Source organism: Heptranchias perlo, chromosome 20, assembly GCF_035084215.1.
Source record: "Heptranchias perlo isolate sHepPer1 chromosome 20, sHepPer1.hap1, whole genome shotgun sequence".
In the NCBI taxonomy this organism is placed as follows: domain Eukaryota; kingdom Metazoa; phylum Chordata; class Chondrichthyes; order Hexanchiformes; family Hexanchidae; genus Heptranchias; species Heptranchias perlo.
Genome location: NC_090344.1, coordinates 42,394,290 through 42,466,378, shown reverse-complemented (window position 1 = coordinate 42,466,378; position 72,089 = coordinate 42,394,290). Strand labels below are relative to the sequence as shown.

Below are 72,089 nucleotides of genomic sequence, written 5' to 3'. Positions count from 1 at the left end.
TTATTTTGGAACTAGTCAACAATTGTTTGTTAGTCTCCAATTTTGACAACCCAATTGGAAAATCATCCACCTTCTGCTTTCACATCACATTTTCCAGTGAAACAAGAAGATGAGTCAACAGGAAACTTTCCAAAAATGTATAAAAAAACTCTGTTGAAAGAGTCTGGGCACAGTTTAGAAAGAAAGACTTGCATTGACATGGCACCTTCTCACATAAGAATTTTTCATTAGAACATGAGAAATAGGAGCAGGAGTAGGCCACACGGCCCCTCGAGCCTGCTCCGCCATTCAATAAGGTCATGGCTGACCTTCGACCTCAACTCCATATCCCTTGATTCCTCTTGAGTCCAAATATCCATCAGTCTCAGTCTTGCATATGCTCAACAACTGAGCATCCACAGCCTTCTGGGGTAGAGAATTCCAAAGATTCACAACCCTCTGAGTGAAGAAATCTTTTCCTCATCTCGGTCCTAAATGGCCGACCCCTTATCCTGAGACTATGATCTCTAGTTCTAGACTCTCCAGCCTGGGGAAGCAGCCTCTCAGCATCTACCCTGTTAAGCCCTTTAAGAATTTTATACATTTCTATGAGATCACCTCTCATTCTTATAAACTCCAGAGAATATCGGCCCATTTTACTCAATCTCTCCTCATATGACAACCCTCTCATCCCAGGAATCAATCTAGTGAACCTTCGTTGCACCATCTCTAAGGCAAGTATATCCTTCCTTCGGAAAGGAGACCAAAACTGTACACAGTACTCCAGGTGTGGTCTCACCAGAGCCCTGTATAATTGCAGCAAGACCTCCTTACTTCTATACTCTAACTCCCTTGCAATAAAGGCTAACCATTTGCCTTCCTAATTGCTTGCTGTACCTGCATGTTAACTTTCTGTGATTCGTGTACAAAGACACCCAAATCCCTCTGATTACCAACATTTGTTGGTCTCTCATCTTTTTTTAAAAAAAAAATCTGTTTTTCTATTCTTCCTACCAAAGCGAATAACCTCACATTTCCCCACATTATACTCCATCTTCCACCTTCTTGCCCACTCACTTAACCTGTCTATATCCCTTTGCAGACTCTTTGTGTCCTTCTCACAGCTTACTTTCCCACCTAGCTTTGTATCGTCAGCAAACTTGGATACATTACACTCTGTCCCCTCATCTGTCATTAATATAGATTGTAAACAGTTGAGGCCCAAGCACTAATTCTTGCAGCACCCCAACCTGAAAATGTCCTATTTATTCCTACTGTCTGTTTTCTCTCCATTAACCAATCCTCAATCCACGCTAATATATTATCGCCAATCCCATGAGCCCAAATCTTGTGTTACAACCTCTAGTGTGACAACTTATCGAATGCCTTTTAAAAATCCAAATATACTACATCCACCAGTTCCCCCTTACCTACTCTGCTAGTTACACCCTCAAAAAACTCTAATAGATTTGTCAAACACGATTTCTCTTTCATAAAACCATATTGACTCTGCCTAACCATATTGTGATTTTCTAAGTGCCTTGTTACTATGTCCTTAATAATAGATTGTTGCATTTTCCCTACTACTGATGTCAAGCTAACTAGCCCATAGTTCCCTGTTTTCTCTCTCCCTCCTTTCTGGCATAGCGGGGTAACATTTGCTATCTTCCAATCCACGGGGACCGTTCTAGAATCCAGGGAATTCTGGAAGTTCAAAACCAATGCATCCACTATCTCTGCAGCCACCTCTTTTAAAACCCTAAGATGGAAGCCATCAGGTTCCGGGGATTTGTTGGCTTTTAGTCCCATTAATTTCTCCAGTACTTTTTCTTTACTTAATTGCTTTGAGTTCCTCAATCTCATTAGACCCTTGGTTCCCCACTATTTCTGTTATGTTTTCACTGTGAAGACAGATACAAAATTCTTGTTTAATGTCTCTGCCATCTCAGAAATTTCACGCACGGATTCTTGTGCAGGAACATACAGCAGCCATTTTGCATGTAACAAGATCCCACAAACAGCAATGAAATAAACGATCAGTTAAATAAAAAGGAAAATAAAACTATAAGTTTAAAGGGTGATCTGATCGAAGTTTATAAGATATTAAGGGGAACAGACAGGGTGGATAGAGAGAAACTATTTCCGCTGGTTGGGGATTCTAGGAGTAGGGGGCACAGTCTAAAAATTAGAGCCAGACCTTTCAGGAGCGAGATTAGAAAACATTTCTACACACAAAGGGTGGTAGAAGTTTGGAACTCTCTTCCGCAAACGGCAATTGATGCTAGCTCAATTGCTAATTTTAAATCTGAGATAGGTAGCTTTTTGCCAACCAAAGGTATTATGGAATATGAGCCAAAGGCAACTTTATGGAGTTAGATCACAGATCAGCCATGATCTTATCTAATGGCGGAGCGGGCTCAAGGGGCTGAATGGCCGACTCCTGTTCCTGTGTTTCTAATTCTGAAATCAAAACAGGAAGTGTGGAAGTACACAGCAGTCCAACCAGTGCCTATAACAAGAAAAGAAATGATCCTTCCTCAGAACAAATCATACCGGTTTTGGTGATCGTTAAGGGAGCGATGTTGGCCCGGACATAGAAAGAGCTTTTCTTGAAAGCATTCCCCCCCAAAACAGACAGATAGAACTTCCATTTAGCATCACGTTTGAGGAGGACCCTCCAGACAGTGTAGGATCTGATAGTGTAGCACTCCCTTAGTGGATTATGAACCAAAATTTTAAGATTGGGACTTAGAAGCTACATCCTGACTTCCAGGCAAGAGTACTACCGACTGAGTCACTCTGACGTTGCTGGCAGACAGTATGGAAAATGTTGTTTTGGAATAATGTACAGTCTGGGTAGTGAACTATATGAAACTGCCCCTAATCTTCATGTAAACCAAAATAAGCTAACGCTGTTCTGGATGAATTTTAATCTGTTTAATTACAAAGCAAACACGGTCCTTCTGTACATGTGGACCATATTAGTGATAGATGTTATTTCATAGAGGTTTAAAGGAGCAAATACCAATTTTTAATGACTTGGATTTATCTGTTTTTATTTGGATGAGCATGTTTTTTTTCCTATGTGATTTTTAAAATTAAATTGCACAAGAGCTCACTCGTTCTCAGGCCATGAACATGCTGCTTTTACCTGGTACGAGTAGTGACCCCTGAGATTGTTTCTTACTTGGGCAGGGTGAGCAGTTCTTGGGTTTAAGTTGTAGCTCAGTGGGCAGCACTCTTAGCTCTGAATCAGGTGGTGGGTTCAAGTCCCACTCCAGAGACTTGAGCACATAATATAGACTGACACTCCCAGTGCTGTACTGAGGGGGTGCTGCACTGTCGAAGGTGGCGTCTTTTGGATGAGACATTTAACTGAGGCCCCATCTGCCCTCTCAGGTGGACGTAAAGGATTCTATGGCACTCTTCAGAGAAGAGCAGGGGAGTTCTCCCGGTGTTCTGGCCAAGATTTATTCTTCAACCAATGCCTAAAACTAATGATCTGGTCATTTCTTTCATTGCTGTTTGTGGGAGCTTGCTGTGTGCAAATTGTTTGCCGTGTTTCTTACATTACAACAGTGACTACACATTAGTCGTAAAGTGCTTTGGGACACCCTGAGGTTGTGAAAGATGCTAGATAAATGCAAGTCTTTCTTTCAAGCCTTGGATGAATTGGGACACCTAATTTCATGTTTGGTTTTAATTTTTTTCCCCCCTCGTTTTCTTGAGTCTCCCTGTGTCACCCCAGGGCTGACAGGCTCACTGATCTCAGGCTTCTACCATTGCTCCTCTGACTTTTGTGAGAGTGGCTGGGCTGATGACCTGCAGTGTTCCTTCCCTCAGGTGTGGGGAAGACTGGAACCTCCACCTGGTGCCTCCCTGTCACAGCAGAGCTGAAACTGTTAACTCGCCTCGAACACATCGAGACGAAGATGTCAGAAAAAAACGTCATTAGACTGACCTTCAAGTACACAACTAGCTGAGATTTGTACAAGCTCATTTTCTGCAATGATTTAATTCACAGGAACAGGATCGGTTCCTAAATTTAGATCTATCTTTTGGGGGGATAAAAAGTTGATGATCCTTCCATTGAACCAATTTCCTGTCTTTCTAATCCCTCAGTTTAGGACAGGCCCAAGTTATAAATCTCAGAAATTGAATGGCAAAATGGGTCAGCACACCATTTGTTCACATCTGGATTCAAGCCCAGGGGATGAAACTCCCCTCTCTGTCAGCTGGGAGTCCTCTGTAACAAGTTTCAGGGCCACACTCTGTTCAGTTCCAGGTGGATGTTGTTCCAGTTATTCCACAGCCATTAAAAAAAAGTCTGCAGTTCTATGCACACTGGCACTGAGTTTCGAAGAAGCCAGAGCACGGTGTGAGAGATGGAAAAATATCCCACTGGTGCAGTAGGGGGCACTCTTCTGAGCTTCAGGCAGAGGCACTTAGATTGGGCAGAGGAGAGGGAGCTTCACTCGGCACCTGGAACCATACAACCATAGAAAAGATACAGCACAGAAGGGGGACATTCGGCCCATCGTGTCCGCGCCGGCTTGAAGAACAACCAGGTGCCCATTCTAATCCCACCTTCCAGCACCCGATCCGTAGCCCTGCAGCTTACAGCACTTTAGGTGCAGGTCCAGGTACTTTTTAAAAGAGTTGAGGGTCCCTGCCTCTACCACCAATTTGGGCAGCGAATTCCAGACACCCACCACCCTCTGGGTCAAAAAAGTTTATCTTCATGTCCCCTCTAAGCCTTCCGCCAATCAGCTTAAATCTATGTCCTCTAGTTCTTGAACTCTCCGCTAGGGGAAACAGGTACTTCCTGTCTACTCTATCTGGGCCCCTCATAATTTTGTACAACTCAATCAAGTCTCCCCTCAGTCTCCTCTGCTCCAAGGAAAACAACCCCAGCCTATCCAATCTCTCCTGATGTTGGAATGCAGGATGGTGACCATGGGTGTCAGAAAAACCAATGCTGAGATCTTTAACCTTGATAAGTAGACTCACCAATAGTTAGGCATGAGATAAATGACCAATCACTATGTACTGATTGAGGGAGGAATGATGGCTGGGTCACTGGATGAATTCCCTGCACCTCTTCAAATAGTGCTGTGGCATCTTTAACATTTACCTGAAGATTAGAAAAAGGTTTGGCAAACAATTCTTTTTTGACAAAGACTCCGTCCATTTAAGCAAAGGTTTAAAAATAACGACACACTGCTGTCAAAGGTTCTGCTCATCAATTTCAGGCTCCGACTTTTCCTCAGTTGAAACTCAATGTCAATTAAATCCTGACATCTGCAACTCACGACTTTCTGCTTAAGAGTCTTTAGTGAATAATTTTTGTAACACATTTTAGATGATATTTAAATAAGAATTGACCAGTTGAAGCCACACTCTGTGGGAAGGATAATTGTATTTTACTGATTTTTCAGTGATGCTGATATGTGTAAAGCCTCAGAACAAGATTCTGTCATTGTATTGGATATTACTTTTGTATTGTAAAATGTGCACTGGTATGTTCAATAATGTCTGTGGTATTGCTGTCTCATTAGATAAATCTGCCTTCTTAATTGGGTGTATATATGTATGTCTCCCCAACCCTCTTTCTCTGTTTGTGTCTTTAATTCTTCCAGTTTCTGTCTCTTTGTTTCTCTCTCTGTATCAATATTTCTCTGTCTCTGTCTCTTTGTTGCGTTCTATCACTCAGTCTTGGTCACTCTCCCTCAATCTTCTCTTTCTGTTTTTGTCTGCCACAGTCCGTCTCTCTTTCTCCTTGTCACACTCTTTATCTCAGTCTTTCTCTAACACTATCCCTCACCCTATCCATTTCTTTATCATTTAACATTTTGTAACTAATTCCACACTGATGTAGATTTTCTCAACTGTTTCCTTGCGATTCTGGTCACTTTCCCCTGTGTAGAGGCTCCTTGTGTGGTGTACCATCCACATTTGAGAGGGCAGTGACCAGTGTCTTCAGTCTTCTGTTTTCTAGAGAAAAGAGCCCCAACCTGCTCAATCTTTCCTGATAGGTATAACCTCTCAGTTCTGGTAGCATCCTACTAAATCTTTTTTGCACCTTCTCCTTTTCCAGTGCCTCTATATCCTTTTCACAATATGGAGACCAGAACTCTTCGCAGTTCTCCAAGTCTGAAGAGAATTTACACAGTTGGAGCAACTTTGAATTGAGAGCTATCCATTGGGACTCCTGTACCACATTTACCTCTGCTTGAATAAAAATGCAGCACAAGCCTCAGTCAGGCTAGGGCATGAGATGGAGAATGAAGCTCCCTACTTCGCCCCATACAGTATTCCCAGGTCAGGTACAGCACTGGTGAAGAGACAGAGTAAAGCTCCCTCTACACTACACTACTTGAGTTCAGATGAAGTTATAAATTGTTAAGCATTGATCTCCCTTTCAACTTGACCCTCATCCGTCACAAACTAAACTTAAGTGAAACAAGGACAAGGAAATATGGTGCCATTGACAAACCAACTTCAGAAACAATGCCACTGCTGTTGTCACCATTGCCTTTGTCTTGGGTGGGACCAAACCTTCCACAGGAGACTTGAAGTCCTAATGCTGCAGATCCAACATTATCCTTTAAAAGAGAAGGGTTTACCGAGGAGTGTCACTTTGGGGAAGAGGATTACTTTTGACGGCAAGTATTCTTCCAGAAAGGCTACAAAAAAGAGATCCCGAATTATTCCAGTCCACCAGCAGCCTCTTGGAGTCGAGTCTTTAAGTTAGAAAAGATTTGCTAAGTAGATGTTTCTGATTGGTCTGTCACAGCCAGTTGCCATGCAGGGGGAGGGGAGCAGATCAGTGCCCTTCTTGCGACTTGGGGGACTTAAGGTCAACTCAACAGCAGCCAGATGGGACAGGAACGACACTCCCCTTCTGAGAAGCAGTGGCATCTCAATGGTTGAATGGAACTTTGTAGACCAGTTAGGCTTCACGTTCATGATTCTCACTGCTCCCCCGAGATACTCGATTTAAATTTGAGCCTTCCAGCTCAGTGCCTGCGATCTATTATCCTATATTTATTCATCAGCAATTGGGCTGGTTCATGAGTGGGATGATGATGATGATGATGATGATCGGAAAGAACCCAAGAGAGATTTCCCTGAGGTCAGATTTTCCCCAGTTGCTGGGGCAGCTTCCTACTTTCCATATTTAGAACAAAAACATCGCGTAGCTGCTCAAAAAATATTTTCTTGACAGCTTTCAGATTCTTAAAACTTTGAAAGAAACAATATTTTGGGCAAAATGAAGATTCTAATCCTCATATAATTCACTCAACTGCGAGGCCTAATTTGAAATAGGAGGGGTAAGTGTAAGAGGCGACAAAGAGTACATTTGGAGGGGCATTGACTTCATGAGAGAGTATTTGGCAAACCTTTCAATGCTTGTAATTTGGCTTAAAATGCTTCATTGCATCACTTTCACATGAAGTAATTGTGGCAAAAATGATCGCAAGATAGGCCCAGATGAAGAATGCCCTTTGGCCAATTTGATCACATCCTCCACATATACCAACCGATTAGAGTTCAGTTGTTTGTTTAATAAATGCGTCCTGGTTCTTCTCCATTTTGAAGCGAAAATAACAAGCTTCGCCAATATTTTTATATGAAGATGCTGCTCTTCAAAGCCCGGGGGTGAATTCAACCTAGTATTTGGTGTAAAGGCTCCTCTGTTTTCTCACTACCCGCTGTGAATAGATTAGGGCAGCCTCGTCCCCCCTGTTTAATGACAATGCAGCACAACAACACAACACGTGTTTACAAATGCACATCATCACAGAAGGTAGACTGAAACAGTGAAAAGATTCTTTAGTGAATCAGCCCTCGAAATGTCGGCTTGGCTCAGTTGGCAGCACTTTTCTGCTGAGTAAAGCAGGTCGTAGGTTCAAGTGCCGCAATGGATTTCATAGAATCATAGAATGATACAGCACAGAAGGAGGCCATTCGGCCCATTGCGCCTGTTCTGGCTCTTTGAAAGAGCTATCCAATTAGTCCCCACTCCCCTGCTCTTTCCCCATAGCCCAGCAAATTTTTCACCTTCAAGTATTTATCTATTTCCCTTTTGAAAGTTATTATTGAATCTGCTTCCACCGCCCTTTCAGGCAGTGTATTCCAGATCATCACCACTCGCTGTGTAAAAAAATTCTCTTCATCTCGCCTCTGGTTCTTTTTCTAATTACCTTAAATCTGTGTCCTCTGACCACCAACCTTTCTGCCACTGGGAGCAGTTTCTCCTTACCGACTCTGTCAAAACCCTTCATGATTTTGAACACCTCTATTAAATCTCCCCTTAACCATCTCTGCATTAAGGAGAACAGCCCAAACTTGTCCGTCCTCTCCACAGACAGGAGTATCGACTCTAAGCTGTGGAAATACTGCATTGTTGGAGGTGCTGTTGTTAAGATGAGATCTTAAACCTGGCCTGCCCGCTCTAGTTGTTTTAGTGGATGCTGAAATCCCATGGCATGAGTCAAAGATTATGATCAGGGAGCTGTCCCGATATCCTGGCCAACATTCCTACCTCAACCAACATCACTGATTCATCATCTGTTCATGAAAACTTACTGTATGCAAATTGACTGCCGCATTTAACCGCATACTGTGTGCAGTTTTGGTCTCCTTATTTAAGAAAGGACAGAATTGCTTCGGAGAAGGTTCACTCGACTGATTCCTGGGATGAGGGGGTTATCTTATGAGGAAAGGTTGGACAAGTTGGGTCTGTGTACACTGGAGTTTAGAAGAATGAGAGGTGATCTTATTGAAACATATAAGATCCTGAGGGGACTGGAAGGGGTAGATGCTGAGAGGATGTTTCCCCTTGTTGGACAGACGAGAATTAGAGGGCCACAGTTTAAAAATAAGGGGTCTCCCATTTAAGATGGAGATGAGGAGAATTTTTTTCTCTGAGGGTCATGAGTCTGTGGAACTCCCTTCCCCAGACAGCGGTGGAGGCAGGGTCACTGAATATTTTTAAGGCTGAGTTAGATAGATTCCTGATTAACAAGGGAGTCAAAGGTTATAGTAGGTAGACGGGAAAGTAGGGTTGAGGTCACAATCAGATCAGCCGTGATCTTATCAAATGACAGAGCAGGCTTGAGGGGCTGAATGGCCTACTCCTGCTCTTAATTCATATGCTCGTATGTACATAATTCTCGATTAAATGTGAATCTTTTGAGATGTTTCTGAGAGGTGTGATAAGGTGTTATATAAATGCAAATTATTGCTTTGTTTTTAGAAAGAAAATCCAAGCTAATGCAAAAACCAGAATCTCTGCTCATCATCATCATATCCCTTGTGATAGGTGTGACATGAGATTGGAAATTCGCCTGTGTGAGGAACAGGCCTGGGGGCACAAATCCTGTGTTACATCACAAACTAAACCACAGCTTCGATTCTAAAATAAAAACAGAAGATGCTGGAGAAACTCAGCAAGTCAGGCAGCATCTGTGGAGAAAGAAACAGAGTTAACCTTTCAGGTCAAAGACCTTTCGTCAGAACTGGAAGATGGTAAGAGTTAAAGTTTTTAAGCAAGTACAGAGGCAGGGAGGGGGGGAGGAGGGGGGGAGGGAGGGGAGGAAAGGAAAGAACAAAAGGGAAGGTCTGTGATAGGGTGGAGGGCACGAGTGATTAAATGACAAAAGGGACGATGGTGCAAGGCAAGGAGGGTGGTAATGGGACAGGTTAAGAAACAAAAGATTGACCAGGAGTAGCTGTCAATGGCAGCAGCAGAACCATTACCAGCACTGGCTGACCGAAAAAATGGGAGCAGTGGTTATGATCCGAAGTTATTGAAATCAATGTTGAGTCCAGAAGGTTGTAAAGTGCCTAAACGGAAGACGAGGTGCTGTTCCTCAAGTGTAAGAGGCCGAGGAAAGAGAGGTCAGAGTGGGAGTGGGATGGAGAATTAAAATGGCAAGTGACCGACAGGTCAGGGGTCACACTTGTGGACTGAGCGGAGGTGTTCAGCAAAGCGATCACCCAATCTGTGTTTGGTCTCCCCAGTGTAGAGGAGACCGCATTGTGAGCAGCGGATACAGTATAACTAAATTGAAAGAAGTACAAGTAAATCGCTGTTTCACCTGGAAGGAGTGTTTGGGGCCCTGGACGGTGGGAAGGGAGGAGGTGAAAGGGGCAGGTGTTGCATCTCCTGCGCTCGCATGGGAAGGTGCCGTGGGGAGGAGAGCGGGTGTTGGGGGTGATGGAAGAGCGGATCAGGGTGTTGTGGAGGGTGCAGTCCCTTCAGAATGCTGAAAGGGGAGGGGACAGGAAAATGTGTTTGGTGGTGGGATCGCGCTGGAGGCTCCGGAAATGGCAGAGGATGGTGGGGTGGAAGGTGAGGACGAGGGGGACTCTATTATGGTTCTGGGAGGGAAGTGAAGGGGTGAGGGCTGAATTGCGGGAAATAGGACGGACACGGTCGAGGGCCCTGTCAACTACAGTGGAGGGGAATCCTCGTTGAGGAAAAAGGAAGACATATTGAAAGCACTGGTGTAGAAGGTGGCATCATCAGAAAAGATGCATCAGAGATGCAGAAACTGGGAGAAGGAGTAGAGTCTTTACAGGAAGCGGGGTGGGAGGAAGTGTAAACAAGGTAGCTGTGGGAGTTGGTGGGCTTATAACAGATATTGGTTGATAGCCTATCCCCAGAAATGGAGATAGAGAAGTCGGGGAAGGGAAGAGTCGGAGATGGACCATGTGAAGGCGAGGGAAAGTGGAAATTGGAAGCAAAGTTGATGGAATTTTGCAGTTTGAGGCGAGATCAGGAAGCGGCATGGATACAGTCATTAATGTACTGGAAAAAGAGGTGAGGGAGGGGACCTGAATAAGACTGGAACAAGGAATGTTCCACATATTCCACAAAAAGGCAGGCATAGCTGGGACCCATACAGGTTCCCATAGCGACACCTTTTATTTGGAGCAAGTGAGTGGAGTCAAAGGAGAAGTTGTTCAACGTAAGACCATGTCCAGCCAGGCGGAGGAGGGCGGTGATGGAGGCGGAGTGGTTGGGCTTCCGTTTAAAGAAGAAGCAGAGGGCCTGCAGGCCTTCCTGGTGGGGGATGGACCATTCTTCGAGTTGGTGCTGAATTGTTTCCACCTTGGCGTGTGAAGGATATTAAGTCATTTGACAGAAAGACATCACAGGGTGAAAAAAGTCACACACAAAAGTGAAAGAATATTGATTAAGCAATTTGCAGATCTCTAATTGCTTTGCAGCTCTTAATCTGAGCAACATGATGGGCTGCTGACATCAGGCACTTTTTCCCCCATGTCCTCCTCACGTAGTTCAGTGAATAATTTATTGAGAGAATATTATTGGACTGAAGGACACATAATCTTGTCGGCATGGTGAAATGCTTTCTTCTCCTCCTCCTCCTCCTCCTCACAGGTATTTTACATTTTTTTTCTTTGAATTACAACCAAAATAAAAACAAATATGCCTTTTTAAAAAGTTTTAATCTACGTAACTCTGCCTATTCCAGAGATCATTTAATGTAAGTGGAGTTGAGGTAAATCAGCCATGATCTAATTGAATGATAGAATGGGTTTGAGGGGCTGAATGGCCTGCTCCTGTTCCTAAATTCCGATGTTTTTTTTTCTCTCATTTCTCCTCCTTCTCCTGAAGGTATTGGCCGCTGCTGGGGGTTTCGTTCCTCACGGTGACTTGCCCAAATATCTACTCTTCATGTCTGTGTCTTTACAGCGAGTGTTCGCAGCCAAACCACGACCAAGCCAGATCCTGTTCTCGCCTGACTTTCCAGCAGGATTCAGCAGATGGTGATCTGGAGTGGGAATACTGGCTGAACTTTACCCCTCTACAGACCAATAGTACTGAGCCATTTGCAACACCTCTACTGCTAAGTTGGTTGAGATCAGTTGGGGTTTGAAATGGAGATTTTGCTCGTCTGTATGGCTCAGGACCACACTGGGGGGGGGGAGTGACTTTACCCACTGAGCCATTGGGCAGCTTCTGTTTATTTTTAAGAATGTAGAATCATGAACTTTTACAGCACAAGAGGGGGACATTCAACCTAACGTACTTGTACCAGTTCTCTAAAAGAGGTCCCCAATATTCCCGTGCTCTTTCCCCATATCCTTTCAAAGTTTTCTATTCAAACATATTTTTCCCCAACAAAAGCTGGATTCCAGCCAATTATTTATCTTGCAGTCGGGGCAAGATTTTTAAAAATTCAAGCCGTCCCAAATGTTCTGCTTGCTTTTGTATGTGGGTTGCCTGCGTGTTCTCAGCTTCACAACTGGCAGCAGATGTGATTTCCGGGCTTAAACGCTGATTTCCACCGCTTGTAAATTTAGATGCTTAAATAAAGGGATCATTCCATTCATAATCCCACCGGAGTGCCAAGTCATTTTTCTGCCCATTCATCAAAATGTTGGTCTCGTGATCATGAACTGGCCACCCTTGGCCTCTCAGGAACATTTCCTGCACTAGCTTCCCAATGTCGCTGTGGAGTCATCTGGGAACACTTGCATTGCACCAGACTCAACATCTGTGATTCAGTGAGAATGTTTAAAAAAAAATAGGGTTCAGCTGGCCTGAGCTGGCAGTTCGGAAGGAGGACCAGACTGGAATTTTGGACTGGAGACTCTCCCCTAATAGCTGACTGACTTATGAAAAGCTTGCCCAGGGAGCCGAGTCTGAAGCACACTTAGCTGGGGAGCAGAAAATCCAGTGAGATTGGCTGCTTCAATGTGGAAGGCATCACCACCACGTACGACCCCGTCCTCACTCAACATCACAGACCTGCTTTCCAACGGGAGTCACTGGGCAGTGATCAGACGTGATTGCTCTGGTGTTGCTTTGTCACATACCAGTCACAAACCGGTGCCTGCGCAGTGTCAGAATGCCTGTATTGTATTGTAACAGCGTAACTGCACCTGTAGTGTCACAGCTCCTGCTGTATAACACTTCGTGGTGTCTCAGTGTCGATTGTATAACAGCTCCTGCAATGTAATACCTCCTACAGTGCAACTGGACTTGAAGTTTAACACCTCCTGTAGTGTAACAGCACCTGCACGTTAACTTCACCTGCAGTATGACATCTCGTGTAGTGTAACAATAGTGTAATGGCTCCAATAGTGTGATACCTCCTGTTGTGTGACGGCATCTGTAGCTCTGTGAAATCCAGATGTGCAAGCCTGAGAACTGCTCTGCAACTATTTAAATGTAGAATGCGTTTAGATGGAGTCTGGGGAGTTTTAGACACGTACTGTGTCATCATGGACACTTGATTTAAAAAAGATTATTGTGGTTGATTGAATTTACAGTCAATGACTACGAATTTACGCCAACCTGAACTTACAACAGTATTGTAATTACTTTTGAATTGTTTTGCAGACTTTGAAATAAATAAGCAATTGCTGGCAATGTATCATTTTGGGCTTGAGAGATGTGTTGGAAAAATATCATTTTGCAGTGAGTTTTCTCCTCAGAAGCCATTAATCATAAAGTTTGCTTGAATTTCATATTCCAGTATTTAATTAAAACCAGCTGGGTCAGCTTGTCCAATATGAAGGCTGGTGACGGGTGTCCTCGTGGGACATTGCTTTCTCAGAAACAATACCCTCTTTACCACTCTTGCTTCTCTTGATTTCCTGTGTCTTTTTTAAAATCTCTATGGCTTTCTCTCTCATTTGTCTTTTTTTCTTATGTTTTCTGTCGCCTCCTGGTCAGAGTTTGTGGGGTTTAATCAGCATGTAACCTAGGCTGATGCCCCAGTAAATCTTTAAGGGATCTTGCATTTCGATCCTTTAGGTAAGACCGGACGTGCCTCCTGGTTCAAATGGATAGTAAAGATCCCTTGGCGTTATCTGAAGAAGAGCCGGGAGTTAAACAAAGAAACATAGAAAATAGGAGCAAGAGTAGGCCATTCGGCCCTTCGGGCCTGCTCCACCATTCAAAATGATCATGGCTGATCGTCTAACTCAGTACCCTGTTCCCGCTTTTTCCCCATATCCCTTGATCCCTTTAGCATTAAGAAATGTTTTTCTGATGTCTTGGACCACATTCGTGCCGCAACTAACACCACTATTAAAAACAGATAAACTGGTCATTGGTCTCATTCTTCGTGGGCACAAAATGCACTGTCTGCATTATAGCAGTCAATGCACTTTTGAGTAGTTAATTGTAAGTGAAACCATTTGAGATGTTTCTGATAGATGTCGTTGAATGCAATTTCTGCTGTCATATCTGTGTATCTCTTAGTTTTTTTGCTTGTGTCTCTAACTTTTCTCTGTCTCCCACTCTCAGATGCCTATCTCATTCTGTCTCTTTTCCATTTTGCTTCTGTCCGAATATTTCTCTGTTTTGTTTGGAGAATGTTCAATTAAGTCAATGTGACGTGGTCCTGGAAGTGACAGAATTGCACTTACTAAATGGTACTGTTTTTTGTTTCGCTTTTCCCCTCCAATGATGTAACGACAATCCAACAAAATCAAATTGCAAGATTTTGCAGCGAGCACTAAATTCCGACCAAAAATCAATTCTGATTATCACTGAAACGTTGTGTTGCTCAAAACTGGTCTCTAAATTTAAATACGAAGAGACTTCTGTCCCGTGTGCAGAAACTATTTTGTGCAGGTGTGGAGGCTAATTTCGACAAGAACTGGGAAGAAGCAACGAGTTCAATATGTGGAAGATCAAGGATATCGAAGTGAAAAACCAATAGGCACCAATCAGAAGCAAAACAGGCACGGGCTCAGTCCTATTGTAATTACATATGATCTGTGGAGTTACTGATACAACCATGAAAAATGTTTGTTTTCTCCTCTCCTCATTCTCCTCGCCACAGATGTTTGAAAATTTGAATTCGTCATGCGGCACTTTGTCATACAAATTGGGATGGAGGAAAGAACTGAAACTTTGACATTCCACTGTGTGGAAAACAGCGTACAACAGATTCATGCCTTTGGCTGAAACTCCTCTCTCCGCTATTTTAACGGAGTTGGTGAACGGTTTAAAACAAATGGGTTTTGCGGCTGCTAAAATAGCAGAGATGGCAATGTTTTAAATGTTCAGCTTTTGTACCTTTTTTTCCCCCACCTATCTGCTTCAAAGCCCCTAAGCGTTTCTTAAAGCAGGGGAATGGGTGGCGAGTCGATGATGAAGTCTGGACTCTGGGCGGAGAAGGACTCCTGACAAACAGCCTTTTCTCACTCCTGCACCTAGTTATGCTGCAACAAAATGATAGTTTGGGGAGAGAATGTCACGATCTACCTTCACCTCTTCTGAAGTGGTCAATAGTTGTTTATCTTCAAAAAAAAACAAATCAAAAATACCAAAATGATCTTTTTTCATTAGAGGAATAAAAAGTGCAGTGAAAAAGAGGGCATTTGACCCATTAATCCTGACCATCCAGTGTCCTTTTAAACGCCCACAGCATTTGTCGAACAAATGAGGGCATGTTGTCCAAATTTGCAGATGACACTAAAATAGGAGGCATTGTAAATAATTTTGAGAACCAAACAAAGCTTCAAGGGGGATAGTGATAAGGTGGTGGAAAAGGCAAATAATGGCAAATGGAATTCATTACCAGTCAGTGTGGTAAAAATAATAAAAGTAACCATTATATTTTCAATTGGGGAAGAGCAGATGGATTTGGGGGTTCAGGTTCACAAGGCAGTAAAAGCAGCACCGAAAGTGCATGTGGGCCTTTATGGAAAGAGTCTCGAATATACAAGTTGAGGTTAAATGGTGAATGTGTATCAAACTTTAGCAAGACCACGGTTGGAGTGCAGTGTGCAGTTTTGAACTTCACACTTTGGAAGGATGTTGAGGCAATCGAGAGGGTGCAGCACAGATTCACTAGCCGCCTGATAGGAGAAAATACAAATACAAAGACTTGAACAATTTGGACTTTTCATTAAAACAGAGAGGATGACATGGTGATTTGATGGAGGTGTTTGAAGTAATGCGACAGGGTTGAAAGAAACAAACTATTCCCAGTGATTAAGGGGTCGAGAACAAGGGGATATGGACAAGATTAAATGTAAGATTTAGGTCAGAGAGCAGAAGAAACCTTTTTACACAGAGGGTTGTGGAATGGACTTCTCGATTTAGTGATTGATGCAGAGATCATGCCAACATTTAAAAATAGGTTGGGTAGGTGGTTGAAGGAAAGAGGATAAAGGGGTATGTAAACTGGGTGGACACAAGGGATTAAGATTCCTGCTTGTGTGGAGGATAAACAGCAACACAGATTGGGGTATAATCACTATCTGATTTGGAGCATTGACGAAAAGAGGGTTTTTAAAATTTTTAAAAATTTATTAATGGGATGTGGGCGTCGCTGGTGAGACCGGCATTTATTGCCCATCCCTAATTGCCCTTGAGAAGGTGGTGGTGAGCTGCCTTCTTGAACCGCTGCAGTCCGTGTGGTGAAGGTTCTCTCACAGTGCTGTTCGGAAGGGAGTTCCAGGATTTTGACCCAGCGACGATGAAGGAACGGCGATATATTTCCAAGTCGAGATGGTGTGTGACTTGGAGGGGAACGTGCAGGTGGTGTTGTTCCCACGTACCTGCTACTCTTGTCCTTCTAGGTGGTAGAGGTCGCGGGTTTGGGAGGTGCTGTCGAAGAAGCCTTGGTGAGTTGCTGCAGTGCATCTTGTGGATGGTACACACTGCAGCCACGGTGCGCCGGTGGTGAAGGGAGTGAATGTTTCGGGTGATGGATGGGGTGCCAATCAAGCGGGCTGCTTTGTCCTGGATGGTGTCGAGCTTCTTGAGTGTTGTTGGAGCCGTAAGCCAGACCGGGTAAGGACGGCAGGTTTCCTTCCCAGATGGGTGAGAGTGTGAAATCTAAGAGACGGACAGTCATATATACCCCAGTTATCTTAACTTCTCGGGGAATAAATAATGGATCTATAACAGCCAAGTGTGTTTCAAAGTCAACATGTCCAACCTGCATCATTTCCATTTTGTAGGATGGCACTTGGTTTCAAATCCATTATGATCTCCCTCCTCCCAACATACCCATTGTATTTCACTGATTTCTTCTGTTCCCTATTTGTAGCAGAATTGGAAAATGTCGACCATTTTGCTACAATTAGTGAACAGAGGAAAATTTCCCCCAATATTTGAACGCCTTGTACTCCAAAATCCCCATCCCCAGTAGTTTATGCCAATGCACTCAAGTAAATTGCTCCAACACAGTCTGAAAATTCAAAAGAAAGGGACTTACTTTTTCTTCTTGCTGCATTTTTATTGTTCTGTACATATTAGAAGTAATTCTATACCTATCACTTAACCAAAATAATCCCAAAAAAATCTTGAATCTTTTTGGAACTGTTTGTTTAGAATAAATACTGTCAGTGGTTTGGAAATATTTTATTTCTTATTTCCTATTCGAACACATAAAATAGGTGGTTCCATAGACAGCACTCTCACTCCTGCTAACTCTCGGGGTCTCAGTTCGTGACCGCGGCTGACACTCCAATACGGCACTGAGGCAGTGCTGCATTGGCAGAGATGCTGTCCTCAGGATGAGACGTTAATCAAGAACCCCTTTGACTTCTGGATATCAAAGATCCCGTGATACTATTGGAAGAAGAGGGTGACTCCCAATGTCCCAGACAATGTCCGAGCCTTTAACTATCAGCACCAAAATAGATCATTTATCTCATTGCTGTTGAGTATTGCTGTGCACAAAATGGCTGAGACATTTGCCTTTATAACTAAAGTGATGAAACTTCATGGTATTTAATTGAATGTGAAGTACTCTTTAGATGTTTAGAGAGATAAGGACAAAGTGCAAACTGAGTGCAAGTCTTTTTAAATCGTTTTATCTCGCTCTCTAATTTTATTAAAATTTCTCAAAGTTTTCACATGAGTTTTTCTATTACTTAGAGGAGCAGGAATTCATGTTGAAGATTATGGAAGCAGTCAAACAAACAACCCTGCATTCCAGGAGAAACCTTTCAGGACATGGAGAGCTGGGTCAAGCAAATGAGCTCTTTATATACTCTTGTGAAAATACCAACTGCAACCACAAATTAAAAAAAATATTCTCTCCTCTCGTTTCCGTCTCAGTTTTCCCTTTATCTGCTCCTGAAGTCTGGGGTTCAGCTGCCCTCTGGTACCTTCCCCCCCCCCGCCAATAGCTGGCATTCTTCATCAGTGATCCTAATCGGGGAGTGTCATTGGGTTATGTAGAGGGCATCACTCTTGAGCTCAATCTCATTCTTTCCTGATGTCCCCACACAGTCATTTTGCAGCAGGAACAATTGATAGTGAGTGACCAAGGGGAGGAAGCCTGGCTGGTTTTTCTCCTCCCAAACTCAGGATTGTTGAGGCAAGATGCAGTGCCCCTAAAGAAACACCAACCAAGATCTATCAACTCAACACAGACAACGGATCAAACTTGGGACGTTCTTGGCCTGTGCCATTGTGGTTGGACCTGTATTTCATCGGATTGTTAAAGTACCAATCCTGCCTTGATGGTCATCTAGCATTGCCCAATCTCCCTTATAGGCAACGCACCACTGACAAAACTTCCAGCTGCGCTGGGGGCCTAAAGCTGGCTGGAGAGCTTCGACCGCCTGCCTGCTTTATGCCCCCACCATAGATGAAAGTTTTGTCCCATAAGTGCCTTTGTTTCTGAGAACCCTACCCAGCATTGACCCACGGCAGGGAGCTCAGATTAGTCTATTTGGCCCTCCCTGCTCCAAGGCAAATGAGTGAAGTTTTCAGGAGCTCTGCCTATGACATAATGCGGAATATTGTCCATCCCTGACTGGCCCATTTCCTGATCTGTGTGCAAGATGCCTTTCAACGTCCATCCAAGAAAAGCTAAGCCTGATATGCTGAGGAAGAGCACAGGCAGTGTCAGCTCTGTGGGACCAAATGGCCATCACCAGCCTGAATCAAGCACGTTCCCCACCTCATTCAGAGTTGACTCCCCTCATAAATGCCCAGTAACCAATTGTCAAATCTGACCCACTGGATATTTAAATTGCTTACGGAACATGTCCCCCATTCCCTCTCCTCTGGCAGTGGAATTGACGGCTGCACAGTCAGCCCCAGGTGTGCGCGGTACCTGTCGCGAGGGGGTGATCGGCCCCAGGTGTGCGCGGTACCTGTCGCGAGGGGGTGATCAGCCCCAGGTGTGCGCGGTACCTGTCGCGAGGGGGTGATCGGCCCCAGGTGTGCGCGGTACCTGTCGCGAGGAGGTGATCGGCCCCAGGTGTGCGCGGTACCTGTCGCGAGGGGGTGATCGGCCCCAGGTGTGCGCGGTACCTGTCGCGAGGAGGTGATCGGCCCCAGGTGTGCGCGGTACCTGTCGCGAGGGGGTGATCGGCCCCAGGTGTGCGCGGTACCTGTCGCGAGGAGGTGATCGGCCCCAGGTGTGCGCGGTACCTGTCGCGAGGAGCTGATCGGCCCCAGGTGTGCGCGGTACCTGTCGCGAGGCCGCTGATCAGCCCCAGGTGTGCGCGGTACCTGTCGCGAGGGGGTGATCGGCCCCAGGTGTGCGCGGTACCTGTCGCGAGGGGGTGATCGGCCCCAGGTGTGCGCGGTACCTGTCGCGAGGAGGTGATCGGCCCCAGGTGTGCGCGGTACCTGTTGCGAGGAGCTGATCGGCCCCAGGTGTGCGCGGTACCTGTCGCGAGGCCGCTGATCAGCCCCAGGTGTGCGCGGTACCTGTCGCGAGGGGGTGATCGGCCCCAGGTGTGCGCGGTACCTGTCGCGAGGAGCTGATCGGCCCCAGGTGTGCGCGGTACCTGTCGCGAGGCCGCTGATCAGCCCCAGGTGTGCGCGGTACCTGTCGCGAGGGGGTGATCGGCCCCAGGTGTGCGCGGTACCTGTCGCGAGGGGGTGATCTGCCCCAGGTGTGCGCGGTACCTGTCGCGAGGGGGTGATCGGCCCCAGGTGTGCGCGTTACCAGTCGCGAGGAGGTGATCGGCCCCAGGTGTGCGCGTTACCAGTTGCGAGGAGGTGATCGGCCCCAGGTGTGCGCGGTACCTGTCGCGAGGGGGTGATCAGCCCCAGGTGTGCGCGGTACCTGTCGCGAGGAGGTGATCGGCCCCAGGTGTGCGCAGTACCTGTCACGAGGGGGTGATCGGCCCCAGGTGTGCGCGGTACCTGTCGCGAGGGGGTGATCAGCCCCAGGTGTGCGCGGTACCTGTCGCGAGGGGGTGATCTGCCCCAGGTGTGCGCGGTACCTGTCGCGAGGGGGTGATCGGCCCCAGGTGTGCGCGGTACCTGTCACGAGGGGGTGATCGGCCCCAGGTGTGCGCAGTACCTGTCACGAGGGGGTGATCAGCCCCAGGTGTGCGCAGTACCTGTCACGAGGGGGTGATCGGCCCCAGGTGTGCGCGGTACCTGTCGCGAGGGGGTGATCGGCCCCAGGTGTGCGCAGTACCTGTCACGAGGGGGTGATCGGCCCCAGGTGTGCGCAGTACCTGTCACGAGGGGGTGATCAGCCCCAGGTGTGCGCGGTACCTGTCGCGAGGAGGTGATCAGCCCCAGGTGTGCGCGGTACCTGTCGCGAGGGGGTGATCGGCCCCAGGTGTGCGCAGTACCTGTCACGAGGGGGTGATCAGCCCCAGGTGTGCGTGAGTCAGCTCAGGTTGCGATGAATGTCAAAGTTGTCCGAGTGGAAAACCAATAAAACGACGACAATCCTTTTAAGTTACCAAAAAAAAATTTGAAAGATTATGAGGGGATTTCTTTTCTTCATCAGGTAGGGAACTTTTTTGTATAAATGCGGAAAGATTTGACATTGGCCTCATCAGGCGATTTTGGCCAGTAACGCCCCTCAGTACCTGAACATTTGCGATTGAATTTGTGCTGAGGTGGGCAAACCTCCTCAAAAGTTGTCCCACATCTCGTCAGGCTGTTTTAGACAGGGCGGGGAGAACACAAAGCCATATTTTCAATAATTTTGTACAGAATGAAGTCGAGTGCTGTTCCCCAGAGGTCTCAAGGTAAAACATGTTTTCCTTTGTTGCTCAAAACAATTCATGTCTTTTAGGCAGTAAATCAAGGCTTGTATTTCTTTAGCACCTTATCATGTCTCTGAACAAACTTTTTAAACTGCTACTTTGAAGTGCATCGACTATTGCAGGGAAATAGGGTTGCCATTTTTGTACACAGCAAGATCCAACAAACACCGTTGAGATAATTGACCTGGTAATATGTTTTTGGTGGTGTTGGAGGAGTGATGAAGGTTGGTCTGGACACAGGGAGAATTCCCCACCCCTCTGCCAATAGTACCATGGGGTCTTTTAATGTCCACCTGAACAAGCAAATAGAGCCTCAGTTCAACATCTCATCTAAAGGACAGCACCTCCAATGGTGCAGCACTCCCTCAGTACTGCACTGGAGTGTCAGCCTGGATTATGTGCTTCAGTCTTGAGTGGGGCTAAAACACACAACCATCTGACTTTGAGGTGAGAATGCCATAATTCTGCACAAATATTAAGCTTTTGCACATGCCTGTGATAATGATTTTACATTTTTCTTCTTCCTCTAACTCACCTAGTCACTGCTCAACTGCCCTCCCATACTCAAGAGTTCAATTGGCATTAAAAACTGCCTGTACAGAGCAGTCCGCCTCATCGACTCTCGGTAATCCCAGTGAACTTTCTTTTGAGTATGTTCGAGGCAATTTTTTGTGAAGAATGCGTTTTCTTAAATCAGGCTCTGAGTTGGTAATTGTATTGCTGATGTTTCATTTTGTGCATCTTGTTTCTGTGTATTGTTGGACAGGCTTTTGATAATGTTGTAGCATTTTTAGCATATTCCCAACTTCATTCTCCTCTGAGTCATGGATGAGAAAAGAAAATGCTCATCAAGTCTCCAAGCATCTGCAAACAGAAGAGCCTGGGTAACATTTCCAGAGGAGAGTCTCGAGACACAGCCACGTGGGTTATGTTAAAGCTAAACCTTTATAAATTACTGGTTAGGCTTCAGCTGTGTCCAATTCTGGGCGCCACACTTCAGAAAAGATGTCAAGGCTTTGGAGAGGATGCAGAGGAGATTTACTGGGATAGCACCAGGGATGAGGGACTTCAGTTATGAAGAGAGATTAGAGAAGCTGGGATTGTTCTCCTTGGAGCAGAGAAGGTTAGGGAGAGGTTTAATGGAGGTGTTCAAAATCACAAATGGTTTTGATAGAATAAATAAGGAGAAACTGTCAGTAGGGTCGGAAACCAGAGGACACAGATTTAACATAATTGGCTACAGAACCAGAGGGGAAATGAAAGATTTATTTTACGCAGCAAGTTGTTTTGATCTGGAAAGTACTGGAAAGCAGGTTCTTCAAAAGGGAATTGGATATATACTTGAAAAGGAAAACATTCCAGGGCTATGGGGAAAGAGCAGGGGTGTGTGACTACTTGGATAGCTCTTTCAAAGAGCCAGCACAGGCATGATGGGCCGAATGGCCTCCTTCTATGCTGTAAGATTCTATGTAGAGTTTGGGGGTGGAGGGAACGTTAAGGTAATTCTGGGATTCAGACCATCTGGTAACAAGCAAACTTATCCCATGCCAAAGAAATGGGCGGGACATTTCTCTTTCATTCTCCCCACCTCCCCCTCCCCCTAAGTGGTTGCACATATGGGAGATCCTTTGTCAGAACTGTCGATGCTCACCATTTGCCCTTGAAGAATGATCACTGGAGAGAGGTAGCAGAGAGGTACTGGCAGTTTCAGGTCTGATGAAGAGTCCACACCTGAACTGTTGACCTTTCCTTTCTCTTTACAGATGCTGATGGCCCTGCTGTGTATTTACAGTATTTTCTGCTTTTATGTTGGATATTTGGCAATTGCAGTTTTTGCTATTTATAAAATGGCACTTTTTTTTGCCTTTGACAATCACAAGGAAATACGGACTCAGTTGTACATTAAAACACTTTTATTATGTGGTTCACATCTAATATTTTTAGCAGTATTGTTGTCTGAAATGTTATATGGTTTAATCAAAATTTCCAAGCACAAACTAATTGCAACAATTCAAGTATACAGAATACAGCTGACATGGATAGACTTGAAAAATCCAATAGACCTGCCTCCGTTTCTGTTTTGTTAAGGGGTGGGTGGTGTGGGGCTGGTCGATATTGGTGGACTTTGTGCAGATTGAAAGGAAACTTGTGCAGGCAATTTCTCCATTCGATAAAGCGATGTTGATTTTCGACATTAAAGATGCTGTCTACATTTCCCCCGGTGATTGCTGAAATTGAATGCAGTTGACTCTCTGCTCTCAGGAGAACAATCCCAGCTTCTCTAGTCTCTCCTCTCACCCCCAGCCTATGAAGAGTTAGCTCATTTCAACCAAGGTGACAGGAGTGTCCTCTCCTCCCCTCTCAGGGTAGGGAGGAGAAAAAACAGCCAGGGCTTAACTCCTGATTGCTATTGAATGACCTGTGGTTTAAAAGGGTGTGTGGGTGTGTGTTGGGTAAGGATAGGATGGATTTTGGCCATCTTGTCCTCCACGGTCAAGAAGCCTGCTGACACACACTGCCTCGGCTCACACATGAACAATGGGCATTTGAGGAAGGTACCAGAGGTCATCTCGTGTCCTCATCAACTGTCCTCCAGCTCAAGTCAACATTTCTCAGGAGAGGAGAAAGAGAAAAATTGGCAAAAAAAGGAAGTGGTGGCTTCATGAAAGGATTTCGAGGCAGAACTTAAGGATGTTTCCAGTTCTGATGTAAGGCTTCATTGAACTACCAACTCTGCATGTAAACAATTTGGAACATTGAGAAAGATAATTACAACACCCATGCCTTCTCAACCTTGCAACAAAGGTTTCACAAATAGGACAAACAAATATTAAGCATAACACAAAAGAATACCAATAAATATTTAACTTCACAGCTCAGTTGCATTCATAGACAATTTCTAAGCAAGTTTGCTGGCAATAAGACTCTTAAAGATGACTTGACAACAGTAAACATATTCTGCACTCAGTAAACTACTATATGTACTTGTGTGTAAGCTACCTCCTTCTGCGTTTCAACCAAAAATACTGGAAAATAATTATAACCCACATAAGACACCCCGTCACTTGCCATTGTTCCCCAGAGAATGGGAAATTGGATTTTTCGAGAAAGCCAGCTGTTTACCAATGTTTCCTGCTCGCACTGCGCAAAAGAAGGGAGTGAGACACCAGGAAAGATGCAGAGAGGATAATTCAGAATTGACGATGGAGCTCCGCTGGGCCAGGAGCAGCTGAGTGTGCTCTCCAGTGGGAGCTACAATAGCATCCACTGCAATGACTGATGTGTAAAATGTGTCTCTTGTTTTCACCCCTCAGAAGAAAGCCATTTGGCCCGTTGGATCTGTATCAGTTCTTTGCGCGAGAATTCCAAAAATTAATCCAGCAGCCCTGGTCTCTCCCTTTGGCCCTTTATCATCCCTGTTTCAAATATTTATTTTATCTTCTCTGCTTTAAATATTTATCCATTTTAGCCGCTGTAATCCACATTTATACTTTAAAACTAAAAAGTGATGCGACTTAAACTTTTTCATTGTCGTTTCTTATTATTGTCTTTTTTTTGTTGCAAGCAATGTGCAGGGGTGGCAAATGCAATTTTATACATATTTCTTTACCTTGATGATTAATATTTGAACTGTAGCCTTAAGTTGAGCTGAACCACAAATTTAAAAAAAAGCATTTGCGGATGGTTTATTCAGATCTGCTTAAATTTAGAATTCAAGTAATAAATACAGATGAAGGAGGCCATGTGGAAGGTAAGTGGGTCATTAGGGGTAGTGTCATTGTGATTTCCTGGAGATCTTTTGATTGCCTTTGAAGGGTTGAAGAGGAATTTCCCAGAGTTTTTTCCCATATTGGCCTATGGTTTTATTCCTCTGGTTTTGCCCCTCTCGGGACATTGCATGACTGCGGAAGGGAATGTGGAGCGGGAAGAGAGATGGACGTAATGATGTGCAGACGTTCCACTATGCTGGGTTGGGACAGGATTCATTGGCCAGCTGTTTTTTTCCAATCCAACTGAATCTTGAATGAATTAAGGTTTTCACCTCCACAATTCTACCCCGGAGACCATTCCAAGAGTTGATCGCTCTTCATATGAAGGAGGTCTTCCTGACCTCTGCACTCAATTGGACTTTCACCACTTTCAATCTGTATCTCTTGTTGACTAGGCTTGAAATAGTGTTCTGGATGTTACCTTCTCAATACCGTTGAATATCTCTTAATTTCTACAAGATCCCCTTATTACAAATTATTTTTCTCTAATTACGTTCCTTTTTAAAACTTGCTTTTAAAATATTGCATTAGTGAACTAGCCTGGGACTAAAGTATTCCTTTTTTGAAGGGGATTTTATTCCTCAGAATTACTCCATAATTCCAAAGGCTCTAGAATAGGAAACAGCTCAGCTCCAAATTTTGCTTCAAACATAACAGGAAAAAAAAACCTGTTAATGTTGGAAACTGAAATAAAAGCAGAAAATACTGCAAATACATAGCAGGTTCGTCAGCATCTGCAGGTAGCAAAGACTGGTTAATGTTTAAGGTTTGACCTGAGAAAACTCAGCATCCTAAATGCTAATCTTTTCTCTTTACAGATCCTGACAGACCTGCTGTGTATTCCCAACATTTTATTCCAAATCTTGCGTTGTATTTTAAGCTTTAAAGCTACTTGTCAGAGACTTTGTGCAAACATTTATTCTGTCAAATATTCATTGCAGTGAGGATGCTTTTCCTTTCGGGACTCCGTGAATGGTGATGATAGTTTGGACCTTCTCATTGACCTGACCTTGGACTAGTGCAGAATTATTGAAAAAATCTCGACCAGTTGTAAGTACCAAAGACACTATTAAATCTGACGTGCCAGTTCAGATAGCCTTCAAAGGAATATTCAAGATTAGGGAGCCAATACTGGTCTTGATTATTTGTCTGCATATTACACCCCAAGTGTGATTTTATAAACAAATTAGAAATTTAATAAAAATTGTTTGAGATCTTGGGTGGAGCGAGGTCCATGAGTGTGTTCAATCACTGAGCTTTACCTCCCAGCACACACCCTCCTTTCTCTTGTCTTTCCTTTGACCACTTCATCTCTGGGGTTAATTGATCAAGCATGGAGTATGTGTCAATTGAGCAGTGAATGGAGTTAACTGCACACGATATGAACCACATCTGTTTCTTTATCGAATTCCAAGTGCACCGAGGCTGGGGTTTGCTCATCTAAGACGTCTACTTTTGCAGCTTGTGTGCTGAGAGTTTGTGTAAGGTCTGTGCAGATGTCCAGTGTTTGAGTCAAACATTGGGAATGCTGTTGTTCACCAATATGAATTGGAGTGCCAATTAACATATGATCAGTTTGTGTAAAACATTTCAGCTGTATATGTCGGGTGTAACTCGGATGATGGTGGCCTAACCTGAGTATTCTTCGAAGTTACCCTTCACATGCTTCCTTTATTTCAATTTATCAGATCAATAGATCTTTGGAAAATTAATTGTCAACAGAGATGGGTGGTTTTGTAATCTGCTGCAAAAGAAATGTTGAGATCTAGTAAATAGTTTAATAGAGCAATTTTTTGTTGGCTTAAAATCGAAGTTAGAATAACTTTATTCTTCATGAGTTTCAACAGGCCCTGTTGACACTGAACGTGCATTTTAAACTTTAATGACTGCTTTACTCTTCACTTAATTATGCATGTTGTTTTGACAGGACAAGTCATAGGATCTCAAAGTCCAACCAACTGTGTAATCACATTGAATCATGAACTATTGCTAAGCTTGTGAATATCTTCTGGGGTATTTGTGCACCCAATTGTTTTTGTTAATCCAAAAAAGAAAATGGCAACATGAATTTCTTCTCTGTTGTGTAATGGTGAAATAGCTCCTTGGATAACATCCAACTTACTGTGAAATACAGTCAGACTTGGGATAGACTTTTGTGTCCTTGAGCAGATAGTGGAAGGACCTTGCTCTGCACAACCTTCATTTATACTATCTCTAGTTTGAGTTGTAAAATCTGACTGCCATTTTTCTTTCAAAATTATGCAACCAATATTATGTAACTTGTAAAATTTGTCGAAATGAAACTGGAATCTTGATAGTGAGTTGGGATCGTATTTTATGAAGGAATTGGCTTTTTGCATGAGAATCATTTAAAAAAAAAATCAATTCCACTGCAGTGATTTATTTTCCTTCCAATCTTTCTCACTTCCTCTCTAATGGGCGCTGACTCTTGTTGAGGAACAGTTCCAGGAGCCCCAGCCGCCCTCTAATACCTTGTCCAGGTGTCGATTCTTCACGTGAGCCTGTACAATTGAGCATCGGTCGGCTGTTTGACTATGGAGTGCATCACAGCTGAAGCCTGATGCTCTCCTCACATGCTGCAAATACACTTGCACTTTCCAACAGGGATCGAGCATTGCAGTCAGGGACGAAACCCTGCTTGAGTTTTCTTCCTCCCTTTTTACGAGCCTACGGGGCACTGAAGGCAATTGCAGCATCCCTACTAACAATCAGTCAGTTATTTTTCAATTACTTGGCAGGGTTTTATTTTGTATAAATCTGGAGTGAGCGACAGCGGGAGAGATGGTAGATTTCTGCTTGAACCCGATTCTGTGAAACCTGGGAGCCTACCTTCGAAGTACTGGTGCTGAGCACCTTTTGGCTTGCTCTCGGATAATTTGTAATGCAAGTCGCTCAGAATAAGAAGTAGCTTAATGGTGCCGGCGTATTAGAATAGATGTTCAAATTTGTTTAGAATTGATAGCATTAACATCACTAATCTTAAGCAGCATTTGAAGGTGTAGGAAGAGGCTGGGAATTTCAGTGAGAGTGAAGTGCTGGCAAATGCTGCAGCCAATTTGGGCACTGTATGATCTCATGATCAACAACAAATGACACATGATCTGTGTTAGACAGTGTTGGCTAAGGGGTAGATGATGGCCTGGACACCAGGAGAACTCCCTGCTGCTGTTTGAATAGTGCCATGGGCTCCTTTTAGGTTCACTTGAGTAGACAGACGCGGACTTGGTTTAACATTGCACCAGAGGTGATATCTTGGATGAAATGTTAAACCAAAGCCTCATCCAAAAGATGGCATCTGCAACAATGCTGCTCTCCCTGAGAACCAGCCTAGATTATTTGCTCAAAGTGCGATTTGAACCTGCAACCCTCTGACTCAGAGGCAAGAGCCCAATGAACTGAGCAACTTACTGTGGGAGAAATGGAGTTCTGCAGTTTCGCCATCCTGGGAGAGGAATAAATTAGGAGATTGTGCGCTGAGGGTTGATTTCAACAGAGTGAGGAGGAAGATCAAACAGGATAGTGGATTTGGAACTCGGCTAGAACAAATGAGAACAGTTCAGAGGTGCAATTGTGAAAAGAGTTTCCATTTTTTAAAAAAAGAGACAAGAAAAGTCGCAAGTAGGTGTTGGAATGGTTGTGTTGTTCTTGGAGAAGTGTCGAATGATGAGAAGCAGCTTTTTTCGGAAGGTTTTACAATCCTAAACTTGAATATAGATTTTTTTTTTAGAACGAGTTTACTTCATACAACAGTTGAAAGGGGTTAGGGGGCGGGAGCAGAGATTGAAGTGGGTTTCTTTTCTGTCGGGGAGGAGGGGGTTATCTCCTGACCAAAACAATATACTACATTAAAAATACATTTTTGAAAATATATATATTTTGTTAGCTGCTAGGCAATCATGAGTGGAGCACTGATTGATTGTATCAGCTGTTCTAATCAGTAGTGAAGTGGCCACTAATTAATATGGTGTCTTCAGGCTGACTCATTTGCTTTGCTGGTCACAGCTGGCATCTTTTCAGATGTAAAATGTACAATTCATGAAGCGTTTCTTTTTAATTACGATAATGAAGGAAAAGGCCAAAGCCCATACTGCAGGACATCAGAGGGTGGTAGAGATAAATCAGGAAGTTCTGATCAAGTGATGCCAGGTTTGCATTTTTAACATTTCAAGACTTTTCGGAGGAAGGGAAAGCTGAGAGGTAAGAAGTGCCGCAGGTTTGAGATTCTGAGAGAGAATTAGGAAGCAGGGAAAAGGAACAGCATGCAGGCAGGCAAATTTACAGCTTGGGGTGAGGGGGAGGGAGGAGGGAGGAGGGCAACAAGGAAGTTAGAAAATCACTGACATATTGATGATATTGAGGAAGAGCTTGTAAGATGACTAGCTTTTCTGTCTCCTGTTTCGAACGCTTGTCAACATGTAATTTGATCTCGCAGGGTGAGGTGTGCAGGGTGATAGGTTGCAGACTAGATTCCCTTTACTGGGCACGTTCCCGCATGGATGCCAAGATCGTCTTCATAAGGAGTACGGGAAAATTGTGCAAGTGTTACCTCTGGGCTGTTCTTTCACAATGCCCGAACACTCCATTTTTTTCTGCTCCTCTCCCGAAGGCTCTGACTTGTGTTAGGGTAGAGTTCCTTGGGTGGCAACTCTCCAGTTCCTTGCCCATGTGGCCGTTCTTCATGTGTGTGTTGATAGTGTCAGCAGACTATTTCAGCTGTGGCAGGCATCCTGACCAAGACTTGACCCCAGTGCCTGGTCACTCAGACTTTCTGACAGGAGTTAGTGAATTATGTCTAATTTCCCCTCTCTTTCCCTTCCCCATCTCAGAAGTTTGAGATCAATTGGAACATCTCACTGCTGATCATCTAACTCAGCACCAAGGAAGAATACAACTCTGCGCCCTTCATGTCTGTTTAGCTTCGCTTTCCATCGGCCTGTATCATTTACCCATTAGACTATCAGTGGTGCTCACCTGGGCTGCTCTTGTGGATCTGTATTGCAATCCGCTCATGCATGGTAGGGAACTGAAGGCAGGTAAGCTGCAGGAAGGACCGACCCTGAGGAGACCAGAGCGTGGAGAAATGGGAGAGGAATATATTCAGAAGAAGGGATTTGCTGCAAGCACTGTAGAATAAGTCACGTTAATTCCATTACATCCCGAAAGTCAGGTCACACGACATGGTGCTGTGTTTTGTTTTGCATTCTGACTTGTATGTATTCCATTTACTTCCTTAAAACCTAAAGAGCCAAATGCCATTGGGGTATCCTGATTCAGCATAAACTTACTATAAAAATAAACATGTTAGTGATTTTGTGATAATAGTGAGCAGTTTATGGCGGGTGGGGGGGTGAAGAGAGAAATAATTCTTATCTCCAAAAAAAATAAAATTCTCTCAGTGTTTCGTCATGTCACTTCCTGTGGACAAAGCTGAAGTTTTCGAGCAGTTTCATTACCACAAAGGACCATGGGTAATAGAACTGCCATTCTGACTTGAATCTTGTCTTGAAATGCAAGAGAGTAACTTTCAAACTGTTTAATTTGAAGTGAAACCATCTCTTTAAGCACCTTAACTCACCATCTCGTCAGAGAAAAGTTTCACATTAGCTTGGGCTTAATACAGATTCCAATGTTTAACATTTATACCTGCGAATCACTGAAAGTCCAGGAAATCTCCTGTTCCTTTTATACCTGCGAATCACTGAAAGTCCAGGAAATCTCCTGTTCCTTTTATACCTGCGAATCACTGAAAATCCAGGAAATCTCCTGTTCCTTTTATACCTGCGAATCACTGAAAATCCAGGAAATCTCCTGTTCCTTTTATACCTGCGAATCACTGAAAATCCATGAAATCTCCTGTTCCTTTTATACCTGCGAATCACTGAAAGTCCAGGAAATCTCCTGTTCCTTTTATACCTGCGAATCACTGAAAGTCCAGGAAATCTCCTGTTCCTTTTATACCTGCGAATCACTGAAAGTCCAGGAAATCTCCTGTTCCTTTTATACCTGCGAATCACTGACAGTCCAGGAAATCTCCTGTTCCTTTTATACCTGCGAATCACTGACAGTCCAGGAAATCTCCTGTTCCTTTTATACCTGCGAATCACTGAAAATCCAGGAAATCTCCTGTTCCTTTTATACCTGCGAATCACTGAAAGTCCAGGAAATCTCCTGTTCCTTTTATACCTGCGAATCACTGAAAGTCCAGGAAATCTCCTGTTCCTTTTATGCCTGCGAATCACTGAAAGTCCAGGAAATCTCCTGTTCCTTTATACCTGCGAATCACTGACAGTCCAGGAAATCTCCTGTTCCTTTTATACCTGTGAATCACTGACAGTCCTGGAACTCTCCTGTTCCTTTTATACCTGTGAATCACTGAAAGTCCAGGAAATCTCCTGTTCCTTTTATGCCTGCGAATCACTGAAAGTCCAGGAAATCTCCTGTTCCTTTATACCTGCGAATCACTGACAGTCCAGGAAATCTCCTGTTCCTTTTATACCTGTGAATCACTGAAAGTCCAGGAAATCTCCTGTTCCTTTTATGCCTGCGAATCACTGAAAGTCCAGGAAATCTCCTGTTCCTTTAATACCTGCGAATCACTGAAAATCCAGGAAATCTCCTGTTCCTTTTATACCTGGGAATCACTGAAAGTCCAGGAAATCTCCTGTTCCTTTAATACCTGCGAATCACTGAAAGTCCAGGAAATCTCCTGTTCCTTTTATGCCTGCGAATCACTGACAGTCCAGGAAATCTCCTGTTCCTTTTATACCTGTGAATCACTGAAAGTCCAGGAAATCTCCTGTTCCTTTTATGCCTGCGAATCACTGAAAGTCCAGGAAATCTACTGTTCCTTTTATACCTGCGAATCACTGAAAGTCCAGGAAATCTCCTGTTCCTTTAATACCTGCGAATCACTGAAAGTCCAGGAAATCTCCTGTTCCTTTAATACCTGCGAATCACTGAAAATCCAGGAAATCTCCTGTTCCTTTTATACCTGGGAATCGCTGAAAGTCCAGGAAATCTCCTGTTCCTTTAATACCTGCGAATCACTGAAAGTCCAGGAAATCTCCTGTTCCTTTAATACCTGCGAATCACTGAAAATCCAGGAAATCTCCTGTTCCTTTTATACCTGGGAATCACTGAAAGTCCAGGAAATCTCCTGTTCCTTTAATACCTGCGAATCACTGAAAGTCCAGGAAATCTCCTGTTCCTTTTATGCCTGCGAATCACTGAAAGTCCAGGAAATCTCCTGTTCCTTTTATACCTGCGAATCACTGACAGTCCAGGAAATCTCCTGTTCCTTTTATACCTGTGAATCACTGACAGTCCAAGAACTCTCCTGTTCCTTTTATACCTGTGAATCACTGAAAGTCCAGGAAATCTCCTGTTCCTTTTATGCCTGCGAATCACTGAAAGTCCAGGAAATCTACTGTTCCTTTTATACCTGGGAATCACTGAAAGTCCAGGAAATCTCCTGTTCCTTTTATACCTGCGAATCACTGAAAGTCCAGGAAATCTCCTGTTCCTTTTATACCTGCGAATCACTGAAAGTCCAGGAAATCTCCTGTTCCTTTAATACCTGCGAATCACTGAAAGTCCAGGAAATCTCCTGTTCCTTTAATACCTGCGAATCACTGAAAGTCCAGGAAATCTCCTGTTCCTTTAATACCTGCGAATCACTGAAAATCCAGGAAATCTCCTGTTCCTTTTATACCTGTGAATCACTGAAAGTCCAGGAAATCTCCTGTTCCTTTTATACCTTTGAATCACTGAAAGTCCAGGAAATCTCCTGTTCCTTTTATCAGCCTGCAGATCTTGCCCCACTTGAATTCTTTCCAAGTGCATTTGATAATCCATGTCAGAAATGCAGGTTGGCAGTAAATTTAGCATAGGTTGTTGGAAATTCAAACAAACATCATTTAAATACAATAGAACTACTTCACATTTCAGGTAAATCTGTGCAGCACTGAAAATAGTCCGAGATTGTGAAGAGTACGTGCAGTCACTCTTGGATTCAAGTGACCAAGTCCCAAGTCTGTCTTTTTTCTCTTTGCCAGGAATGGATTGCATACAGCTCAGTGATCCATCCCAGTGATATCTTTTACATCATTTAAAACTTACCTTGTCTCTTCAAAGATGGCTGGTATTGTGAGTGTACGTAGGTGAGTAAACAACTGGCAATGACAATGGGAGGATGAGCGAAATTTGAGATGCAAAATTGCAGATTTCTGTGATTGTGGAAAAATTGAGAGATTGGGAATTTGTCCCATTGGGAGCTTCTGGTCAAGTGATGGATCACCTGCTCAAACGGGATCACCGTAACTACCAACTGAGTAAGTATGCAGTTTCAAACTTGGTGCAGTGTAGGTGTCGCCGACTGATACATTGGCATCTGTACAACAGGAGCACAAAATCGTTCTGTCTTTCCCATTGACAGGTCTGCAGTTCGAGTTGTCTTTGTTCTTTGTTCCGTGATCTGGTAGGGTGGGAAATAATTTCCATTGACATAGTCCGTCTGATCTCGAGACCTTGAAGAAAGCCTCCCTGGACCCTACGGGGATGCGTACCACATCTTTTTGCCCCTCTGCACTATGGCTGCTGGTTGTGCTGTAGCTCAAGGGGTGTTTGCTGGACGGCTGCTTCCTGTGGCGGCATTGAGCCTTCAGGATGTTTTGGAATGCCTTTTTAAATTCTTGATTTGAAGAAGGGTATATGATGGGGTTTATGCAGCTGTTAAAATAGCCAAGCCAAAATGCTATTTTGAAGATAGTTTCAGGGGGTTTGTACGCAGGAAAGAAGGAACCTGTGTGAGAAAAGAAGAAATCCCATTACTCAAGGTGCACACATGTAATGACATGAAGTTGAATTTTAATCAGTGATTCACCTCAGCAAGATTATATTCCTCGTTCTTTAAAATGCTAAACAAGAAACTACGTGACACATGGCCTGTAGTGCTGGGTATGTGAGCTAAAGCTGGTATTTCAATTGTAGCTAAATTTAATAAGCTACCGGTCAAAGGTTGCAGCAAGCTGGAAAGGCACTGTTCCATATTTATTGGCACGGAAGTGGGATTAAGAGCATTGCTTTTGAGAAGGCAATTGAAAGCAGAAAGTAGTCGGCCACTATACAAGTACCAGCAACACTGGTAATGCACCTAATCACACTGAATGGTGAGCTGTGTGAGGGGTAGCGAGTTTGTGTAGAAAGAAGTGCACTGTACAAAATGTAAAAGTCACTATGAAATCAGCACTAAAACTTGGGAGTTCGAAGGTTAAGCCTTGCTCAGAATCTTTAGTTTTTTGTGAAGCTGAATGCATTGTCCTGACTGCTGAGTATAGAATGTTACTCATCCAAGATTGCGAGTATTTGTATCTTCCTTCCAAAGCTTCCTGGTGACTTCAAATGTAGGTCGTGTTGAGCAAAAACATAGAGATTCAAAATGCTCCCACTGAAGACCATCCAAGAGCACTTGGGTTGGACATAATATGACCCCAATTATTTTGCCCCATAGAAGCAAGAGGAAAAGAGATGGATGACAGAAAGAAACTCTTGCGAGGTTGTAGATTGAAAAAAAGCTTGCAGAAACCACAATTAAAATGTTGAGCAATCCTGTTCAATAAACACTTGAAGTGCAGGCAAACCTACTTTTATTTCCTTGCCTTTGTAATATATTTGTTCTTGGGGTGTGGCTGATGCTGGCAACACAGTATTTAGTTCCCAGCCCTCGTTGCCCTCAGGGCACGAAGCGTCAACCAGATTGAGTGCAACTGAGGCCAGACTGGGTAGAAATTGCAGGTTTCCTTCCTTAGGACATTAATGAACCAGTTTGGTTTGTGCAACAATCTGGCAGATTTCATGGTAATTTTTCTGGTGGCAGCCCACAGATTTATTGAATTCAATTTCTCAATTGGTGAGAATTGAACTCATGAACTGGTTGTTAGTCTAGTTCCATAACCACTAGGTTACCAAACCCCCACTGCCCAACCAAGATCAACTAGGAAGAGATCAGCGATTCAACCTGGGACCTTTTCTCATCTTATGGTTCAACTTTGGGGAATGGCAACTGTAGCCTTGTTTAAATTCTTGCCTGCATCTTGTGCTTTAGGGGACACGTGTTTGGTATGGGCAGCAGTGCGGAGAAAGAGCTGCAACTTTTTTGTCTGTTTCCATGACCTGCACCAATCAGCAGATAGATTATTCTGCAGCAGAGTAGACTTGAAAAGGAAGGGGGGTAAGAGAATGAGAGCAAATGGAGACACATCAAAATTTTTCTCTGTGATTCAAAAATTCAAATGGCGACTTTTTTCAAAAGTTTGAACGAGTAAGATTTCACGAGGACCCGACTGAACTTGAAATATAATGGATTTCACATGTACTTATCCTCCCCTGCCATTTCCCTAAAATAGATAGCATCTGCAGGGACTTGAATTGGTGAGTGGGAATGTAGTCTGCAGTGGTAACAGAGTGACATTGTGTGCCTGATGAATCATTTGTGTTTTCAAGGTGCTTTGGATGAATACGTAAAGATAAGTGATATATTATTCCCTATTGTCTGTCACATTTAATGGTCTTCATGCTTTAACAATACGATTCAGTTGAATAGAAAAGATGCTCCTGCTTATTTTTTTAAATTCTGTGTTTTAAGTTATTAAAATCATTTTTCAAGATGGTCTGTTCCGCAACAGTGAAAATGTAAAAACAATATGTCCAGAAACACACATCTCAGCAGTGGAAAGGGCCACAGTGCTTGGCAAACATCAGTGATTGCCAAATATTCAGATGCAATGACCAGGGCCCCTGGTTTACTGTAACTGAGTAAGTCAAATAAATGGGTATGTGTGTGCGTGTATATGCCTCTGGTTTTTGGCAGAAGCACAGAATTCGACCCCCAGAACGTCAGTAAATATCTGTATATCTCGATCTAGATTTTTACTGGTGTTCTGGGGATTGAATTCTGCCCATTTTCCCCATGAAAGTCAAATACCAGAGACTTTCACTGGCCTACTTGGTGCCAACCCATGCCATCGTATTCACAATGCCTAAACTCCTTTGTCGTGATAACGTATGGTTGTGGGTCGCCTCTCTCTCTCCTAGAATTGGAAAAAAAATCTGTTTAAGCCATCTCCACTCGGAATTGCAGAATGTTCTCTTGGAGAGCCTGAATTTTATCCTTTTGGGCTCAGTGTTATGATGGAGAAAGATAAGAAGAGTTCAGAAAGTGAGAAATAGATGAAGCTACTACACTGAAATGTCTGCTTAAATAATTCCTTTTTAATGAGTCAAACTAATTGAAACTAGTTGAGTCTGGAAAAACAACATATTGTGGGGGGGAGGGGGGAAAGCCTTCTATCCCTGTAAAGTTCATTTTCAAATGATTTGCTTAACTTTGAGACGGGGGCTTTTTCTCTGCCAAAATTGATTATGATTATCTTTTTAAATATGCATTAGGCTGGAAATTGCTTTTAAAATAATGGCGAGCCCAATGGCGCTCACCGTTATTAATGGTGAAATTGAAGAGCAAGTTCCAGCCACCGCATGTGCTCAGTCAAACGTGGAAATCCAGAACTTGCTCTTCCTGGTGCGCCGGTGATATGAAAGCTTCGCGTTAAAGGGACCTCACCGGCTGCAATCAATGGAATCAATGGACCAGCGCCAACTTGCTCTCCTGCCCAGCTGGAAACTAACTAATCTCACCACAAAAGAGGTACGATTAGTTACATCAGGTCTAAACTAACTTTTAATGGTGTGGTAAGTCTTACTGACTGCCAAACAATTAAAAATTAACTTTTAAAAATGTGGAGTCTCATCAGAATCTTAGGATCATAGAAAGGTTACAGCACGGAAGGAGGCCATTCGGCCCATCGAGTCCGCGCCAGCTCTATGCAAGAACAATCCAGCGAGTCCCACTGCCCCGCCCTATCACCGTAGCCCGGCAAATTTTATCCTTTCAAGTACTTATCCAGTTCCCTTTTGAAGGCCATGATTTAATCTGCCTCCACCACCCCCTCAGGCAGTGCATTGCAGATCCTAACCACTGGCTGTTTAAAAAAGATTTTCCTCGTGTCGCCTTTGGGTCTTCTGCCAATCACCTTAAACTCTATGTCTTCTGGCTCTTGACTTTTCTGCCAATGGGAACAGTTTCTCTCTATCTACTCTGTCTAGACCCTTCATGATTTTGAATACCTCTATCAAATCTCCTCGCAACCATCTCTGTTCCAAGGAGAACAACCCCAGCTTCTCCAGTCTATCCACGTAACTAAAGTCCCTCATCCCTGGAATCATTCTAGTAACTCTCTTCTGCACCCTCTCTAAGGCCTTCCCATCTTTCCTAAAGTGCGGTGCCCAGAACTGGACACAATACTCCAGTTGTGACCGAACCAGTGTTTTATAAAAGTTCATCATCACTTCCATACTTTTGTACTCTATTATTGCCTCTATTTATAAAGCCCAGGATCCTGAATGCTTTTTTAACCGCTTTCTCAACCTGCCTTGCCACCTTCAACTATTTGTCCACATATACCCCCAGATCTCTCTGTTCCTGTACCCCTTTTAGAGTTGTGCCCTCTAGTTTATATTGTCTGTCCTCGGTCTTCCTGCCGAAATATATCACTTCATATTTTTCTGCGTTAAATTTAATCTGCCACGTTTCCGCCCATGCCATCAACCTGTCTATATCCTCTTGAAGTCTATCATGATCCTCCTCACTGTTTACTACCCTTCCAAGTTTTGTGTCATCTGCAAATTTTGAAATTGTGCCCTGTACACCCAAGTCCAAGTCATTAATATTTATCAAGAAAAGCAGTGACCCCTGGGGAACTCCACTGTACACCTCCCTCCAGTCTGAAAAACAACCGTTTACCACTATTCTCTCCTGATTCTTTGTGCCCCTTGTTTCTCCTTTCCAATGCTAAATCCTGGTTGGGGATTCTAGGAGTAGGGGGCACAGTCTAAAAATTAGAGCCAGACCTTTCAGGAGCGAGATTAGAAAACATTTCTACACACAAAGGGTGGTAGAAGTTTGGAACTCTCTTCTGCAAACGGCAATTGATACTAGCTCAATTGCTAAATTTAAATCTGAGATAGATAGCTTTTTGGCAACCAAAGGTATTAAGGGATATGGGCCAAAGGCAGGTATATGGAGTTAGATCACAAATCAGCCATGATCTTATCAAATGGCGGAGCAGGCTCGAGGGGCTGAATGGCCTACTCCTGTTCCTATATTCCTATGGTGCCCATCCCCCTGCCAAATTAGTTTAAGCTCCTCCCCACAGCACGAGCAAACCTCCCCGCGAGGACATTGGTCCCAGCTCCGTTGAGGTGCAACCCGTCCAGCCTGTACAGTTCCTTCCTTCCCCAGAACTGCTCCCAATGCTCCAGGAATCTAAAGCCCTCCTTCCTGCACCATCTCTCCAGCCATGCATTCATCTTCTCTATCCTCCTATTTCTATACTCGCTGGTGCGTGGCACTGGGAGTAATCCGGAGATTACCACCTTTTGACGTCCTGCTTCTTAACCTCTTTCCTAACTCCTTAAAATCTGCCTGCAGGACCTCATCCCTCTTCCTGTCTCTGTCATTGGTACCGATATGGACCACGACCTCTGGCTGTTCTCCCCCCTCAGAATATTCTGCAGGCGCTCAATGACATCCTTGACCCTGGCACCAGGGAGGCAACATACCACCCTGTAATCACGTCTGCGGCCGCAGAAACTCCTGTCTGCTCCCCTAACTATAGAATCTCCTATCACTATTGCTGTTCTGATTTTAATAGTTTTTGGACATTTTTTTTTACTTTTTCCTTCTCTCTCTTTTATCTCCGTCTTTTAATCTGATCCTCTCTTTATTTCGTTTTGTCTGCCATTTTATAATACATGTACTAACCTTATCGGACTCATCTGCGTTTTTAGTTTGCGCGGTTTGTCTACGAACTGCACTTCCTTATTATCACAGTGTGGCTTGCTTTAAGCTGATCGGTTGAGGGGCCTTATAGAATCCTTTCACCACTCTCACAGCCTGAGAAAGAACGCTGAAGGTTTTGACCTCGCAGTTTTTTATGGAAGTTGTAACTTAGTGGGCAACTTTAAAATCTGATGACCGGTGAGCACTGCTGATTCGCTGCTCAGAGCAATTTCCAGCCCATTCTATTTAATTCTTAGTGTAATCAATCCACATCATGAAATGTATCGGGCTGTATGATTGTACGGTCCTGCTTTACCTTCTAATTGGTTGTTGGCCTGATCACATTGCAGGGTCGGCAGTATAAAGCAGCCATGTGCCGGAATGTAACTTACTGCATCAGCAAACTGGAATGGGAATAGTAGGGGATGAGAGAGCCTTCAAGATTGAGTGATGGCAGCAGAGGGAGTAGGGTCGGAGTGATTGTCCATCCAGGATCCAGGAGCAGCACTGCTATATACATCGTAAACTGTGCCCCAGGCACCAAGCTACCGAATAAGCAAAGCCATGGGAATTCTGGTATTTACGTTTCACTATGTGACAAGTAATTTCAGTTCTTGCTTGCCTGCACTTTTCAGCAACGCCAGACTGAAGCAATGTTTACATCACTAATGGGAGCGACATCTGAGAGCAGCAACCTGCATTTATGTAGTGCCTTTAAGTGGAAAAACATCCCAAAACACTTCACAGAGATGTAATCAGACAAAAATGGACGCCAAGCCAAAGAAGGAGATTGGAGGGCTGACCAAAAGCTTGGTCAAAGAGGTGAGGTGGAAGGGTTTAGGGAGGGAATTCCGGAACATGGGGCCTAAATGGTGGGACAAAGGGAAGGGGGATGCACAAGTGACCAGAGTCAGAGGAATGGAGAGATCGGGAAGAGTGGGGGTTGAACTGTAGGGCTGGAGGAGGTTATAGAGATGGGGAAGGGTGAGCCTACTAAGGAATTTAAACACGAGGATGAGAATTGGAGGCTTTGGGGGACCAGATGTCCATGTAGGTCACCGAGGAAAGGGGTGATGGGTGAGCAGGACTTGGTGCAAGACTGGATGAACTGAAGTTTAGAGTGTGGAGCATGGGGGCATCGGCAGAGTCATGTCTGGAGGTGACAAAGAAGTGGAGAAGGGTTTCGGCAGCAGATGGACTGAGGTGGGGGCGGAGGCGGACAATGTTATAGAGGTGGAAGCAGGTGGTCTGCGTGCCGGAGAAGATATGAGGAAGAGTTTGTACTTGGTTGAGTGACAAACTGTACAAGTGGTGCCCAAAACCTTTTATATCTTGACCTAACCCTGCTATTCTTTCAAAGCCAGGGCATTTTAAATGAAATGAGAAAAAGACAGTGTTTGGAATTATATCTTTTAAAATTGGCATTAACGCCCAAATGCTGATCTTTTTCTGACCTCCTGTACTAGTTGGTTGAATTTTATTTTTCTTACTTCACATAACATGGAGAAAGAAAGAGGTTGGATTAAAACAACGCCGGGGATGGAGGTCCAAGGGCCAGTTTTGAATTAAGGCTTACCGGAAATATCAGCAGCAAGGGACAGATCCCAGAAGCCTCAATTCACCACAGTTTTATTCACAGAGGTACTAAAGCAGGGCTTCACGTAGTCATGGGTTTCAGATTTAATTCTCCAACTCAACTCGGTTTCCAATCTCAGCAATGCCGTTTGGAGACACATGGCCCTGCCGTAGGGGGAGGGGTGCGATGGGAATCCAATGCCTTCGATGAGCTTCCTTCAACGACCTTGCAGCCATCCCAGGATTGGCCTACCCTCATGGGGGAATCAGTGACTGAATCTGAATTTGAGGGAAAGAGGATGCATGCTCTCACAGGAAGGTAATGTCCAAGTATTGCTCACGCTTAGCTTGCCAAAGAACTTGGATGTGTTACCCAGGGTAAATAGAGAACTACTAATTGTGAGTGTTTTTAGTTGAGGAAGGGCAGGTAGGAAAAGAGAGTCAGAGTGCAGTATTTTTGTAGAAAGTTGAATGTTATGAAACATTTTTTTTATTTTTTTTTATTCGTTCACGGGGCGTCGCTGGCAAGGCCGGCATTTATTGCCCATCCCGAGCGAGATTTTTACATGGAATAGAACAATATAAAAATGTGTGTGGTAAATGACTCCACTGAGGTAGATCATCAAAAATGTATTAATTTGATGCACTAACTCGCGATGAAAAAGTTTAACACATCAAGCACCGAAAAGGAAGTTAAGTTTGATGAATTATTGAGGCCTCTTTCCAGTATGCCTCGGACATTGAGCCATCTGTCCAACAATATAAACTGTAGCTAAAATATGAACTGAAAAGAACTTGGCAGTTGTACAATTACTATTGCGAGAAATGCTCTCCCCCCGCTCCCCCCTCCTCTTCATTGTCTCCCTGTCCAGGACACCATAATCAGAGGTGTGCAAAAGTGGCCTGGGATTACTTTTTGGGGGTTAAATAACATTTCCCCTCCCCACCACCGCCACCATCCGTCCTCTTTGTATGGCAATGTTGAGACTGCCAACACAATGGGCTCATAGTAATGGAGAAGAGTCTACATGCTCACAATCAGCTGTACGGAGTGTGGAATACATTGCACTTGGCTTCTTATGTTGGTATTTAGTCTTAAATTTCCTTTCATTCACCAAATATTTTTCCAGGCATGATTGTCATGGGGATGCGTGCAGAGGAAGTGGCACCAATTGGTATAATTGTCACATTGTGGCCTAAAGTGTGGACATTTTTAAAATTCAGTTTTAAAGTCCTCTTTGTAATGGCAAAGAGAAAGAGCTTGCATTTATATAGTGCCTTTCCTGACCTCAGGATGTCCCAGAGCGCTTTACAGCCAATGAAGTACTTCTTGAAGTGTAGTCACTGTTGTAAGGTAGGAAATGCGGCAGCCGATTTGCGCACAGCAAGCTCCCACAAACAGCAATTAAATTATGACCAGATAATCGTTTTTAGTGATGTTGCTGATGGATAAATGTCAGCCAGGACACCAGGAGACCTCCCCTAGTCCTCTTCAAGAAGTGTCATGGGATCTTTTATGTCCATCTGAGAGGGCAGATGGGGCCTCAGTTCAACAACTCATTCAAAAGACGTCACCTCCAACAGTGCAGCATTCCCTCAGTACTGCACTGGACATCAGCTTGGATTGTATGCTCAAGTAAGCACACATGCTCTTCGACCTCTCTGAATTCTCTTCCAATCCAGTGTAGACCAAAGGTTGGGTCTCATGCTCACAAATGGGACAGTTTCAATTGTCTTCCTAGTTCCCTACGACAGAAACTTTACCATAAGCTGGTAGACTTGCATGGCCATTATAATGATGGCTGGTGAGGACAAAAGTATTGCCCCTCATTGGGCTTGAAGTCGAGGTTTTTTGGGGGGCCACTGTTCTAACCTTAATGGGAAGAAATGTTCCATCTTCTCACATTGATGTCTTGGAGTACACAGTTTAATCAACTGAAAGTAGTAATGCGGTACAAGCTTGTGTTAGGTGTTTCATTTTTGCAAATGGTTTTTATTTGCCTTGTTGTGCCTCATCAGGTGCTGCTGCAATAAAGTTTCTGAACTTTCTCACACCAGACCCTGACAAACTGGAAAGAACTGAATATTCAACTGCTCCTCAGATCTCCGGGCGACACCACATGGCTGGTGATGGTGACTGCATTAGTTGCTGAGCACTGAAGGCACTTGCCTCTGATTGTTAGGTGTGTGAAGATGTTCTTGAAACTAGAACATAGACGGTGTATTTTGTCACTGAGTAAAATGAGTGCTGCTGAAAGTAGCAGGGACTTTGCAAAGTTGATGATGGCTTTGCTCCGCGCTCTTTGGCACCAGTGGCTCCTAATGAGTGCAGTCAGATGCACTGTTTGACACTGAGTAATGAAGAACAATGGCAGATTTCAAGCCAGAAATCTCAAATCATTCCTTTCCTTTTGTAGGTCATGACCAGAGCCACTGGTTTTAAGTGACGGAATAATTCAAATCTCTTGATATTGTATGGAATTCCTATTTGGGCTTTGGGGAATCCCATTCTACAATTCCGTCCCATTTATCCAGGAAATCAGTGATGTTAATTCTAATCTACGGTTAGAGAACGGCTTTGTAGATGCCTATTTAAAACGATAGTGTAATAAATGAAACGTGTAATTCTTCAAATTAAAAAAAATCTGGAATATTACATAGAATTTACAGCACAAAAACAGGCCATTTGGCTCAGCAGGTCTATGCCAGTGTTTCTGCTCCACACTAGCCTCCTCGCACCTTAGTTCATCTCAACCTATCAACATATCCTTTTATTCCTTTCTCCATCGTGTGCTTATCGAGCATTCTCCTTCAATGCATGTATACTATTTGCCTCAACCATTCCATGTGGTAGTGAGTTCCACATTCTCATCACTCTGAGTAAAGAAGTTATTGACAAACTTAGATCAATAAAGTATATCGGTTTTGCTTTAACTGAGGTATCCTAAATAAAGTACCTTTTGCGTGAATGCTTTCAAATAGGCAAAATAAAAATTATTTATTCAACCCACAATTTGTATCCTTTCGATTTTTTTTTTGCTGTATCCAAATGTCGGTTAGTTACGGTCAGTCTGAATCTCCTTTGTTCTATGATGGATGTAAGAAGCACAAAATTACAGTGCAACGTGAAGCTTGCCGAAGACGTCAATGAAAGCAAATGCTCTCTCTTCTAATTAAAAGCACAATGGTTTTTACGCAGTATCCAGTTCTAATTGCATCTGCAATTGAACTGAGAAAGAAGTAAGTGCTAAATTAATTTGATAAAAAGCACAAATCGAACTCCTTTCACCTTAATTGAAGGGAAAGCAAAGTCTGTGGGGAGTACTCATTGTTCAGTAAACTGCCTCTTTTTATGTCGGGAAATAGCATGGACAAACCAGAAATATCTTCAACTTGAAGTTAAGGATCCTGAGGGAATTACTCTCTTGCATTCTCGAGTGGCTCTATAGGAAACAGGAGGGGCTGTGACTTCAAACTGGCCGGCAAGTTGCTCAGCAGTGTGGCATCCTTAGAAAGCACACATTTATCAAAATTGTCATCCAAAATTCTGCTGTCCATATCCTAACTCACACTAAGTCCTGCTCAACCATCACCCCTGTGCTCGCTGACCAACGTTGACTCCTGGACCCTGAACGCCTCAATTTTAAAGTTCTCTTCCTCGTATTCAAATCCCTCTATGGCCTCACCCCTCCCTATCTATGAAAGCTCCACCAGCCCTACAACCCTCCAAGATCTCTGTGTTCCTCCAACTCTGGACTCGTGCATCCCACACGCCCTTCACCCCACCATTGGTGGCCGTGCCTTTAGCTGTATGGGTCCTAAGATCTGGAATTCCCTCCCATAACCTCTCAGTTGCTCCACCTCTCTCTCTTCCTTTAAGACCCTCATTAAAACTTACCGCTCAGACCAAGCTTTTAGTCATCTGTACTGACATCTCCTCCTTTGGCTTGGTGCCAAATTTTGTCTGATTACTCTCCTGTGAAGTGCCTTGGGACATTTTCCTATCTTAAAGGCGCTATATAAATGCAAGTTGATGTTTCAGTATCCAAATCATCAATAGTAGTTAGTTTTAGGTTCGATTGTCTCTCTACTTGTGGACCTGTTGATGTATTTGTACAAATTCCTGTCTTTGCTATTTTAATGCACTCACTAAGGTGTCTTAAAATAGTGTAGACAGGACATATGCAAATGTGTTATTGGCCGCCTGAAAAATAGCGTATGGAAGAGTAAAAACCACATGATTCATATGCAATTATACCCTTCACTCTGTCCTTCGTGAACTCCAGATAGTGAGCTATTTTTGATTGCAATGTTCTGATTTTCCTACAACCTGTAAATAGTACTAGGAATTTTTTCTGAAACATTTTTAGAAGTACCAGTGCAGCTTTTTAACTCTTGATATGTTTGCAGCACTCATCATGAGTGGTCCTGGAATTAGCGAGTCCAAAACAAGCGGAGATGCTCCGTAAACTAATTACACAAACCTGTTACATCTTATTTATCTTTCTTTAAATCTTGCGAGCTGTCCACATTTGTATCCAGATGTGTCAGATCAAGCTTATAAACTAATATGCTTTTATCAGTCATTCAGCTCTTAAATGATTGCAGGACATTGCAACCACGACTGTTCCTGATCTTAATTCAGAGGTAAGTTTTTCCCTCCATTAAAAATGTAGCCTCGCAGATGGTTCATTTGTGTTGGTGTTTTCCTACTTCAATGTTGTTTTGACAGTTTGCTCCTGTGATTCTTAATATTTGGTGAGATGCAGCCTTTGCACACCAAGTGTGCAGCACAATGCTGATTTCACAAAAATAAGGAGTTTGTAGTTGGCAATAAGGCTACGATGAAAATCATGCTTCACTTTGCCAGCATTGTGCATTACAAGATAAATTCAAGATGAAGAAGGACATTAGTCTCATTCTTCGTTCACTGGCCCAACAGGAACTATAACAGGATGTTGAGCAGAAGAACGGCGAGAACTCCATGTGTTAAACTACACCTTCCCCAATTCATTAGCATTGCAACTGCAGCTGCCCCTTCACATCCATCTGATACTGCACTACAGCCGAGCCATAAATGTAATTCTTTGTGAAGATACAATCTATTTCATGTTGGTTTATATTATAATTACATCAAGGGAATGCTTGTGGTGTCCTGGTCACACTACATCTTAGTTGGGTTTGGTGGTGAGGCAAATTATTTGACGTCTCCAGTCTGATCCCTACTGTTGGAAGACTGCGTTATGATGAAGGGAATGAGAATCCTGAGATATTCAGCTTTGAAGGAAATGATTAAAAAATGACCTTAGAAATTGTTGTAAATTCTGGTCTGTCGTTGATACCTTCTCAGTTCCAGTGACATCAGTCACTTGTGTGAGCAGTCTGTGCATCGTATTTTTATAGGAGTTGGCTTACACCGCCCTATATCTACTTGTGAGATTGTGAAAACCCAGAATGGGACACTATTATCGCCTTGTGACTTCAAGCGGTTATTCTTGTCAGTGGAATGTGTATTTCTCAAATCTCTCCAAAGGCAGTCCTAATGAACATTTGGTGAGATGAGGCCTGATGTAAATCAAACAGCTGCTTTATTTCACAATAGGGTGAACATACGGAACGGCAATTATGATTGGATTCAATTCAATGCAATACAAAATAAAGAGCACGCCATGCTCCCTGACACCAGTGGGTTGTTTTACTTAACTTAAACAAGATGGCTTCGAGCTCTCCTCCAGCATTTCTTATCTTTTTGCCTCTATGAAAGCCCTCACAGCATTTTCCTTAACTTACCTGACTGCCCTTGTAGCCTTCCTGTTTCAAAAAGCCTCTCTGTCCCTTGTGACCCAGTCTCTGTTCGCAACTAGAAGAGGGATCAAAAACTTTCCAGTGCAATAGGTGAGGTGCTTTTTTGATTGCTGAGACAAATTGCTGATAATTCTAGTCCATGGGGAAACATCAAGACTGGTTCATTAGCATTTTAACTACCTATCATCACAGACTTTTTTTTCTTCAACTTGGTTGAATACGCTCTGCTTTTAACAACCCAACATTAAAAAAATAACTTTTTAAACCCAAATCCTTTGTGGGAAAATATGCAAAAAAACCAAAACATGACTCGGGTATTTAAGATAGTAAAGAGAAGGTAAACACAAACTGCAAATTAAACCTTAGACAAAGGGCACAGGTTGAAACTAGTGAAAATAATTTAGGATTAGTGTCAGGAAATTTCTCACAAGAGCAGCCAACTTGTGAAATGGACTTTCAGTTCGGGCAAAGGATGCAAAACTCCTGGAATTATTTAATCAACTCCTGGAAGCTGTGATTGGGAGGGGGGGGTGGTGGATGTGGGGTGGTGGAGTAGAGGAAGAACTGTCAGTTCCTTCTGTACGAGCTTCATATCTCACCTATAATGTGCCTTGCACTTCTCAAACCTACTGGGAAGTGGTGCCTCCGACGAAATCAAGGGTTCAATTCTGAGGTGCCTGAGTAACTCTGCCTTGCAGCAGAGCATTTCCCTGTGCGGTCACCCGACTGAACAGATCCAGCAATCACAGGAACTGGCGCTTGTGCGTTCTTTTATTTTCCATCACCTAATATTTTTGCCACGTTAAAAGGTTGTTTCTTTTTTAAAAAAATATTGAGAAGGACAAAGGCCCAAATGTAGGGCACCGCCAAGATTGAAAAGAGTAGGAAAGAAGGCTCGGTAAGACAGGGAGGAAAGATTAGTTGGCACCAAGTTTGATTTTTAGAAGCATGTATTGAGGTCTTGGGAAGGAAAGAGTTGAAGGAAGGAGACTGTTGTCTGAAATGTACAGAAAAGCACTGAAGTAAATGAGCACGTATAGTTGAATAATTACACCACTTTCACGAAGGGGAATAATTTTCTCTTTTATGTGGAGGAGGTGTGAATAACCTTTTTGTGTTGCAGAATTTAACAATTGCTAATCAAAACAGTGGGTGGGTGTTATTTTGAAACCTGAATTGGCTCCTAGAAAACTGGCTAATCATAATGCACCTGTAATGATGCTCTTCTCACATCTTTCAAGTAACAAAAAAGGCACTTACTGGCATAACTGATGAATCTTCTGAAATCTAGCTCTACAGTGTGCAATATAGGTGCATAATAGCTCCATAAATTGGAAAAAAAATACCCATTTATCCCCAAGGCTTAGTTTTCCTAAAATGTACAACTCAATTACAAATGGCAGACTCCTTTCCGAGAAAGAAAATGTGATTTTAAGAATTTCTCCATTTAAATGGTCTGGATCCCTCTGTACCTAAAGCTGCTGTGCTCATTTGCATACATTTTTTTTTTGCTCCTTGAGGCCGACCACTTGTTGGAATCAAACCAAAAATGTATTTAGCAATTTGGAGCAGAGGTTGAGACTGGTCAGATGGGTCATGTAAGAAGCCAGCAACTCTGAGCCACTTGTTGCACTAATATTTATTCAAATATCACCACGGCAGTTTGAGAATTTGAATTCAGTTTAAAAAAAATCTAGAAATAAAAAACGGGTATCAGTAAATAGGGCCTTGAAGCTGTTGGATTGTGGTAAAAACCCAACTGGTTCACTCATGTCTTTAAGGGAAGATGACCAGGTTACCCTTACGCGGTCTGGCCTATCTGTCACTCCAGTCCCACATGGTTGACTCTTAACTGCCCTCTGAAGTGGCGTAGCAAGCCACTTGGTTCAAGGAGAAGGCCCACCACCACCTTTTCAGAGCAACTAGGGATGGGCAATAAATGCCACCCTTGCCAGTGATGCCCACGTGCCGAGAATGAATTTAAAAACAGTTAACAGCTGTCAACAATATGTGTATGTTATGTTGCATATAGCTTAAAAAAAAAGATGGATTAGATAAGAAATATTGATGTCAAAATAAAAAGGGAAATCTAGATTTTTGTGAGGAATCATATGTGTGCATTGAGAAAGGAAAGCAGAAAAGAAAAAGGCAAAAATCATTTTTCAAATTATTTATACTTTTCTGTCTCTCTGATCAGGTCACAGATAAACCTAAAACCACAATGACGTGTAATTCAGTAAGTCTTGCTCTTCGTAAATATTTTACTTGGGTTTGGTAGTTAAGGAAACTATTTTACAGAGTTTAAACAGGAGTTGTGATCGGGCCAGGATCTGAAAATAATCAGCTTTACACTTGTAGATAATCATATAAAATTCTGCTGTCTTATATTTGAACATCTATGTAAACATTTTGATAATATTTAGAAATGTTGATCTTTATGAACAGCACTAATTCCACAGAATCCGAAATGTTACATCTGACCCATTGTGCCTGTGATATCTCTTCAATTGGAGCTATCTACTCCAAACTCACATCCTTTCATATTTTTTCTTTTCAAGAACTTATCGAGTTCCCTTTTAAATGAGGCAGTCCCTGCTTCAGTCGTCACCTGCTGCAGCATTACAAGTTCCAATAACGGAATGGTCACCCTATTATAGAAAGGATATTATTAAACTGGAAAGAGTGCAGAAAAGATTTACTAGGATGCTACCGGGACTTGATGGTTTGACTTATAGGGAGAGGTTAGACAGACTGGGACTTTTTTCCCTGGAGAGTAGGAGGTTAAGGGGTGATCTTATAGAAGTCTATAAAATAATGAGGGGCATAGATAAGGACGATAGTCAAAATCTTTTCCCAAAGGTAGGGGAGTCTATAACGAGGGGGCATAGATTTAAGGTGAGAGAGGAGAGATACAAAAGGGTCCAGAGGGGCAATTTTTTCACTCAAAGGGTGGTGAGTGTCTGGAACGAGCTGCCAGAGGCAGTAGTAGAGGCGGGTACAATTTTGTCTTTTAAAAAGCATTTGGACAGTTACATGGGTAAGATGGGTATAGAGGGATATGGGCCAAGTGCAGGCAATTGGGACTAGCTTAGTGGTATAAACTGGGCGACATGGACACGTTGGGCCGAAGGGCCTGTTTCCATGTTGTAACTTCTATGATTCTATGAAAAGAATTCCAACTTCGAGGGTCAAGGATGTCACTGAGCGGCTGTTGAACATCTGGAGAGGGAGGGTGAACAGCCAGAGGTCGTGGTCCATATTGGTATAAACAACATAGGAAGAAAGAGGGATGAGGTCCTGCAGGTAGATTTTAAGGAGTTAGGAAAGAGATTAACAAGCAGACCTCAAAAGTGGTAATCTCCGGATTACACGCGCTAGCAAGTATAGAAATAGGAGGATAGAGAAGATGAATGCGAGGCTGGAGAGATGGTGCAGGATTGAGGGCTTTAGATTCCTGGGGCATTGCGACCGGTTCTGGGGGAGGTGGGACCTGTACAAGCCGAACAGGGTTGCACCTCAACAGGGCCAGGACCAATGTCCTCGCGGGAAGGTTTGCTAATGATGTTGAGGAGGGTTTAAACTTGCTTAGCAGGGGGATGGGAACCTGAGTGTAGATTCAGAAGGGAGAGAAGCAGAGCTGGAAATGGAAGGCAGAAAATTAGTAAGTGAGTTTGGAAGGCAGAGGAAACAAAGGTTAGAAACTAGACATCAAAGGAGTTTGGCCGTGCTTAATGGTATATACCTCAATGCAAGGAGTGAATAAGGCAGATGAGCTAAGGACACAGATAGACACATGGAAATACGATATCTTAACTATTATAGAAACATGGCTTAAACAGGGGCAGGAATGGCAGCTCAACGCTCCTGGTTACAGGGTTTACAGATGAGATAGAGAGGGGGATAAAAAAGGAGGGAGGGGGTGGCAATATTGATTAAAGAAACAATTACAGCTGTGAGGGGGGATGATATGTTGGAAGGATCATCAAATGAGGCCATACGGGTTGAGCTAAAGAACAAAAAAGGGGCAGTCACACTGCTGAGAGTGAAAAGGACACGGACCGCTCAAAAGTAAAATTATTCAATTGGAGAATGGCCAATTTCAATGGGATGAGAACAGATCTGGCCTGTGTAAATTGGAATCAAAGATTGGTAGGCAAAACTGTAATTGAACAGTGGGTAGCCTTTAAAGAGGAGATGGTTCGGGTACAGTCTTGGCACATTCCCATGAGGCAGAAAGGTAGGGCAACTAAAGCCAGAGCTCCCCGGATGACAAAAGAGATAATGGGCCCGATATTAGGAGGGAGGCAGGTTGGCAGCGGGGGGGTCGACTGGGCGCGTGGGTAACGTGCCCAGTGAAATCGGGGTGCTCCGCCACGATCGCAGCCCAATTGAAGGTACTTATGCGTGTTTCCGGGTCAGCAGGAGAAGCCCTATTTAAAGGGGCAGTCCTCTAATGCTCGGCCTGCAGCAAAGAACCAATTTTGGAGCATGGAGCAGGCCAGAGGCAAGGCAGCTCCAAGGTTCTCTGACTCCTCACTCCAGGTGCTGCTCAATGGGGTGAGGAGGAGGAGGGAAATTTTTTTCCCATCGGATGGGAGGAAGTGGCCTCCCTCTGCCACCAAGAAGGCCTGGCTCGAGGTGGCAGAGGAGGTCCCAGCAGCAGCAATGTGTGCTGAACCTGGGTCCAGTGCAGGAAGCGCTTAAATGACCTAACCAGGTCAGTCAAAGTGAGTATACTTACACATTCTCCCACACTCCGTCTTCTACATCACCTCCACCACCACACAACTCCTTCTGCACTGCCACCACACGCTCTCGCATCACTCCTCACATCCACTCAACTATCATCCTCACCTTGCCTGCACTTACTCACCGCCCCAGTTCCCATTCGAACACTACCACGCAACCCAATCCTCATACAATCTCATGGCTATGTCTCATACGCACCCTCCCATGCATCTCCCTCACGCTCACCCCCACCCACACCAATGCATGCAGCGGGTCATTATGCAACCATCACTCAATCACGCCTCTCTGTGTTTTGCCTTGTTAGGAGAAGAGATGCCAGAATGCCTGGGAGAGGGAAAGGACTGGAGGGGGCCCCCCACACCAGGTGGTCTTAATGGACGCGGAGCAGCAGGCGTTGGAACTAAGCCAAACGCTGGAGTGCCTGTCCGTGGCGGACGCCGAGACTGGGAGCGCACAAGCGGCTGGTGACAGAAACCTAACACTCAGCACTCATGAAAAGGAGTGTCATCGAGGGCCAGCAGCACATTGCCAGATACGTTGCTATGGCGGCCCCCATCTGGAAGATGTACGTTTGAGGGGGTCCGCAAGGTAGGTACATGTGTCTGCACACCGGGGTTGAGGTTCCAAGTTGGTGAATTTTATTGTTAGGAGGAGGGTGGTGGAGGCCAAACTTTGTCCAAAGTGACAGAGTGGCCTCCTGCAATGAGTGAGGGTCTCCCACCCCCACCTGTCAAATGGACCTTTGCAGCTCCCACAGGCTGGTGGCTGCAACACGTCTGTTTCCCAGTATGGGAAACACGCTCAGTTGACCTGAAAATCCCACCCCTTCTAAAATATCCTCCCAATCAGGTCTGCAAATGACTTGAAGTATCAAAATAATTGCCTTAAGTGGGATCCCGCCAGCTTTAATTGTCGGTGGGAATCCCGCATGAGGGGGCTGCGTGCGCATCTAAGCGCATCATTGGGGAACCCGGAAGTGGGCGGGTTGGAGCCGGGCTCCGGATCTGCCCCGGGAATCCCGAATTTTCGGAGCCCCCCGCCACGAACGCACCCGCTTGGCCATCCTAAAGTCAACCCCAATGAGTAAGATGAATCGGAAACAGATGTCGGGTTGATAACACAAGTGAGAACCAGGCAGAATACAGAAAGTTCAGAGGGGAAGTGAAAAAGGAAATAAGAGGGGCAAAGGGAGAGTATGAGAATAGACTGGCAGCCAACATAAAAGGGAATCCAAACGTCTTCTACAGGCATTTAAGCAGTAAATGGGACGTAAGAGGAGGGGTGGGGCCGATTAGGGACCATAAAGGAGATCTACTCATGGAGGCAGAGGAGATGGCTTAGGCACTAAATGAGTACTTTGCATCTGTCTTTACCAAGGAAGAAGATGCTGCCAGAGTCTCAGTAAATGAAGATATAGTTGATAAACTGGATAGGCTAGAAATTGATAAAGAAGAGGTTCTAGAAAGGCTAGTTGTACTTAAAGTAGATAAGTCATCCGGTCCGGATGGGATGCATCCTAGGTTGCTGAGGGAAGGGTGGAAATCGCAGAGGTACTGGCCATAATCTACCAAACATCCGTAGATATGGGGGTGCCAGAGGACTGGAGAATTGCAAATGTTACACCTTTGTTCAAAAAAGTGTGTAAGGATAAACCCAGCAACTACAGGCCAGTCAGTTTAACCTCAGTGGTGAGGAAACTTTTAGAAACGATAATCCGGGATAGAATTAACAGTCACTTGGACGAAGGTTTATTGATAAGGGAAAGCCAGCACGGATTTGTTAAAGACAAATCATGTTTAACAAACCTGATAGAGCTTTTTGGTGAGGTAACAGAGAGGGTAGATGAGGGCAATTCAGTTGATGTATATATGGACTTTCAAAAGGTGTTTGATAAAGTGCCGCATGGTAGGCTTATCATCAAGATTGCGGCCCATGGAACAAAGAGGGCAGTAGCAACATGGATACAGAATTGGCTAAGGGACAGGAAACAGAGAGTAGTGGTGAACGGTTGTTTTTCGGACTGGAGGGAGGTGTACAGTGGTGTTTCCCAGGGATCAGTGCTGGGACCATTACTTTTCTTGATATATATTAATGACTTGAACTTGGGTGTACAGGGCACAATTTCAAAATTTGTAGATGACACAAAACTTGGAAGGGTAGTAAACAGTGAGGAGGATCATGATAGACAAGAGGATATAGACAGGCTGGTGGCATGGGCGGACACGTGACAGATGAAATTTGACACAGAAAAATGTGAAGTGATATATTTTGGTAGGAAGAAGAAGGAGAGACAATATAAATTCTAAAAGGAGTACAGGAACAGAGAGATCTGGGGGTATTTGTGCACAAATCATTGAAGGTGGCAGGGCAGGTTGAGAAAGTGGTTAAAAAAGCAAACGGGATCCTGGGCTTTATAAATAAAGGCATAGAGTACAAAAGCAAGGAAGTCATGATGAACCTTTAGAAAAGATTGGTTCGGCCACAACTGGAATATTGTGTCCAGTTCTGGACACCGCACTTCTATCTCTGTCTCCCTTTTAAAACAACGGTACAACATGTGAAGGCCATAGAGAGGGTGCAGAAGAGATTTATTAGAATGATTCCAGGGATGATGGACTTTAGTTACATGGATAGACTGAAGAAACTGGGGTTGTTCTCCTTGGAACAGAGACGGTTGCGAGGAGATTTGATAGAGGTATTCAAAATCAGGAGGGGTCTAGACAGAATAGATAGAAAGAAACTGTTCCCATTGGAAGTGTCAAGAACCAGAGGAAATAGATTTAAGGTGATTGGCAAAAGAACCAAAGGTGACAGGAGGAAAAACTTTTTTACATAGCAAGTGGCTTGGATCTGGAATGCACTGCCCGAGGGAGTGGTGGAGACAGATACAATCATGGCCTTCAAAAGGGAACTGGATAAGTACTTGAAAGGAAAAATTTTGCAGGGCTGCAGGGATAGGGTTGGGGAGTTGGACTAGCTGGATTGCTCTTGCACAGAGCCGGCATGGACTCGATGGGCCGAATGGCCTCCCTCCCTGCTGTAACCTTTCTATGATCAGTCAGAGGGAGATAGAAGAGCAAATATGTAGGCAAATTTCTGAGAAGTGCAAAAACAATAGGGCAGTAATAGTAGGGGATTTCAACCACCCTAATATTAACTGGGATACAATCTGTGCAAAAGGTATCGAGGATGCAGAATTCTTAAATTGCATTCAGGTGAACTTTTTTAGCCAGGATGTAGCAAGCCCAACTGGAGGTAGGGGGCAGTTCTGGATTCAGCTTTAGGGAATGAAGCTGGGCAGGTGGAATGAGTAGTAGTGATCATAATTCAGTTAGATTTAGCATAGTTATGGACAAGGACACAGATAGAACAGGAGATAGAACTGGAGTAAAAGTTCTAAATTGGGGAAAGGCCAATTTTACTAAGCTGACAAGTGATTTAGCAAAAGTGGATTGGAAACAGCTACTTGAAGGTAAATCAATGTCAGAGCAGTGGGAGGCATTCAAGGGGGAGATTCAAGGGGTTCAGAGTAAACATGATCCCACAAAGAAAAAGGGTGGGACTGCCAAATCTAGAGCCCCCTGGATGACAAGGGGCATACAGGATAAGATAAGGCAAAAAAGGGAAGCTTATGACAGACACCAAGAGCTCAATACTGCAGAAAGCCTTGAGGAGAATAGAAAATGCAGGGGTGAAATTAGAAAGGAAATTAGGAAAGCAAAGAGAGGGCATGAAAAAATACTGGCAAGTAAAATTAAGGCAAACCCAAAAATGTTTTATAAATACATAAAGAACAAGAGGGTAACTAAGGAAAGAGTAGGGCCTGTTAGAGACCAAAAAGGTAACCTATGTGTGGAGGCGGAAGATGTGGGTATGGTTCTTAATGAATACTTTGCGTCCGTCTTCACAAAAGAGGGGGACGATGCAGAGATTGTATTTAAGGAGGAGGAGTGTGAAATATTGGATGGAATAAACATAGTGGAAGTATTAAAGGGAGTAGCATCTTTGAAAGTAGATAAATCGCCAGGCCCGGATGAAATGTATCCCAGGCTGTTAAGAGAAGCAAGGGAGGAAATGGCGGAGGCTCTGACCATCATTTTCCAATCCTCCCTGGCTACAGGCGTGATGCCGGAGGATTGGAGGACTGCTCACGTTGTACCGTTGTTTTAAAAGGGAGAAAGAGATAGATTGAGTAATTCTAGGCCAGTCAGTCTAATCTCGATGGTGTGCAAATTACTGGAATCAATTCTGAGGGACAGCATAAATCGTCATAGGTTGTGTCTGACTAACTTGATTGAATTTTTTGAGGAGGTAACAAGGATGGTCGATGAGGTAACACATTTTGATGTAGTGTACATGGATTTTAGCAAGGCTTTTGATAAGGTCCCACGTGGCAGACTGGTCAAAAAAGTAAAAGCCCATGGGATCCAAGAGAAAGTGGCTAGTTGAATCCAAAATTGGCTCAGTGGCAGGAAGCAAAGGGTAATGGTTGATGTGTGTTTTTGAGACTGGAAGGCTGTTTCCAGTGGGGTTCCATAAGGCTCAGTACTGGGTCCTTTACTTTTTGTGGTATATATTAATGATTTGGACTTGAATGTGGGGGGCTTGATCAAGAAGTTTGCAGATGATACAATAATTGGCCGTGTGGTTGATAGTGAGGAGGAAAGCTGTGGACTGCAGGAAGATATCAATGGACTGGTCAGGTGGGCAGAAAAGTGGCAAATGGAATTCAATCCAGCGAAGTGTGAGGTAATGCATTTGGAGAGGGCAAACAAGGCAAGGGAGTACACAATATATAGGAGGATACTGAGAGGTGTAGAGGAACAGAGGGACCTTGGAGTGCATGTCCATAGATCCCTGAAAGTAGCAGGACAAGTAGATAAGGTGGTTAAAAACATATACGGGATACCTTCCTTTATCAGCCGAGGCATAGAATATAAGAGCAGGGAGTTAATGCTGGAACTGTATAAAAAACTGGTTAGGCCACAGCTTGAGTACTGCGTACAGTTCTGGTCACCAGGAAAGATGTGATTGCACTAGAGAGGGTACAGAGGAGATTTGCGAGGATGTTGCCAGGGCTGGAGAATTTTAGCTATGAGAAAAGATTGGAGAGGCTGGGGTTGTTTTCTTTGGAACAGAGGAGGCTGAGGGGAGATTTAATTGAGATATATAAAATTATGACAGAACTAGATAGAATGAATAGGGAGAACCTAATTCTCTTAGCAGAGGGGTCAGTGACCAGGGGGCATAGATTTAAAGTAATTGGTAGAAGGATTAGAGGGGAGCTGAGGAGAAATGTTTTCACCCAGAGGTTGGTGGGGGTCTGGAACTCACAGCCTGAAAGGGTGGTAAAGGCAGAAACCCTCAACTCATTTAAAAAGTACTTGGATGTGCACCTGAAGTGCTGTAACCTACAGGGCTACAGACCAGGTGCTGGAAAGTGGGTTTAAGCTGGATAGCTCTTTTTTGGCCGGCACGGACACGATGGGCTGAATGGCCTCCTTCTGTGCCGTAACTCTCTATGATTCTCTCTTTGCTTATTGTGATGATCCTTGTTACTGATTGATTAACCTATCTTTCACCCTTTCAACATCTGCTATCATTTTGAAAATTGCAATTCATTCTTCCTGTTAGCTTGCTCTGTTCCAGATGAAAAGCCTTAATTTTTTCAAGCCTTTCTTAATAATATCTCTCGCTTGGTAACAGTTTAGTAATCTTCACTGTACCCATTCCATGACTGCAGTTCCAAGTTTGCATTAAAAACTCACTTTTTCTTTTTTATGTACTGTAATGTTGCACAATTTTCTCTCCTTTTGGCCTTCATTGAAAACATAATAACACTTAAAAAAAACTTTCATGCATTTAGGATCGTGCCAAGACTCGGTAATTGTAGAAATGAATGAAAACTCCATTGCCACATTCTACTGGTGTTTTTTTCCCAGTAAAATTAACACCCAGGGGAATATGTGCCCACACCCTTCTCTTCAAAAGCATTTGAACAAGTTCTTTTTATGAATGAAGATGAAATTCACTTTACTACAGCAGATGTGTTGTGTTCCAGATCATTAAACCCATTATCTGCTTATTTGTACCATTAGTCAGCCTATCTGTACTCCAGAGCTTTATCTGTGGGGTTCTTCTCTCTTTCTGTTTTAATCAGTTCTGTTTTCATTTCCTGATTTTCAAATTCCTCTCCTCCATCCTCCAAGTGTTCTCTCTTTCCCTCTCACACCAATGCTTTTCTGCACTTATCTCTCCTAAGCTCAAACTACACCACTGTACCCACTTTGTATCCTCACTATGTTGAAATCGAAACTCATCCACCATCTGCTACATTCTATCATTGCTACACTCATTCTTTCCCAGAATCTCCAAGCTGTTGCAACCCTTGGTTCGCTATGTCTTCCTACAGTATCACTGTACCATGACTTTCTGATTTACCTGGGCCTCCATTCTTCTTTTCCCACCCTTGGTGGTGCTTGCACTATGGGCCTCCCCTCTTGACATTAGTTTATTAATTTCTAAAAATGCAACCTTTCTCATCAGTGCAGTTTAAGTGACCAAGCCAAAATAAGGAAAAGTAAGAGCTGGAAAATATCCTTTGTCAGACTGATGTAAGACCTTAACTTGTCTTTTCTCTGCAGATATGACTGACCTGTGTATTGCTAGCATTTTCTGTTCTTAATTCATAGTTCCACCATTGGCAGTTTTAATTTATATCTAGACTCATGGAGGATGTTTTTTTGGTACTGCAGAATGGATCTCAGAATCTGTAGACTAAAACGTTGCTGTTTTTATTTAAAGACAAGGAAGCCGCGATCTTGGTGGAACAAATGGCTTTACAATATCGAATTACATCGAGTTACATCAAAACTACAGCACAGAAACAGGCCATTCTGCCCAACTGGTCTGTGTCAATGTTTATGTTCCACACGAGGCTCCTTCCTCCCTACTTCATCTAACCCTATCAGGATACCCTTCTATTCTATTCCCCTTATGTGCTTACCTAGCTTCCCCTTAAATGCATCTATGCTATTTGCTTCAACTACTCCTTGTGATAGCAGGTTCCACATTCTTATCACTTAAAGAAGTTTCTCCTGATATTCCTATTGAATTTATTACCAACTATTTTATATTTATGACCTCTAATTTTGGTCTCCCCACGTGGAAACATTTTCTCTACGACTACCCTATCAAACCCTATCGTTATCTTAAAGACCTCCATCAGGTCACTCCTCAGCCTTCTCTTTTCTGGAGTAAAGAGTCCCAGCCTGTTCATCCTTTCCTGATAAGGATACCCTCTCAATTCTGGTATAATCCTTGTGAATCTTTTTTCCACCCTCTCCAATGCCTCTGTATCCTTTCTATAATATGGAGACCAGAACTGTTCACAATACTCCAAGTGCGGTCTAACCAAGGTTCTTTGCAAGTTTAACATAACTTCTTTTCTTTTCAATTCTGTTCCTCTAGAAATGAACCTAGTGCCTGATTTGCCTTTTTTATGGCCTTATTAACCTGCGTCGCTACTTTTAGCAATTTGTGTATCTGTACCCTGAGGCCCCTTTGCTCCTCCATCCTGTTGAGACTCTTCTTATCCAAGCAGTATGTGGCCTCTTTATTCATCCTACCAAAATGCACCACCTCACGCTTATCTGTATTGAAATTCATTTAACAATTACAAGTCCATTCTGCTAGTTTATTAGTGCCCTCTTGTAATTTGACACATTTTTATTTAACTACACCCCCCAATTTGGTGTCATCTGCAAATTTTGAAATTGTACTTCCGATTCCCGAATCTAAATCGTTAATGTAAATTGTGAACAACAGTGGTCCCAGCACCGATCCCTATGGAACACCACTTCCTACCTTTTGCCAGTCTCAGTAGCTACCCTTAACCCCTACTCTGTGTTTTCTGTTTTGTAGCCAACTTGCTATCCATTCTGCGACCTGTCCCCTGACTCCACATGCTCTGACCTTAACCATGAATCTACAATGTGGTACCTTATCGAAGGCCTTTTGAAAATCTAAATATATTACATCTACAGCATTACCCTTGCTACACTTTCTGTAACTTCTTCAAAGAATTCAGTAAGGTTGGTCAAGCATGGCCTTCCCTTCTGAAATCCATGCTGACTATTCTTTATTATATTTTTGTTCTTTAGGTGTATTTCTATTACATCTATGAGTAAAGATTCCATTATCTTTCCTACCACCGACATTAAGCTAACTGATTTATAGTTCCCTGGACTTGTTCTATCTCCCTTTTTAAATATAGGAATAACACTAGCTGTCTGCCAGTCCTCTGGCACTATTCCCCTTTCTGGTGATTTTTTATATATATGTAATATTGCTTCTGCTATCTCCTCCCTAACTTCTTTTAACATTTGCGGATGCAATCCATCTGGACCAGGGGTCTTATCCTTCCTAAGTTTGATTACTTTATCAATTTACTCCCCCCTTTCTATCTTAAATGTTTTAATATCTTTTTCAATCTCTTCTTCTACTGTCCTGCCCATCTTATTGGTCTCCATTGTAAATACAGAGGCAAAGTAACTATTTAATATTTCTGCCATTTCGCTGTTGTTACCTGTGAGTTTACCGTGTGTATCCCTTAGTGGCCCTATCCCTATTCTGATTTTTATTTTTTTATTCATGTGTCTGTATAATACTTTACTATTTTTTTTAATATTCCTTGATAATTTAATATTATAGTTCCTTTTTGCTTTCCTAATTGTTTTTAGACTTCTTTCCTAACCTCTTCATATTCCCTTTTGTCATCCTCTCCTTTATTGTCTATGTACTTAGAGTATGCCTTTTTCTTTAGTTTCAATTTTACCCGCATCTCTTTATTCATCCATGGTGTTTCATTATTGGTTAGTTTGTTCTTGCTTTTTAGAGGAATAGACTTCTGAACTTTATTGATCACTGTTTTAAATATTGTCCACTGCTGTTCTATTTCTTTGTCTGTCAATTTTTTTTACAGTTTACCTGTCCTAGTTCCATTCGCTTTCCCTCACAATTAACTTTTTTCCAATCTATTACTTGGGTCTTTGTCTTACTTATGTCTTTCTCAATCATTATTTTAACTTTATTATGTTATGATCGCTATTGCCTAGATGTTCCCATATGCTTACTTCTCTTATCTGTTTTCGTTCATTTCCCATCACTTGATCCAACAGTGATTCCTCTCTTGTTGGGCTTCTCACTTACTGGGTAAGAAAGGAGTCATGTACACACTGTAGAAAATCTATTCCCTGTTCTCCTTTCCTTACCTCTTGCCAGTTTATTGGGGGTGGTTGAAATCGCCCATGATTATTATTTTTTTAAACTCATTTTGTAGATTTGTTTACTTATTTCACCTTCCACTACCAGATGGTCTGTAGAATATACTTATTAACGTGATCGATCCCTTCTTATCCCGCTGCCTTAATCCATATGGATTCTGTTTCTATTTTAATTACTTATGTCCCTATTTTCTATTGCCATTATGTTGTCTCTAATTAGTACAGCAGCCCCACCCCTATTCTTCCTTCCCTCTCCTTTCTAAATACATTATATCCTGCAATATTGAACTGCCAGTCCTGTTCCTTATGAAACCATGTTTCTGTTATCCCTCCTACACCTGGCTCCTCGCTTTGAGTTATTACCTCCAGTTCCCCTGTTTTGTTTCGGATGCTGTGCACATTGCTGTACAGGCAATTTAATTTGTTTTTAGTCATTGTTGCCCTCCCTTTGTTTTGAACAGTCACTTTGTACTTTTTGTTCTATAACTGTATTTGTTAATATTTTCTTAGTTTGTCAGGTTATGGAAACTTATTTATTCAGAAGTTTTTTTAATCTTGAAATTGAGAGGTGCAAGTCTGAAAATGAAGCCATGTTCACTTTTGCTGACCATTCAGTTTGTATTTTGTATTGGATATTAATAAGTCAACTGCTAATTGGTGCCTCACCGAAATTGCTCAATTTTCCAACGCCTTTAAATGCTAGTTTTCATCACAGTTTATTTAAACGATGCTTGGATATTGTTTAAATGATCTTGCTGTATCTTCCCGTTTGGCGTGTCTGGCGCTCCTGACAGACAAACAGTTTGCCACAATTTTAAAACGATTATAAATATTGGGTGCTTTCTGCCTCCTCGTCTTGCAAGGTCTAATAAGGTCACGGGTATCAAACTTTTCATGAATTTACGGCACGATGTGCATAAACAGACGCGTTATCTAATAACGATAAGAATGCAGTATTTGGACACATTGGATCGGCATCTCAAGGTGACGTGAGAGAAACGTGCAATTTCCCCCTATGTTTGCAATAGTCAACTAACTTTAAAAAAAAATAGACGAGCTTCAATATTTACTCAACCACCCAACAGCTAAATATTTGACCCTTCAACAAAATTGGTCCTTACCTAGTGGTAGAACGACAAAGAATGGGAGCCAACAGAGTATGAAGCCTCCCACTACTATTCCCAGTGTCTTGGCGGCTTTCTTCTCCCGAGAAAACTTGAGGAGTAATACTGAGAAGTGAGTCCGAAGTTGATTTCCTTTGTTTTTGGAGTTGTGTTCAGAAAGTCGAGGAGAACTATTTTCTTGCGTGTTTTTGCGGTGGATCCGTAATGTCACTTCGTCCGTATGTGACCTCTCTCTCTTCTCCCCAGCTTTCAAACTTTTGGTTTCTCTCTTGGCCACGATGTAGACTCTGCAGTACATGAGGAGGATGATGGTCAACGGGACGTAGAATGACCCAAAGGCGGAAAATAAGACGTAGCCAGGTTCTTCGGTGATTTTGCAGATGGTTTCGTCTTCTGGTGGGGGCTCCTTCCAGCCAAACAATGGACCAACTGATATAACCAGGGCGAGCACCCAAACCACCACCAGGGTCAACAGCCCCCTCCTCTCAGTCATAATGGTCGCGTGTCTCAAGGGATAGCTGACTCCGATGTACCGGTCGATGGATATAACGCACAGGCTCATGATGGAAGCGGTGGAACAAAGGACATCCATTGCTGCCCAAATATTGCAGAAGATTCTACCAAATGCCCAGTGACCAAGGATTTCCAAGATGGCAGAGAAGGGCAGCACGGTGCAGCTCAGGAGGAGATCTGCAATGGCGAGATTGATTATGAAATAATTGGTGACTGTCTGGAGGTGCCTGTGACAGACCACGGATAGTATAACTAATATGTTGCCTAGAATTGCAAATAGAATGAAAAACCCAAGCACGATGCCTAAAACGACTGCTCTGGTCGCGTTGCCGGGGTAATTGCAAGTGGAACAATTCAGAATCAGCACCGATGTCTTATTTTCAGAAAGGAACCCCATTTTATTTATTTTTTGTTGGAGATTGGGGCGATCTCGCCTTATCTGAAACGTCCCTGCAACCAAAGTAACTCCCACTGTCTAGTTGTACAGTTCAGCTGAGGAGCAGTCTAACTTCTCAATGGGATTTGCTCTTCACTGGTGTTGGAGATCCAAATGGCGAGACGATCCCTGATGCCTTGGCAAGAAATCTTCGGGTTCAGTCTGCAGCTTATCTCTCCCAGCAACAATCGCGAAGACCTGTGGAGAGAAGAGTATACAACATTGAATCAGGAGTTGAGTGAACGTCAGGGCTACACAACTGAACACTTCCAACCAAGACTTCAAAGCGTTTGCTTTTTCCCCTCGCAAACAAACCTCTGCCTACCGACCTGTCAATCTCGATTAAATTTCACATTCATTGTCCTCATCTAACAGTCCCAGATTGGATGTGTCTATTTAGAAGGGGCACATTCTGGAGATTGGGAGACTGATGGGGAGGAAATGACTACAGGGACTCCACGGGAGCGTGGGAGAGAGAGAGAGAGAGAGGGAAAGAAACATTTTGAACAATGTTTTGCAGCAAACAGATCGTGTCGGATTGTTACAGAAAGAATGCAGGCTCCTGAAATGGTTAACTTTTGCAAACCCCTTTCAGAATCAGAAAATAGAATAGATCTTGTCAGAAGGAGAAAAGCTGTCACATCGCCGTTAATTGGAATTGATTTTTACTGCTAATTGTAATTGTCCCTTTAAAATGTTAGAAATTAAAGAACGCAACTGTTTGTTATTTTTTGTCTTTAAAATCGGCGGAGTCAATAATCTTAGGTCTTATTCGGTGTGCGGGAACTGCTTACTTACATTCTTTGCACTGAATTATCCAACTCTTCACGATGAGCTCAGGCAACAAATCGCGGTCGGTCACAGTGATAAACCAGAATTTCCCAAAAGATTGTAGTTCCCGCGACTGAAGCCTGGCAAACACTCCCCGTTGATGCGTCTGCGATCAGACTGCAAAAATGCAAACTGCTCGTGGCTTTGCTTGAAAGATCATCTGCAAATCTTTGATTTGGAGGAGAGAGAGAGAGAGAGAGAGAACACCTTTGCTAAACTAACTCCCTCTATTGAGCATTCAACAAATGTACGAGGTCTGACGAGGTCTGACAGACCCAACAGGGACGGTGACTCTGCTGTTGATGTAGTTACTGCGTGTCTCCACGTCAGTCGTGATGAATGGATTCATGTACCAAGAGAATTCCGCTCACCAAGTCATGCCATTTGGTTCGCTCATCATGAGGTGACCTGCATTAACCTCGCTTTGAACCTCTGACTCCTTCAGTGCAGCATTAATTCTAATTACAGAAGGCCGCTTTGTTTAGAACTAGAGCAATTCTGTCCAATGCGTGACAATCCATTAATCAACGAGAGATAAGTTTGGAGGGGACATCAATATGTATTTTCCAGTGGAACCATGTTGGGAGGTATTTGAGGGGCTTGGTGTATATTTCCCTGCAAGACTACCTCTGTGTGACAACTTTCCTGTCCTGCTCATTATAATGAAGCAAACCTCCCAGAGTTGGCAAAAGATGAAGGGGAGGTGAGATCGCCCCATTCTCAATGTGTTGTGGCTTTGAGGCATCAAGATAGGGTTCCATCTTCATTTGGCTGGTGGTGGGTTGGATGTGTAAATGTGTAGCAGAGGAGATTCCTCCTTAATACCTTTCAGTGAAGGAGAAAGTGTCTGTAGTTTGAACAGTGTCCAAATGACTCTCTGAAATTGATTACATCAGTCAATTCCACAGACCAGTGCTCATTGCTGACTTACAGTTCATAGGCAGGACTGAAGGGCAAGCCAACCTTAAATCAACTGATTATAGTTTTGGATCAGATGACGAGAGGTGGCAGTCTGGTACCTGTAGATGTGATGCAGAGTTGGTAGGCCTGTCAGCTCGTGAGTTACTTCCTGTCCAAGAGACAATACAATCACCAGCTTCTCAATGCCTATTCAATTTGAATGTTCAAAGCCAGGGTTTCAACAATTTTTTAAAAGTTTGAGCAGCCCAATGGCTCACTCTGATTTTTGAAAAAACTTTGCATGCCACCAGGTTAAGTCAGCACTTCTGCTGACACACCAAGATTTCGAAAGCAGGGTCGTCAGCCCTTAAGATCCAGTGTTTCTAGAGTTCCCAAGCAGAGGTCTGAGGCATGGGAAGTGCAGCCCTCTTGCTGCTGGCACTCCAACAGGGACCGGATTAACACAACCGCAGTAAAAAGGGGACCGATGGGCCTCTTAAGTTATGGGTCTCTCTGTGCATTTGTCTCCTGGAGCTCAAACGTAAGTACAAAAATGCTTTGGTTGACTGGCTTATTAATGCATGTGTGGCATTCAAACACACCCAGCAGCTGGAGGGCCTTAAAAGACTCTGGGAGATTGATGCAGTTTGATGCCAAAGAATGTGACTTCATGCATTTTGGGAGGAATGAGAGTATACATTCAATGAAGAGATACTGAATGGTGTGAAAGAACAAAGAGACCTAGGAGTTCAGATACATAATCCTTTGAAAGGTGCAGAGAGATAAAGCCTTAAAAAGGGCCAATAGTATTTTGGGTTTAATAAATAGAGGCGTGGAACACGAAAACAAAGAGGTCATCATAAATTTGTGCAAGGAAATGGTTAGGTCACAGTTAGAGTACTGTGCACAGTTTTGGGCATCCCATTGTACAAAGGACCTTAAAGCCATTAAGCATGGGTAGCATAAATTCACCAGGATGATGCCGGGGATAAGAAACTTTAATTGTGAGAAGACATTTATGAAAGTGGGACTATTTCTACTGGAGCAGAAAAGCCGGAGGAGATTTAATGGAGATTTTTGGTAGACTGAATAGTGAAAGATTGGGGAATGTTTGATTGGGGAGTCAGTGATGAGCACCAATTTAAAATTGGCATGGAGAGAGTTTAGGAGAAATGTCTTAATGCAAAGTTTTGTTGGAGCATGGAATACTTCACCACAAGAAATAGTTGATGGAGAGGCCACTACATCTTTCAAAAGAAAAGTGGCTGAACATTTGAAGCAGAGGAATATGCTGGTCTATAGAGAGAGCGCAGGATAGTGGGATTAGTTTTGGATTGCTCTAGCTAACAGCTAGCACAGACACAGTGGGCTGAATAGTCTCTGTGCTGTAAATTTATATGGATCTATCAATGTTTTTTATATGCATGTGCATACACGTGTGTGTAATTTACAGTTCACACTTGTAATTACAATTTTCTTCAAATGTTAAGATCTTGCTCAACCACATCCTCTCCTCCCAGGAAGGTGGATGTTAAAATTATGCATTGTTGTGTCAAGATAGGAAGCCCTCGTTTGGCAGGTATGGTACTTTCAATGTGGCTTAGTACCACTTACCACTTTGTTAGGTAGTAATCCATTCAGGTTCAGTTTAAACTAATGACTGGTGACTTGGGGCTGGATCTGACAAAGAGCGAAGCTATAGTGCAAGCATAGTTGTGACAGCAGGCTGGCTTTGAGTACAGAGTGGTCACATAGCCTAAAGTTATTCCATCGCTCTGTTGAGTTGGATTTCCTCAAAGTTGTGAAGATAGATGTGATACAGGACATGTGTATACTATTGAAGTGTCAGGAGGATGACCAGTTGAATTTTGCTAGGAGATCTTTATAATGGTCCTGGCTTCATGCTGTTGCCACATTCAACAGACATCCTTCTTTGCAACTGTACTGCGGGAAGCCGGCATTATACTGCTGCCTGGACAAGTGTGGGGGCGGCTGATTTTTCTATTCCAGTGCACTATTGCCAACCTGACATGATTTATACTGTATATTTTCCTTGTGTGAAACTGCTTTGCAGCAGAATTACTGCAGCTTAAACCCAATCAAATTGACATTTTCTGTATTATGTTTCTTTTTGAGTGGTACAAGTTCTCTTTTGAGGTTCATTGCCTTTTGATTCATTGTCATAAACTTGGCACACATTTTGTGTTCAACATATATCTACTGTGACATGGACTAGTTCTAGAACTGAATTACTTCATCGAGAAATATGTATTGAATAAATGTAGAACCTTCAAGAAAATTGCAGAAATCTCAGCATGATTAGGTTTAACAGAAGTCTTGCACCAGCTGCAGTATAACTACAGTTGGGACAATGTGGTCTTTTAAAAAGTTCTTGAAACCTTTTTCTGAGCAAAAAACTGAGTGCGCCATTAGTTGTTTAACGTTAGTATTCATTAGCATTGGGCTGCCTGTAAGCAATCCCCACACAGCTTCACCTTCTCTTACTGGAGAATAGTTTTGAAGGTGCTCGTACAAGTTGATGTCAAACCAGTATCTGCAGAACAAGTGGGGCACACCACTCTTTCTTCAAATGTACCAGGCCATCTTGGACACAAGAATGTTGAGTCAATATGCAGCTAGTGGAAACCAGTTTGCACAACATCCTTAACTTTGTCAAGTGACTTGAGGTCTTAGAATACACTCTGCCTCCTGATGTATTAATGTGACAAAGGTAGGGGTGGAGACGTTGAGGGTACAAGTGCTGGCTTCCTTCTGTTGTTGGATTCCTTCAGTTGTTTTTTCAGGGACCTTGTAACAGATGTTATTCACCATCTTTTAGTCAATAATTCATGAAATCAAATGTTCATCTTATTTTCTGGCTCAGTTATGTCGCTTGGTTGTTGAGATGTATTCTTAAAGCCAATATCCCCTGCTCCTGCTCTTTGTCCTCCAACATCACTAAGCCTTGTCTGAAGATTGCCCTTTAGAAATGGGTGAATTAGAGTAGGTAGGAAGTTATGATTCATGACTTTGATTTTGGATAATGTCACAGGGCAATTTTGCTTCATTAAGCCCAATGAACAATATGTCGGCCTAAGCTTTTCTGGAGTCAAGATAATTAGGCAGCAAATATTGCATTTCACAGTATGCCATTGCAATCCATAACCAGATAGGCAATGCCAATTTTGTTGGAAATTCTATGGGTTACCTCCTGTGGTGGCTCGGATGCTCAGAGGGAGGTATATGAGCTGGGAAAATTCATTACTAACCGAATACACAGCAGTAAATCTTTCAAAAAATATTTTTGTGCGGCATACAGCAAAGAGAGGGAAATATAGCAATTGGTGGTTGTCATAATGTCCATGTTTGCTTAATAGAGGAGAAAAGCACCAGTGTTCACCCATTGAAAGCACAATCATTCTGTCAGGAAAGCAAGTCTTTGCTGTTAATAACCAGATAGTAAGCAAAACCAAATCAGTGATGTTGCCAAATGTTGAAAAGTATTATTCTCTGCTTCGCACATAGATGTGCTGGTGTCACAGTAATTAGTAGAGAAATGGCTCTCTCATTTTTAGATCATATTGGACACTAAATCTTGACTCTACTTGTTTCCATCCCATGTCTACGATGATCTTCTTTAAGGTGCAGCAAAGTCCTGCAATCTGGTCTTGACCTAAAGGTATGGTGTAAGAGCCTCTGATTTTAAATGATCCTGGCTATTGAGACTCGACTATGCTTATTTCTGTCCAATGCTTGCCTATGATTGGGACTGTCAGGTTTAGGACAGAGCTGTGCGTGTGTGCTTTCTGCTCCCTGCTGTTAGATTTTAAACATATTGCGAGTGCTGGTGGGATCATCCATATTCTGAATGCACTCGGGAACAAAAAGCCTTGGGTTCGGGTCAAGCTTATGGTATCAAAGAGGTCCAAGGGACCCCTGAGCATGTTATAAGGCAGCTTCGACACTATATTGGAATTCTGCTCCAGATAAATCCAAGTGGTTTGAGACTGCCTCCTTGGAGGCTATTCCACTGCTCCGCTTGGGTTGTGATCTGATTTTCGAACTATGTTGCAGCTTCTGTGTTACTGAAGGGAAAACCCACTTTGTGACAATGCTAAAGTTGCAGCCAACTCGGGGGTCATTTGTATCAAAGATCAGGACTGACGAGGCTACAGCTGTAAACATTAGCCAGACGAGTACACCTAAATACTGAAACAGCTCATCAGGATCATCGACTTGGACCGTGTATCAACACAAATCGATTATTTTAATTAAATTAGGCAGAGCCTATTTGCTGACAGTTATTATACCAAAGCAAGGAAAGGATTACTTTTGTTTTTCTGCTTGATGGGTTAACAATTGACTCTACGGTTCATTCCTTGCCTGTTCTGTTGGAATTCTGGCCATGCACATTTCTGATGTGGTATAAAGTCAACAAAATGAGTTTTTGCTCTGAAATAAATGAGGTTGATTGTACAAATACTTCAAATTCGCATGGCTGCCCAGAAAGATTGTTCAGAAAGCTGCTTCTTGTCCTAATCACTACATTACTACTTGGAAACAGAGACTTACATTTGTGTAATACATTACCATGTCAGAATTGCAATGAATTGCTTTGTGGTGACTGTTAAGTAGACACACGCAGTAAGATGCCACAAACAGTAATGAGATTATAGCAGTTAGGAGAGAATCATTGTCCAGGATATATGGAGACCTCCCTCCTCTCATTTGAATCGTGCCAGTGGATCTTCAACCTTTGCTTAAACCACTAGAACAAGCAGATGGGGCCTTGGTTTACCATATTATCTGACGGGCAATGGAGCACTCCCTCCGTAATACCACTGGAGTTTTAACTTAGATGATGAGCTGATACTCCAGGTATGAAGCTCAAACCCATGACCTTATGATCCAGTCAAGTATGCTGCCAATGGTGCCTGACTGATCTCTGTAAAGGAAACAAACTGAATGCTAGCATATGGTGTCATAACCTATGACCTTCAGACTCTCTCTTCGTAAAATTAAGATTCTGCTTCTAACAGCAAATCACTGGAGTTGAATCGACGTTTTAGGGGCATGTGTTGGGCAGGACTGTGAGCCGCAATGGAGCTGGGGGACCCAAGTTTGATTTGCCCAGGTTTCTGAGCTCAGCCATGCTGATGAGAACAGCTGCTACCAGGGAAATAAGTATGGGAGAGTCAGATCAGTTTTAGGTACCCACTCTCTTTTTAAAAGAATACGCAGCCCACGTCCAAAATCTGAATTGGTCTGAACGACTTCAACTTGATCCTCTTGCCTAACTATGGTGAGCAGGTGGCTAAGTGGTTTTGATATTTAAAAAAGAAATGGATTTATTGGGCCTAATGATCTTTTTCTGTTCTTGAAAACTCTTTTATAATGGACATAAAACCTAACTGGTCATTTTTTGACTCCTGAAACTCTTAAAGATGGGTTCAGGATGAGCCAAAGATAAGCATTTCAACAAATCCAGGAATGACTATGCCTTTAAGAGTACTGTTGCTTTGGTTGCAACAAATTCAACCACATATTAACTGGGACTGTAATGCATTTGCCAAACTAATCTTATCAACACCATTGTTCTTTACTGACCTCCCTCAGAGGCCTTGGTTAGATCTTCATCTACCTCATGTTGATATGGGATATGCCTTCCTTCTAACTCAGATGTCTTGAATCTGTTCAATTAACCCTCAAATGCTGTGCCTCTTTTATATTTTCCTGTTACTGAATTTTTACTTAAAGTGTATTTGATAGAACAAAAAAATCCACTCCTTTTAATAATCTCATCTGTTCTCCTATTCTTTTCAACCAAAGAACTATCCAGCTCCATCTTGAATTTTCTGTCAATATTCTTCTCCACTGTCTCCCTGGGCAGTCTGATCTTTAGCACTCTCTGTGTAAAGTGCTTAAATCTAAACTGTTTATTCACCTTCCCTCTTCCGAGCTTGTATCTGTGACCTTTGGTTACAGTTTGTGGTTATATCAGAAAGCTTATACAATTTCAGTCTGGAATACTGACAACCTCAATGAGATCTCCCCTGAATCTTTTCTCCAGAATAAACAGTCTCACCTTCCTAGTCTCTCCTTGTAGCTTGATGTGCCTAATCCCCAGGATCAGGTTACAGCTGATGCTGCACTGTTTTCAAGAACTAATAAGGCTTGACTTCCTTTACAGCAATGACTGCACTTCAAAAGTATTTCATTGGCTGTTAGGCACTATAGAAATACAAGTCTTTCTTTTTCCTTTTTAGATGAACATTGCTTTTGTTTTAGTTATATTTCTCAGTGTGCTGGTCCAATAACTCTGACCAACAGCTAACTTAAAAAATGTTGCGAGCCATTAACTTATTTACTAATTTAAGTGACGTTGAATCATGGACCAAACTCAAATGGTTTTGCTTTGTGTGAACCCAGAGAAAGATTACAGTTTTATGATGCACCATTACAGCTTGATAGTAGATTCAGATGCAATCATCCGTGCCTCTGTCGTTCAGGCAGTGATTGAGATTTGAATTGCACAATTGATCGAAGCTGATGTGAGATTCCGCCATGCAATTGTTCTACGTTGATAGGTTATTTTAAAAGGGAGCAGGATGCCTTGTGTACTTCTATATTGTGGCTGTTCCGCACGAGCTCCATCGATGAGATCATCAGCACTCCATGTTGCAACAAAATATTTTTTTAAAAACACACACGGAGGTGGAAAGCAAAAGGTTTTTCCTTTCAAAATGGGGCAAATTTTGTTCAAAATGTGGTTGCCGCTCGTTGTCTAGTGGAAGTGACTGGCCAGCATGTTAGTAAATTTCCCAGGTAGCTTCAGCACCATGTAGGAGGGATACTCTTAGGATCATAGAATCATACAGCACAACAGGAGGCCATTCAGCCCTTCGTGTCTGTGCTGGCTCTTTGAAAGAACTGTCCAATTAGTCTCACTCCCCTGCTCTTTCCCCATAGCCCTGCAACTTAACCTCACCTATGGTAATGCATAATCCATGGTGGTGCAATGATAGCTGCACACCCCAACATAGCTGAGACCGCTCAGAATCAGTCCCTGTGGCCATTTGTAAAGCTCTGTACTTTGTTAAGCTCCCTTGCTATCACTTTGTACCGTGCACCCAGCACCTTGTATACTGCACACCGTGTATGAAAGGCATCGGGTTTATTTTTTTGCCCTGTTAATAAATATGCTCGTGTGGGTATGAAGAATATTTTCCAACTCTATACTTCATCAAGCAGCAAGTCTGAGCCCGAGTGAGAATAACAGGATTGCTGCTCGCAGAGAACCAACATCTGTGCAGTGAAGATGGCAGTTCGAGCCCCTCGCCATACCCACCAGTGGGGTGTGTCCCACTTGACCCACTGCCTTAATAGATAAAGGCACCACCTGGTGTAGTACTAAGCTATGCAAACCGAGAGGCTTCAGGTTCAGTCCCTGGTCTATGTCTTGTTCGCTGGTCTCTGGGAGAACAGCAACTGGAGGGCTATAATTGGCCTCAGGATCTCTGGGCTGCGGAGGGGAAAAGTCAGCCAGCTCTTGGTCACTAACCAACGACCCCTGCTGGAAAGTGCAAGTTGGATGAGGACCAGATTTGACTTAGCGATCATGCCCTCTGTGGTAGAATAGCCTGCGTACACCTGCCACCTAGGCACACATCAAAAGAGTGGGTGAGGCACTTAAGGATAGCTGGCACCCCTGGAACCTAAACCTCAGCAAAAATTCCTGCTTTCAGGAGAGGAGAGGAGGGGAGGAAACTCATTTGGTAAAAATAATTATAACTAAAGTTGTCAAAAAATATAAATTAACTAGCAAAACATCTGAGGAACTGTGCAATAAGCCACTTGAGTTTGCTGATGGGAACCCTTCCAGTGTGCCCATGATGTGCAACACTATTTTAGCCCTGCTGCACCTTGAGGTGTAAAGCATTGACTGAGTACAATGAGCGCATGAATATGATTGGATTGGTGTTAAGTTGCATTACCACTGAAGCTGAACCAAAGTCCTTCGGCCAAAAGTGAGTTAAGTGTGTTGAGCTCCAACGCAAACTGGCAGCTTGAAGCAAACCTGCTGGGATCTTTTCAGTAGAAGTGCTTTTACAATGCAAGTCTGGTCAACAGCATGCCCAAGCCATGGAGAGAAGTTTGTGGATAATTGGCTCACCCCTGTTTCTCTATGAACCAAATCGATGATCTGTCAAATCATTTAAGTTGCTG

The 72,089-nt window shown here is 43.2% G+C and overlaps 1 protein-coding gene across 1 annotated transcript; it reads right to left on the bottom strand.

Moving 5' to 3' along the window:
• Nucleotides 1–33,052: 33,052 nt before the first annotated feature.
• Nucleotides 33,053–62,093, bottom strand: LOC137336132 (alpha-1A adrenergic receptor-like). Its single transcript, XM_068001615.1, has 2 exons — nucleotides 61,181–62,093; nucleotides 33,053–33,552 (listed from the first exon to the last, which is right to left on the bottom strand). Exons 1-2 carry the CDS (start codon nucleotides 62,091–62,093, stop codon nucleotides 33,053–33,055), a joined length of 1,413 nt encoding a protein of 470 aa, XP_067857716.1.
• Between the last annotated feature and the right edge of the window lie 9,996 nt (nucleotides 62,094–72,089).

Excerpts from the sequence above, each read along its gene's own strand:
- LOC137336132 (XM_068001615.1), bottom strand. The coding sequence starts at position 62,093 with ATGGGGTTCCTTTCTGAAAATAAGACATCGGTGCTGATTCTGAATTGT. Across the intron at positions 33,553-61,180 it reads CTTTGTCGTTCTACCACTAG|GTTCCTTCTTTCCTGCGTAC; the intron begins GTAAGGACCAAT and ends TTTCTCACACAG.